Genomic DNA, 72089 nt, shown 5'->3' on the forward strand with positions numbered 1-72089 from the left:
GCGAGTCATATGAAGATTAGCATAAACTCGACGAGTTTGATGGACAACTCGGCGAGTCTGATGAATTTCGCTTTAAACTCGACTAGTTGGTTGAACAACTCGGCGAGCCGGATGAAGTTTTCCATATACTCGATGAGTAGACTATATCCTGGGAAACTCGGCGAGTCACTAGTTGCACTCGGCGAGTTAGGGTCAACATGGGCTGTTGACTTGAACTTATCTGAAGTTGACCAAGGTGGACTTTGAGGGTAATGTCTGGTTAATAAATGTCTCTTATAGGTTGTTGAGTTGGAGCAGCTCGTGGGGTATTTTGGTCACAAAGTGTCAGTTCATCATTCATGTCAAGTGAGTCTCCTCACCATACCTATGGGTCTAAGGCACCAAGTCGGCCCATTATGTGATTATGATAAATATGTTAGACATTTTGTGTTTTGCTATGGTATGTGATTGCATGTTGTATGAAGATCCCGGGGGGAGCTCGTAGCATTGGATGTAAGACCATGTGGGGTAGCCCATGACAGTCCTAGGCTAAGACCATGTGGGGTAGCCCATAACATTGGATGTAAAACCATGTGGGGGACCCATGGCAGTCCTAGGTAAAGACCATGTGAGGTAGTCCATGGTACTGTTACAGGTTTATGTACGCATGGCTTATGTTATATGTATGTAGCTTTATAGCTTACAGGGTATCTGATATGTGTGTAGCTTTTATAGCTAGCGGGATATGTGATATGTGGATTGTATGTGTGGTATGCTCTGGGAAACTCACTAAGCATTTCGCTTACAGGTTGTTGATTGTTTCAGGTACTTCGGAGCCTAAGGGCAAGGGCAAGACCTAATGACGTGGCATGTACTCTACCTCTCTTTGGATGTCTGGGACTCTCTGATGTTTTCAAAATGGACAACAATGATGTAATAACTGTGAATTGGAAACAAATGTTTTGGAAATCTATGGAATATGTAATTGGTCCCGTTAATTAAAACAAAAAAAATTCCTTGTAAAAGTTGGGTCGTTACAAATTGGTATCAAAGCCTTGGTTTGAGAGATTCGGACACATCCTCGAGTGTGTCAGGACTCAAACTGAGGTGGTGGTAAAATGTTTTCAAAAGTAACTTAAAAAGGATTTTTAGCCTAAAAGAGGAGAGTGCAACGCGTGTGATCAGCTGAGCCAAGTAAGTCGTTCCCAATTTAATTAGCCATGTTGTACTGATAATGAGCTCTGTCGATTATATGAAATTGCTAAGTGTATGTTCAAAAATTATATATGGTTAGGAGTTGATAGCCTCAGAATGGGTGATTTAGCCTTATTTCCTTTCCTTGTTTGGATGTGGTCTTAGGGTAGAATCTCTTATTCCAAAGTCAATTTGATCTTTTCTGTGTATAATTTGCATGCCTTATAGCAACCTGCAGTGATTGGTATGATTGTTTTGAGTAGGAAAATCATAGGGTGTCCAAGGATTGATTCATGCGAGGGTTGTGAGTCATGGTTTTGCGGATGTGATAGATTTGGAAGTACTAGGTAAAGCAACGAGGAAAGGTACGGGTAGGAGTGGAAGGTAGTATTGGGCCCATACTATTGGAAGCACAGGACCCGTACCCAAGCCCCTGTTTTAGTTGGGAATTCCAAAGGAGCACTATATGGAAGTAATCTCATTATGGGTATTCTGATCTTTATGTTTTGTGTTATGGCAGTTCAGCATGGTGGTTATGCGATTTGGAGCAAAGGATCAGGATCAGGATCAGGGGTTGGGTCAGGCGGCCCTACTGATGGTATTCATGAGAGGCTGCGTGAGTTGATTGCGGTCGAGGTTACGAGGGGCATCCTTGACGCTACCCCAGTCATCTTCGGGACGGTCAAAGAGGGCATGATGGAGATCATAGAGGAGAGACTTAGAGCATTCAGGGCCGATATTTCTGCAGGCTAGGGTGGAGCTCAAACCCCCTCGTTTAGGGAGTTCAAGGCATGTGGAGCTCCGGAATTTTCTGGGGTCAGGGATCCCATTGTGAGTAGATGTTGGGTAGCAGACATTGAGAATGCTCAGCGCACGAGTTCATGCTCGTAGGAGGTGAAGGTTGGATTTGCTTCCTGTATGCTGAGGGACAGGGCCCGAGATTGGTGGGGCGAGGTTACTAGTCATGTAGGAGCAGCCGGTGTGGCTGGTATGTCATGGGATGAGTTTGTTCAATGTTTCGATCGGGAGTTTACACCGCCTATTGAGGTGCAACGGATGGTGAGGGAGTTTCAAGATTTATAGCAGACCACTGAGACTGTGGCGGAGATCACCGCCAAGTTTCGAGAGCGAGCCTGACTGATTCTTTAGTATGCGACATATGAGGACATGAGGAGGACCCGATATCACTCTATGCTGAGGGAGGACATTCGGGAATTTATGAGCTTCACAAGGTGCAAAACCGTGAATGAAATGGTTGAGAAGGCCCGTGAGAGGGAGATGGAGTTGGAGACCCGCACGAAGCAGAAGACTGAGCAGGCATAAGCAGTGGGGGCTCAGGCTAAGAAGCCTAAGACCTCTAATTCTTCAAGTAAGGGCCAGTAGGGCCGGGGCCGGTGTGCCAAGTGTGGGAGATTTCATAGTGGGGATTGTCGGACAGCCGGGACATCAGGATGTTATTCCTGTGGCAAGCAGGGCCACTTAAGTAAGGATTGCCCCAAGAAGGGCTTGATATGTTTTCACTGCAACCAGAAATGCTATAAAAAGGCCGATTTTCCAAGGTTTCAGGGAGGGGGAGGAGGATCCGTGGTGGCTCTCGCGCCTGCCACTATGAGGATTACTAATGGCCGCCCTAAGGCGGAAGCTCCAGCGGTAAAGAGCCGCGCGTTCCAGCTGACTACTGAAGAGGCTCAGGCAGCACCAGACGTCGTGGCTGGTATGTGTTCATTATTCTCTATCTCTTTTATGCTAAATGTTTATATGTAAGTTTTTATGCTTGTATAGGAACCTTTCTGGTCAATGGTATGTCGGCCCATGTCTTGTTCAATTCGGGAGCTAACCGATATTTTATGTCTCTTGCGCTTAACAAGAAGTTCTGAGACGAACCGGGGACTCTGGATACCCCACTCGAGGTGGAGATTGCAGATGATTGCACTGTGAGTGCTGCAAGGGTGTGTCAGTACTGTGTCCTGAATGTGCATGGCGAAAGGTTTCGCATTGATTTGGTCCCCATACCGTTGCGAGGGTTGAAGGTGATTATTGGGATGGACTGGCTAGGGGCCAATGGGGCCATGATCGATTGTGAGCAGCAGTTGGTCCGAGTTCGAACCCCAAGGGTGGGGAGGAGAACTGGTTGTCGATGGCGAGAAGGCCTCGTAGGGCCCGACCCTCTGTTTGGTTGCGAGGGCGAGGAGGTTTTTACAGCAAGGATGCATGAGATTTTTGGCCTATGTTTCAGATATGCGAGTGGAGGCAGTGACGGATATCGATTACGTACCAGTGGTGTGGGACTTTCGGGACATTTTCCCTGAAGAGTTACCCGGAGTGCCTCCAGAAAGACAGGTGGAGTTTCGAATTGATTTGGTACCGGGTGTAGCCCCGATATCAAGGGCACCATATCGGCTAGCGTTACCTGAGATGCAGGAATTGTCTGCGCAGCTCCAAGAGCTACTAGACCGAGGGTTCATCCGCCCGAGTAGCTCTCTGCGGGGAGCTCCGATCCTTTTCGTGAAAAAGAAGGACGGGTCGCACATGATGTGCATCAATTATAGAGAGCTAAATAAGTTGACGGTGAAGAACCGCTATCCCTTGCCTAGGATTGACGATTTGTTTGATCAGCTTTAGGGGGCATCGTGGTTCTCTAAGATTGACCTTCGGTCAGGGTATCATCAAATGAGTATTCAGGATGAGGATGTACCGAAGACAGCTTTCAGGACTCGTTATAGGCATTACGAGTTCGTCGTGATGCCATTTGGACTAACCAATGCTCCGGCCGCGTTCATGGATCTCATGAACCAAGTGTGCAGGTCGATGCTGGATCAGTCGGTGATTGTTTTTATTGATGATATCCTGGTCTACTCTAAGACCAGGGAACAACACAAGCGGCATTTGAGAGAGGTGCTGGAGACCTTGAGGACAGAGAAGCTGTATGCGAAGTTCTCCAAGTGCAAATTTTAGTTGCAAGAAGTACAATTTTTGGGTAATTTCATCAATCAAGAGGGTATTTCGGTTAACCCTGCGAAGGTGGAAGCTGTGATGCGATGGGAAGTACTGAGGAATGTCTCCGAGATTCGTAGCTTCTTGGGCTTAGCAGGTTATTACTGGAGATTTATCCAGGATTTTTCCAAGACTGATGTGCCATTGACCCATTTGACCAAGAAGAATGTGGCGTTTCGATGGGGTGAGGACCAACGGAGGGCTTTTGAGACCTTGAGACGGAAATTATGCGAGGCTCCAATCCTAGTACTGCCCGAGGGATTGGATGATTTCGTGGTATATTGTGATGCATCAATTTCAGGGTTGGGTGCAGTACTGATGTAGAGGGGGCATGTGATCGCATATGCCTCGAGGCAGTTGAAGCCTCACGAGGCAAATTACCCCACACATGATTTGGAATTGGGGGCAGTGGTGTTTGCCCTCAAAATTTGGAGGCATTATTTGTATGGGGTGAAATTCGTTGTGTATACCGATCACAAGAGTTTAAAGTATTTGATGGATCAGCTGAACCTGAATATGCGACAGAGGAGATGGTTGGACGTGCTGAAGGACTATGACTGCAAGATCCTATACCATCCGGGGAAAGCCAATGTAGTGGCCGATGCATTGAGTCGTAAGGCGACATGGTCTCCAACCAGGGGTATTTGTATGAGGGTGACGGTAAGTCCACCCTTGATAGACATGATTCAAGAGGCTCAGGTCGAGGGGGTGAAGAAAGAGAATTGGAAACTGGGAAGAATTTTGGGGCAGTATCCTTTGTTTGTTAAGGATAGTCGCGGAATATTGATGCAATGTGGCCAAGTATGGATGCCGATGTCGGGGGAAGTGAGGCAGAGACTGTTAAAGGAGGCACATAAGTCCAAATTTTCTATATATCCAGGTGCAACAAAAATGTATAGGGATTTGAGACCGAGCTATTGGTGGCCCTGCATGAAGCAAGAGATCGTCGGGTACGTGGAGCGGTGTCTAACCTGCAGGAAGGTCAAGGCTGAGCACCAGCGACCTCATAGCAAGGTTCAGCCATTACCCATTCCCATGTGGAAGTGGGAAGAGATCACTATAGATTTCATCACCAAGCTACCACAGACAGCGAGGGGAGTAGATGCCATATGGGTAATCGTGGATAGACTGACGAAGAGTGCTCATTTCATTCTGATCTCTGAGAGTATATCTGCGGAGAAGTTGGCGGAAATTTATGTTCGAGAGGTGGTGGCTAGGCACGGAGTGCCGGTATCAGTGGTTTCAGATAGAGATGTTCGCTTTACATCCAGGTTTTGGGGGAAGTTCCACGAGGAACTGGGTACCCTGCTGCACTTTAGTACGACATATCACCCCCCAGACTGATGGCCAGAGTGAAAGGATGATCCAGACACTCGAGGATATGTTGAGGGCATGTGTGCTAGATTTTGGAGGAAGTTAGGATACGTATCTTCCACTAGCAGAGTTTTCGTACAATAACAACTATCATGCTAGTATTGATCGAGCACCATTTGAGATGTTATATGGGTGGAGGTGCAGGACCCCAGTGTGCTGGGACGAAGTTGGACATCGGGTTTTGGGAAGCACGGAGGTGGTACTTGAGACCACCGGATTGATTCAGTAGGTACGCGACCAGTTGCGAGTCGCGCAGAGCTTTCAGAAGAACTATGCGGACCGACGATGATCCGATCTCGAATTTCAGGAGGGAGACTTTGTTTTACTGAAGGTGTCACCCTGGAAAGGGATTATCCGGTTCCGTAAGATGAGAAAATTGGGGCCTCGGTTCATAGGTTCATTCAGGATCATAGCCCGGGTGGGCAAGGTGGCATATCGATTAGAGCTTCTAGAGGAGCTTAGTCGGATTCATAACACTTTCCATGTGTCCTAGCTTCGGAAGTGTGTTGTCGACGAGTCCTCAGTCATATCCTTGCACGACATTCAGTTGGATGGGAGCCTGAATTATGTCGAGAGACCAGTGGCGATTTTAGACAAGATGACAAAGAAGCTCCGGAATAAGGAAGTGAAGTTGGTAAAGGTGCAATGGTAGCACCGAAAGGGTTCCGAATGGACCTAGGAATCAGAAGATGAAATGCGAGGTTTCTATCTGGAGTTGTTTGGACCAACAGGCTTCGAGGACGAAGCCTAATTCAAGTGGGGGAGATTTGTAACACCCTGATTCTCAGGTACTAATAATAATATTACCTGTTTTGAATTTTTAAGGACCTACTCGATGAGTTGGCTTCCCTACTCGTCGAGTAGTAACGGGTTAGTCTGATTAGTTTAATGACCTACTCACCGAGTCCAGGGTAGAACTTGACGAGTAGATGGTGGCGGATGAAACCCTAAATTCATGGCCATGCACCCTATTTAATGGGGTCATTGGCCTCCCCCAGCTTTCCCTTTACAGCTCCTCATATTCCAAAACTCTGATTTGTGTGCGTGTGTGTGATCTTTGGTGAGTTTAAGCTTGAAGGAAAGACTTCGTGAAGGGAGAACTTGAGGAAGCAAGCTAGATGAAGCAAAGAACTCGTAGGGGATTCAAGATCCACTCTTGTGAAGCACTCCCTGAAGGTATTAGGCTATTCCTTGGCTCATTTCCACTAAATCCCTCTTTTGCATGGATTCTAAGAAAGGGATTTTGTGCTTAAGCCAAGATTTGAAGTTGTAACTTCAGATCTGGACTCCCTTTGGTTGTTAGATGCATTAAGTTATCAGTTGTGCCTAGCATGAGCCTCCCCTCAAGTGTGTGACTCCATCCCAAGCTTAGAATTGCTATTTTAGAGCTTAAAAGCCTTGCATGCACGTAAAGTTTGCAACTTTACGTGAAAGGCATGCCTTAGAAGCCTAGATATGTAATATGGAGGCTTTGCATGGCTCAAATGAGTCTTTATGACCTCAGAACTGTAAGGACTCGGCGAGTCGCAAGAGGTGACTCGGCGAGTCATATGAAGATTAACATGAACTCGACGAGTTTGATGAACAAATCGGCGAGTTCGATGAATTTCGCTTTAAACTCGACTAGTTGGTTGAACAACTCGAAGAGCCGGATGAAGTTTTCCGTAAACTCGACGAGTTGAAGGAACAACTCGACGAGTAGACTATATCCCGGGAAACTTGGCGAGTCACTAGTTGCACTCAGCGAGTTAGGTTTAACATGGCCTGTTGACTTGAGCTTATCTGAAGTTGACCAAGGCGGACTTTGAGGGTAATGTCTAGTTGTTGAATGTCGCTTATAGGCAGTTGAGTTGGAGTAGCTCGTGGGGTGTTTTGGTCGCAAAATGTCAGTTCAACATGCGTGTCAGGTGAGTCTCCTCACCATACATATGGGTGTAAGGCGCCACGGCCGGCCCATTATGTGATTATGATAAATGTGTTAGACGTTTTGTGTTTTGCTATGGTATGTGATTGCATGTTGTATGAATACCCCGAGGGGAGCCCGTGACATTGGATGTAAGACCATGTGGGGTAGCCCATAGCAGTCCTAGGTTAAGACCATGTGAGGTAGCCCATGGCAGTCCTAGGTTAAGACCATGTGAGGTAGCCCATGGCATTGGATGTAAGACCATATGGGGGAGCCCATGGTAGTCCTAGGTAATGTGAGGTAGTCCATGGCACTGTTATAGGTTTATATATGCATGGGTTAGATGATATGTGTGTAGCTTTATAGCTTACAGGGTATCTGATATGTGAGTAGCTTTTATAGCTAGCGAGATATGTGAGATGTGGATTGTGTGTGTGGTATGCTCTGGGAAACTCACTAAGCATTTAGCTTACAGGTTGTTGATTGTTTCAGGTACTTCGGAGTCTAAGGGAAAGGGTAAGGCGTGATGACGTGGCGTGTACTCTACCTCTCTTTGGATGTCTGGGACTCTCTGATGTTTTCAAAAAGGACAACAATGATGTAATAATTGTGAATTGGAAACAAATGTTTTGGAAATCTATGGAATATGTAATTGGTCCGGTTAATTAAAGCAAAAAAAAATTCCTTGTAAAAGTTGGGTCGTTACATGAAAAGTGTAGCACCCTGAAAATCCTGAGATCGTAAAGGTGAGTTATGACAATTTAATAATACATATACAAGTGTTTGTAATTGAAAAATATGTATAAAGGTAAGGAAAGAAGGAAAAATGAAGATTTCATAAATGGCTAACAAATTTATTTTGAACTCGTGTAAGATGGCAAATGTGAAATACGGGTAAGACTGGAACGTGGTAATGTAAAATGGGATTACCAAGTAAGTAACACAAAAAGATTTGGCCAAAACTGATGTCGTAGTAACGAGATATTAGTACTCAAAATTGCGAGAAAAATATGATAAAAATGAACAGTTAGAATATATCTAAGTAGAAAATGTAAATTGTAACATTCTAATGTTTCGAGCTTAATAACTATAATGAAATATGATCCTTTGAAATGATACTTGAACTTAACATGAATTAAAGATGAAGAAGAAGATAGAGAAACAAGAATCATTTAAATTGAAGTTCGTACGAAGAAGATACAAACAGGAGAATCTGGTAAAAAGTTAAATTTGTTAAGAAAATATCGATAACTAAAACTGAGTTTAAACCAAACCAGGTACGGGATGACAGATTTTAAAAGTTTACATTCATCTATAATAGCTAAAGAATATTTCTGAATGGCCGGAAATATTATTGGAATAACCGGGAGTAAAATCGTTATTTTTAGAAAATAATAATGTTAGTTAGTACACAAACTTGGAAGGCTTGGAAGATTGACTTCCCAGCATTCAAATTGAGAAAAGCATATATCATTTTATAGAGCTCATGGAATACTAAATAACTCAAGTTGAATCGGGTTAAACGGAAGTCGGATGAAGAAACTACGAGTATTTGAAGTTGACCACAAAAAAGGGAAAACACAAGTTGACCAGAAAAAAGGGAAAACACCAACATGGACCAAGTCGAAACACCCGACACTGTAGTAGAACGTGAGAGCAAGTAACCAGCACTCGAAATAAGGATGTTCAAATTTTGTGTTTATTATGGCTAAATAGTCCCAACAGTGGAAGAAATCATTGAGCTCTTTTTTTTTTTTTTTGAATACGTGATTTATGGATTCTCATTCAAGCAAAAACCATATATGGCGGTTTAGCATACTCATACCATTTCTTGGTAATTTTTACATAACTTAATCGAGAAAATTATATATTGATGTTTGAATTCTTAATGCTAACTTTTTTACATGGTTATCATACTTTTGCACGAAACTATTATCATAAGGTAAGTTGGACCGGAAAGAATGGTTTCCATCATACGAAGAAGACATTTGATTTTGTATTTTTCATACGTATGAACGGGCATAATATATTAACCTTGACGACTAGTTTCTGAATAGAAATGTTGATCGTAGTTTTTGTTGATGAAAGTTACCAATATATGGAATGTGTAATATAACATTCAACATTTTTTTGGTGCATTTGCATTTCAGCATTTTGATTTTCATTTTCAACCCAAGAAATCGTGTACACTTCCAGTTGGATTTCATTTACTTAGTTGACAAATATCAAGTCCCTACTTGTTCTAATTTTATCAAAAAAGTTGTTTTGAGAATTTTAAGAAATTTTAAAATATTGTAAATTGTTTTTAAATAAATCTATTAATTTATTAAGTAATCATTCTAGATGTTGATGATAAAACTCAAATGATATATATACAAAACACACATTGTATTTATTAAGAGTACAACAGATTGACTTTCATATACAAAGTAGACTTTATAACATTTAAATTTTAAGATAGATGAAGGAAGAAAAAAGAGACATAGTCTGTACCATACTCTTGACTGTCATAGACAACTTATTTATCAACACACAATTATAAAAGCATAAACTAAGATGTGATTATACAAACATAAAATTTACCAGTATTCATTGACTAGGATTGTGATAAAATGTTATTGATGTTGATGTTGACTCACCATATATAAGTGCTACTTCCTCATAATGCTTCATATGTCCAAAATTAGGTTCATCTATAGAGGGAACATGTGATAATCTGATTCCTTCTAACTCAGAAGCAACTTCTTTCATTGTTGGCCTATTTCTCCCATTAAAATTCAAGCATTGCATTGCCAAGTTAGCTATGGCCAACAACTCAGACCTAGAACCCTCTTTAACAACACTTGCATCAAAAATAGACATCGCCCGGCCTTCTTCCATGGCTAACATGAAGTGTAAAGCTAAACTTCTGTTTTCACCAAATCTAGTTAAAGAAATTGGTTTTTCCCTTGTCAAAAGTTCTAACAAAACAACTCCAAAACTATATACATCACTTTTCTCGGTGAACTGGCTCGACTGGAAATACTCTGGATCCAAGTAACCAAATGTCCCTTTGACTAAGGTAGTCAAGTGTGTTTGATCTATTGACACTAACCTCGAAGTTCCAAAATCCGAAACTTTAGCTCTATACTTTTCATCCAAAAGTATGTTAGTAGTTTTGATGTCCCTATGGTATATTGGAATAGAGGTTGCTGAATGTAAGTACGAAAGTGCCCCTGCAACCTCTGTAGCGATTTGTAATCTCATGTTCAAAGAGAACAAAAACTCACCGGTTTCATCATGAATAAGGTCATATAATGTACCATTTGATATGAACTCCGAGACTAGTAATGGCACCTCGGTCTCTAGGCAACATCCCAGTAGTTTGACGACATTTCTATGACTTACTTGAGAAAGAATGACCACCTCATTGATGAACTGTTCTAATTGGCTTTCATCAACCACCTTTGATTTTTTGATTGCAACGATTCGCCCATCAGCTAGCATGCCTTTGTATACTGTACCTTGACCTCCTCGACCAAGAATTCTGTTCTCATTAAAATTGTCGGTGGCCTTATCTAATTCGTTGGAGGTGAAAATAATGGTTTTATCAACTAAACTAATATCGGTTGTTTGTTGTTGTCTAAGAAGAATACCACCATTGCGTTTAAAAAACCTTTGTTTCCTTCTCTTCGTTTTAGTTTTCTTGATTATTTTGTACAATGCATAGCCCATCACTATTAGCAACATCAGCCCTATGCTTATACTAACACCTAGAAAAAAAGGAAAATATAATATAAAAACAAAACATAAGAAAATTAAAATGCAATATTGTACAGTGCATAATTCATCATTATTAGCAATATATTACAATCACTTGAACATATATTTTATTGTAGTATTACTTACCCTCGTTTAATAACATTTCCATTTTATCATCTAAATGATATCCTCTATTTATAACATTATTGTTTTTACTAATTAATTTGAAATTGAACTACTTGATAGTCTACGTGGTTTGGAGTAATTTGCATGTTTAGTATCTAATTTTTTTTTTTTTTCTTTTTTTAACTCTGACGGTTTTTACATTTTAATTTTGTTACGTGTTTGGTCCTTCTAAAAGTTAGAAGGCTATTATATCCTTAATAAGTTTTTTTAAATTAATTAATTTATTTGTTTATTATATAAAAATTATTTAAATTAGAATGGGTTGATTTAAAACCCCACTCACTTAGGCATCCAATTACCTCACTTTTCCCTCGTTGTTTTTACATGCATTTCTATTCATCCTCTGTATTATGTAATGAAGAAACTCAAAAAACCATAAATCACCTCCATAAAGCCCAGGCTGGCATCTATTCCGGCGAACCATTGTAATTTACTTTTAATTTAATTTATTTAATATGCAAATTAAAATAATAATAATTCTATTTTTTTTTATTTATGTAAGTATATAATTCAACCCAATATATATATATATATATATATATATATATACACACACAGTGTTAGGTTAATGTGGAACAGTCTAATTTTGTGAAACCGTGAGATGCAATTTTAGCTACTAATTTTATAGATAAAAAAATATTTTTAAAATGTAAACTAATTGAAAGTTTTATATTTTTTTAAATATCATTTTCGTCATTTATATTTTCCAAAAAAAATAATAAAAAATAATAGAATTACTGGTTTACATATTCTACTAGAATATTATAATATTTTACAAATCTGATAAATCTAGTGGAATACTAAAATTTTCTAACATTTTGAAAATTCACATTAGAATATTTACGGTGTGATATTTTATTAGAATATTTCACGTATTTAAAAAAAAATGGTATTTTTTTAGGTAAAGAAAATGACGAATATAATGATTAAAAAAAGAATCTTAGAATTTTTTTTTATTTTGCATTTTAAAAGTATTTTTAGATTCTGTTTACGGTCTAATAAAATTAACATAGTTTCAAATGAAACTATATATATATATATATATATATATATATATATATATATATATATATATATATATATATATATGTATATATATTGCAAAATAAAAGAAAAAAAATCCAAAAACTCTCTTTTTAAGTAATATTCTCGTTATTTAATTTATCCAAAAAATCACAAATTTTAAGTAATACTCTCTTTTTTATAATATATTAGTGAAATATTTTAATAAAATATTACATTGTAAATAATCAAATCGAATTTTTAAAAATATTTCACTAAAATTTGTAGATATATTAAAATATTTTAATATTTTACTTGAATTGTTAGATTTGTTATAATATTATAATATTTTGTTAGAATTTTTTGAATATTTATGGTTTAATATTTTACTATAAAAATTCAATTTGAGTATTTACAGTATAAAATTATATTAGATTTTTTCCGTACATTGTGAAAAAAAGGTATTTTTTTTCTTTTTTTATTTTTTAGGTAAAATAAATGACGGAAATAATATTTAAAAAATTCAAAATTTTTATTTATTTTGTGTTTTAAAAATATTTTTTTTATCTCCAAAATAAATGGTTAGGATTGCGCCCCCGTTACTCAGAAAATATGACCGTCCGACATTAACCTAACCCACCTATATATATATATATATATATATATATATATATATATATATATATATATATATATATATATATATATATATATATATATATATATATATATATATATATATATATATATATATATATATATATAGGTGGGTTAAACTAATAAAGGGGTGTTCCGCTAAGCTTAGTTATTCTAATTTTTTGGTTATTATCGATTCCAAATCTGTGTAAGTTAAAAATAATGTTTGGTTAAGAATAGCTTATGTCATACATACATGTAATAAGTTACAGTCAATAAGTTTAGAAATCCTTAATTTATTAGCTTATAGGTTATAAGTTATAAATTGAAAATTATTGATGCTACACACCTTCATAAGAGGATGGTCAAGAGAATCTTTCAAATAAATGGGGTAAATGGTTAGTTATAAAAAATGTTATCTACTGAAATAAGTTTTTAATGATAATATTTTTTATTGATTTGATATATTAGGTAATCTATAATATTAGTTAGTTACGGATGTTGTCAAGATATTGAATGATCTTTATATCGTTTAGAATTTTATGTTCATGTCATTACGAGGGTTTTGACTATTTTTAATAGAGAAATTGAATATCCTTTTACATTTTATTTCTAAATATCATTCTACCCAATTAAATATTGATATGTATAACATTTAATTTTCATTTAATAAAATTTAATGATATTTTAAAATAGTAATATTACATATGTCATTATTTGAATATATAGGAGGATTTATAGGAACAAAAGATAGAAGAATATTTAATTTCTCTTTTTAATAATATTTTTATCTGTGTAAAGTATTTTCTTTGTTATTGTTTTATATATCCATTTGAATAAATGTAATTAGTAAAAATCATAATATTTAATATTTTAATATAATTATGAGTAAATTATTAAAATCATAATAGAGGTTTGGACAAAACTATGCGTGTAGTCTAGTCTCAAACTTTTATTTTACATTCAGCAATGGTGGATTTAGGGGCTCACAGGTGGCACCGATAACCCCTGACTTTTCCAACTGCAGTGAAAAAGTTCTCGAAACATTTTTAAAATTTTTATTTTTTTATTATCATGCAAACCTTAATTTTTTCGTTTAACTGCCACACATGAAACACATGAAACATCACCTTTGCTGCTGCTACACACCGACTAGCCGCCGCCATTTATCCATCCCTTACTTCACCCCCACTGACACAAGAACCACCCCCATTGAATTTTTTCAAAAATACAAAACTGATAAAAACGTATATGATTTCTAATTATAAAAAAATGATTATAAGATTATATAATATTTGTGTAATTAGTATTTTATATTAGACGTTAAAAGGAGCTACATAATTAATTACTCAAAAATTATAAAATTAAAAAATTAAAAATTAGTTAAACAATAGATGAAATGTTGTAAACTAAACGAGGTTAATTATAAAACATTAAAACAAATGGTTAATGTTTTAAGGAAAAAAAACTAAAAATAGAACAAGATCAAGAATACCTTACCTAGAATAACACCCAGTGATATTTTGTTGTCATAAAGACACGTCACATCCGAGTCCAAGCCCTCGTTAATGTAACAATACCCCCCTCTAGCTTCGCAATCTATGCATTTTTTGTCTTCTTTTGTGTTTCCACCTTCGTCCATGTAGCCCCATTCCAGTGATACTGGAACAAAACTCTGGTCCTCCACAGTAGATTGACTGGAAAATCTTCCTTTCATATATGAATTCTTATCCACCAAGAAGGCAGACCTACTGCAGCTTACATTTCCAGCATGTCCTACCAATTCAGTTAGATTCAAGGTAAACGATTTGAGATCATAAGTCATTGTAGTTTCACAACAACCGATGCCAAAACAGTTGTTTCTTTCACTAACACTCTCATTGCCACAACTAGTTGAACAACCACCGCTAATATCCCCATTCTCATTAATGATGACGCCACTGCCACACCCTTCAACAACGAATAAGTTACCATATTTAGAAAAATAGAACGGACTTTTGTTTAAGTCAAGACTACTATTCTGGATTGAGTTCTCGCAATCCGAAATCATAGGGACATTAACAATGAACCTTTCAGATTTTATATCCAACAACTCCATATTGTTGAGGGCGGGTAAATATGGTGTCGAGGAGTTACAATCAATAGTGAACCATTCATTCCCTGAACAGCTTCTTCCAATCCCGAAAGGATATCGAATCGAGACATTCCCACACATATTGTTGCATCCTACTGAAGTATCATTTCCTTTCAAAGAAAGCGATACAGGAACAAAAAGGTGATCTTGGACAATAGATAAGCGACCAAAATTATTGTCTTGATATTGATCATACGCCAAGAAGACAGATCCGCACGAGGTTCCATCTCTATCCAGCCTTTCCAAGCCTGTTCGATTCAAGGTAAACGACCGGAGATCTTGAGGAATTGTAATTTTGCAACAACCCACACCGAAGCAATTCTTTATGTTACTTACAGTGTCCTTGCGACAAGTTGTTGAACAACCAGTAACAATACTACCGTTCTCCATGATGATGTCAGCATGGCCACATCCCTGAACCATCAACATGTTATTGTTTCCCGAATAACGGAAAGGACTTGTGCTTAGGTCAAGACTAAGACTGCTATTCTGGAGTGGGTTCTTGCAATCAGAAATCATGGGGACATTAACAATGAAATTTAAGGATCCAAACCCCTGCAACACCTCCACGTTGTTGAGTGCAGGAAGATAAGCCCTCTGTGAGTTACATTCAATGTTGAACCATTCGTTCAGAGAACAGTTTATTCCGATCCCGAATGGGAAACGAATACTGGCCTGGCCACAGCTACGCTCGCATCTTGGTTGGATGTAATTATGTGCTTTTGTGAATGTTGTTAACGAAATCAGGATAAGTAAATGCAAAACTTGAAACTGCTTCATTTTATTACCAAACATTCAAGTCGGAAAATGGTAGGAGGGATATTAATAATCAAAACTCAGTGAATTTCTGATTGTGTGTTCAGTTGTGCTGCCAGGTTCGCTATTTAAGACAAATTTAATTCATGGTTTACCTAAACTCAACAGGTTCCAAGTTCCAACTTTCCCCTTTTTTCCACAAATAAAACAAATCGGTTAGAATAAGAACAACATATTGAATATTTTTCTATTGGTTTAATATTAATAGAAAAATTGCAACTGTAACGAATTTCCAATCTCCAAATCGTAGTTAAACCATTATTTTACAAACGACTTGTTATAAAGTCTACGCTTGTAATTTCGCAACACCTACTTCGATGGTAAGTTTGGTTATTATATTATTTAACTGTGGAGGGAAAGAACCCAGTCCTTTCAGAACAACTTTTGTCAAAAAAATAATCAGTAAAGTAAGATTTTTGTTAGAATGGATTTCTTGTTCGATGCTAAATAATATAATGAAAATTAACAACATAAAATTCTTTATACTATGGACAACAATGAGTGGAAAACCAGTCGGTCCATATCACAGCCCTTCAAACTCTTGGAACTTTTAATCTCAGCCATTTAAACTCAATATTTACGGTTGTTGTACATTTCTAGCAATTGGTTTCCGACGACAAATATGGAAGCAACGTGGGGACAAGAAGGAGGAGGGTCGACAAATACGGAGCCTTCTTTGTCAAATAGAAGAATCCAGCAAGATCGACTCCACTTCTCTAATCGGTTTCCTAATCGGTTTTATGCAAGAAACCGTTGAATCCACCCCCACGATCTTCCTTCTTCATCGCACTCAACTGTCCCGTCTATAAAAGAGTTCGATTTCATTCTAATTGCTTCAATCATTTCAACATTTGCTTCAAGCCTATGATAATCATGTACCACAAATCAACTGAAAACGTTTTTCCCTTTAAAGAAAAGCCATCCAAGGTATGTTTTAATTCATGTTTTTAATCTGATGTTGTTACTGTTAGTTCATCTCTTCTCTTCCGGTTCTATGATTTTCGTTGTAAGAGACTTGGTGGTAGGTGGTGGGATTAAGCATTTGCTCAGATGGTTGGGGCCACATTCTCGCCGACGTCTATGCTCATAAGGTATTCCTTGAATTCTATTACCATCATGACATTTCTTCAGAATTCCTTGATTTCGTTTAGAGAATAAGAGTGCCATGTTACCTGTAAGTTTTATCTTAATTCATAAATCAGTGGCATCACTATGCATCCACTACTTCGCTAATACTCTTTACCGACGGATTTGTAACAGACCAAATTTTGTCGTATATTCTTGTCGCTAAGTGTTTTTAACGGATTTCCAACGGCTACGGCTAATTTTTAGCGACGGATTATTCCGTCGGTAATTAGTAACGGATTACCGACGGATTTGTATTTGGAACAGAATACCGACGGAATGTGTAATCAACAGATTACCGACGAAATAACTCAATAACAGATTACCGACAGATTATACAAAAGTTTTTACTTACGGATTTCCGTTACTAATCCGTTAATAATAGTGATTTTATTTAAATATATATATATATATATATATATATATATATATATATATATATATATAATTTTACATGAAAATTCACACTTTTTTCTACATTAAATAAACAAAAATATAATAAAACAAACACAAATTTAGAAAAACCTAATAGAAATTTTTATACATATTTGGTGATTCATATACAATGATAACATATTTAACCTTGGAAAATCTCTTAGAATGTGCGATTCCGTCTGCAAGCCTCAGACAACTCTTCAATCAGAATCGTCAATCCCTTGATGTGAACAGCCGATGCAGCATCCGACAATGCCTGCACAAATCTTGACTTTTTCATATATGTTGTAGCAGAAACCGGAATCAATCACATGCTCTCTTTAGCCCACTCCAATGCTTTTGACCCATATGGCCTTGATACTCTAGCAAAGCATATGGCACCTGTTCCAAAACGAAAGGAAAGCAAGGGAACTAATGGTAATATCCCTTGAAGATAAATAAATTATGGAATTTAGGGTTAGATTTTTTATAATAAAAAAACACATACTCACTTTTGGTTGTTGTCTTCATCTCACCTTGTGAATTGCTAGTGGTTGTGGTGGTGAAAAATTTATGACTCTAAAAGAAGAGATGCATAATTTCATTATATCAGGAATACATCAAAATAGAATAGATTATAGGAGTGAAATTAGGCATTCTTGTATTAGAAATAAATGCAACTAACAGAGGAAAACAAATAGTCATTCTGAACTTTAGGGAAAAATGACTTTCATGATGGAATTCTTAGTGGCACTGCAATTTGAGGGGTAAAAGGAATCACAATTCAGAACAGCTAACAATCATCTATGAACTATGTTATGACAACTCATACAGCATTGTCAGATGTTGCATCTTCAAGTTTCAGACCTTCAACAAGAATGATTTCCTAAAACCATAAAGTAGTGGTGTTCAATAATATGAACTTATAGCCAATTCTTAATGTATTGATGGTTTCCATTGTTGAAGGGTATTTTAGTCATTTAACAAAAAAAATTAAACACCTTATGATTCTGTCAATGTTACAAAAGGGAGAATACGTCTTACCCTGCTCTTTAAGAAGACAAGATGTGCAGGAGTGAGATCATCATATGCAGCATCCAACAAGTAATAAATATCTACAAAATGAGAAAAGCATGATACCACTACTTTTATTAGCAAGCAATAATGACGCACACTTGTTTTCACAAATTAGGGGTATATTTGTAAATATTCACATCGGAGGACAGAGTTTTTTACAAACAAGTTAGATGTTAGTGTTGTCTTTCAACCACTGGGTTGCATCCTTCATGAATCCGACAAAATATAGCAAAAATATAATTATTTTACCTCTCCAACTCCAAGGAATATCAATTTTTTTCACAAATTATATTTAATGAAACTAATTTGACACAACATTTTAAAACAAGCTTTGAAGCTTCTCATCAAGAATTAAAAATTTATAAAAGCTAAACAAAACATATTTGAAGACATTATTGTTTTCCTGTGATAGAGTTTTGTCATAAGCAGACATCCAAGTAAAATGAAAAATGATACCTACCACAAAGACAAAGTGATCTCTCTGCAGTTTAGTCGCACCTCACCTTACACTTGAGTACTCGAAAGCTTCATTATCACCTATGCAATATTTCTTTGAACAAAGAAACATCATATGTTAGTTTTGGATTTTATATAACATGTTAATTCTTTTGTTCATTTGGAATAAGAGAGTGAATGATAACATAAGCTGGATGATGAGGTGCAAAAATATGAGTAAAGGGCCAAATGGTCTTTTTTGGTAAATGTCAAAATTGGATGGTTTGTTCATACATGCGGACAACTTTTTTAGATTAAAAAGGCCAAAAGTAAACGCAATTGAATTCTCCTCTCTTTCATTCCATAGCAGAAATCATGCATATACAGGGAGATAGCTATAAAATAGGAAATTACAATCTTTTAATTTTGGAGCAATATTTTGACTAGGTAATATATTAAATACCCTACAAATATACAGCTAATAATATACAGCTAATACACCCCCACAGTCTGAGTTGGAGAAGAGTGGAGGCACAGACCGGATCGAAAACAAGTAAATATTTGATGTGGTAGCCCTTTTGTGAAGATGTATGCATATTGAAAATCTGCTGGGATGTGAAGATCTAGAATGTCACCAATGCAAACTTTTTCTCTTACAAAATGGATATCGAGTTCCACATGCTTTGTACGTTGGTGTTGCACGGGATTTTCAGACAAATAAACTGCAGATATGTTGTCACAATAAACAATGGTTGCTTTGCGAGTTGGGATAAATAATTCCAGAATCAAGGTGCGTAGCCAACTCGTTTCAGTAACAACATTTGCGACCCCACGATATTCAGCTTCGGCGCTTGATCGTGATATAGTATGCTGTCTTTTCGACGACCAAGATATAAAATTTTCCCGAAGAAAGACACAATAACCCAAAGTACATCGCCGGAAATCCAGGCACACCCCCCCCCCCCCCCAATCGGCATCAGAGTAGGCGATAAGTTCACTCGATTTGGAGGGAGAGATATGAAGACTAAGCTGAATAGTGCCTTAAGATATCGAAGAACTCGTTTTAGGAATTTGAATTGGGGTTCCTGTGGGGCATGCGTAAATAGACATATTTTTTGTACCGCGTACATGAGATCAGGTTTGGTAATAGTGGGATATTGTAATGCACCCGCAAGTTTGTGATATAATGTTCCATTAGCTAATAGTTCACCATTGGAGGCGCTCAATTTTGGCGATGTATCAACTAGTGTGGCACTTGGTTTACAATCAACCATCTGAGCACGAGATAAAATGTCAGCGGCATATGTTTCCTGAGACAGGAACAACCCGCCATTTTGGCGTTAGACATGGATCCTAAGAAAGTGGTTAAGAGCCCCCAAATCAAACATAGCAAACTTACGAGAAAGTGTGGCAATGATGTTGGTGAGTAGCTTCTCAGAAGAAGAAGTGAGGATGATGTCGTCAATGTACAATAGTAAATAGGCCATTTCATTTCCATGTTTATAGACAAAGAGAGAAGTGTCACTAACGGTGCTCTGGAAGCCGCACTTAGTGATATGGGTGGCAAATCTATCATACCACGCACGAAGAGCGTGTTTAAGGCCATACAATGATTTTCGTAACCTTCAAACATGATTATGATATGTGGCATCTGTGAACCTCTAGTAACACGTTGTCGTGCGCGTATTAATCATGTAAATTATCACTGTTGGTTGCACTGAAAATATAGCACAGGGAAGCAGGGTCGAATCCTCCGGGACACAGCCTAAAAGTCAATGACTTTTTGCATCAGGCACATCTAGTCAAGAAATAGAATATAGAAGCAGGTTTTGATTAAACTAAAAACTAAAAACACAGTGGTATTAAACTAAATGAAAATAAATAATAAAAACGGTTTCAGTTCTGTTACGACTTTCCTAATCATGTAACTAATCCAGATCTGATTATTTAAGATTCATTCTATGTAAGCTGGTACTGAGAAAAACTAACAAGCTTTAGAATAATCTTTTTTACCTTATTTAGTTAATCAAAACAAGCTCTTCAATTAACCCTAACTTTTTACTGTCTAATCAAACAAGCTCTTAATTAAGATCAGAAAAGTTGCATTAAGTTCTTTGTAAAATTCCCAACAATACCCAATACTTCTCACAAACTCGGAAGCGTAAAAATATGATTTTTACAGTTTATACCAGAGTTAAATCCCAAAACGGAACCAATCTGATACTTGTTACTTTTACCAGTTGAAGAGAACAATTACGGATTCTATTAACAGATTAACTGGAATGATAAAACCCTAGCTAGGTGTTCAAACTAACAAGAATCAAAATCAAACATTCATTAAGAACAAAACTGAAGAATCTAGATAGAAACATAAAACAAAAACCAGATCTAATGATCGACCACATGAAAAGTACTTGTCTTTGCAGAACTGAAAACTAGGGTTTTAGCCAGACATGGCTAAAATGTGATTAAAACAACTGAAAGGAGACATCAAACAACTAATCTTACTAATCTACTTGAAGGAGATGATCCACAGTCTTCAGATCTTCAGAAATCGTTGAAATCGGAGAAGAAACACCTCCAAAACCGTAGTTTCTTCGTCTGGTACCTACGGAATCGCCAACTTAGGTTACAGGAATGCTATTGGGGTCTATTTATACGTCCCGCAGCAAAAACGACATGCATGTGATCGTGTGTAGACAACCTGCGATCACAGATATTGAAGAAAACGCGTCTTGTGCCTTTTTAATGAAGTAGGATTCTATTTTGGCACCTTTTGGCCAACCTGCGATCGCATGTACACAACCTGTGATCGCGGGTTTTCATTTTTCACTTCCAAATGAATTTTTGGCACTAAAAAACCTCGAATCCATGTTGCGACCTAACCTGTGATCGCATAAACGCTGCTTGCGATTGCATAAAGGAAACATGTGATTGCATGTTATGCCTAAGACGTTCTAAATTTTGTCTACTTTCCAGATCATTTTGAATCGCGTCAATCAGAGTTATGGTTCTCGAGAGATGGTCAAAATACTGACAGGTGGTCAAAGCTACCATCAACCTCCTTGAACTTTAGATTGCAGATTCTATCTTCGTGTGATCAAATTCAATCGAATGTTTCTTGACCAAAGCATCTTGCAAGCATTCCTCGACATACTCCATAAGTCCCTAGCTCCACTTTAAGCTCCAAACACGCATCCAACTGCTCGCAAAGCACTGCTCCACTCGAACTATCTGAAATTGACATAAAAACATGAGTAGTACGAGAATTCTAACGAAAGACATGAGTTGAACATTATTTAAATCAATAACATGCAAATGTACAAAATATGATGCTAAATGATAATAAAAACTGTAACGTCCCAAAATTCAAGACTAAAAATTTCTTTTAATAAAACATCACTTTAAGCAAAATCATCGATTCAAAACATAATCAGAGTAATAGTTTCCAAAACACATGTTCGTTATCAGAGTAAAACATTCCCAGGCTGACTAATCTATGGTGTGTGTCATGCGATCACCCCGAGCTCTATCATCCGCTACCGGCAGTACCTGAAACCAAAACTGAAAACCGTAAGCACGAAGCTTAGTGAGTTCCCCACCCTACCACATATCATCAATAACCACATACTGCACATACTGGGCCATGCCCGCTATTCTGGGCCTTGCCCCCTACCTCGGGCCTCGCCCGCTACAACGGCCCCGCCGCTCCAGGCCCCGCCTGGCTTCGATCCCCGCTCGGATACAAATTTGTTTCACTTAGGCCCCGCCTGTCAAGGGCCTCGCCCGCTAACATATAATAGCACATAAACATATCACAACACATAAGCTAAACACCTACTAACGGATCCTATCCAAAGGCCTCGCCTATCCTGGGCCTTGCCCTTATCCTGCTACTGATGAGTCATGGAACCCCGTCCATACTCCTACTAATAGTGAGATACGGGCCCAGCCCACACTCACCCTTCCCTAACTTAGGCCTCGCCCCTGATCTGTTGCTAATGAGATGTGGAACACCATCCACACTCTGCTATTGGTGAGATACGGGACCTCGCCCACACTCACCCCCTACCAGGCACATATAAGTATCACACAGACAACAAGTATAAACTATCACATAAACCATTCCTTGGGCACCCACCCGCTATCATTGGATCTTGTCCTGAAAATCATACAAGCCTACTGTGCCTAGGGCTAACCCCCGGGTCTTCTACTCATAACTACATGGGCCGGCATTGTGGCCGTAGACCCATTTACACAAAGGGAAACTCACCTGCACTGGCTGAACTCGCTGATGATCCCACTAGTTGCTGCCCGACAACTCACTGAACTCCTGCTCCACTAGCTCCCCGAGCTATCAATATCAATGCAACACTTAGCCTAAATGACCCCCGAAAGACAACCAAATCAACTCTGGCCAAAGTCAAAGTCCTAGTCAAAGTCAACCTTCCAGGTCAACCCTACTCGCCGAGTCCACCTACTGACTCGCCGAGTTCATATGCTCAGGGTCCTTCTATTCGCAACTCAACTCGCCGAGTGTAACAGCCCGGATCTCCAGGTATTTTATTGTTTTAATATTTTGAGTTTTGAGAAGGGACTCGGCGAGTTGGAGCTCAGACTCGCCGAGTAGGGTCGCGATTCTGGACACGGGATTCGTTCGGACTCGGCGAGTCCAGGATATGGACTCGGCGAGTCCACGCTGTTTAATGAAACCCTAATTTCTCGGGTTTGGGACCTATTTAAATGGCCTTATGGCCGTCATTTGCATCCATCAGTCCATAGAGAGAAACCCCAAAAGTGCTTTAGCGATTTGAGAGTGAAAGGAGGCATTTCTTGACATTTGTGAGTTGTTTAGCAAAGAAGAAGGAGGCTCTAGCCAAGAGGAGGCAAAGGAGACGACTATTTGGTGGATTTGAAGCTTGACCCTTCAATCTAAAGGTATGATTTCGACTCATCTCCTGTTTTGTGAAGTATAATCGATTTTAGGGTTTCTTGTGGCCTTGTTGAGTTGATTTGATGACCAAATAGTCCCATGCTAGTGATGAGACTTCGGATCTGGATCCATAGAGGTCCAGAGAGCCTCATTCTTCAAGCTTTATAGAGAACAATGGAGGCCATGACCTTGTGAAGTGAGATTTGTTGAAGATTCTTCATAATTGGTCATATAGAGGTTGTTAATGCATCAAGACTAGGACTTTACGTGATGAATCAGTCTAGGAGGGCCAGATCTATGAATTGTTGGAATGGATCTGACCTTAGAAGCGAGTTTGGGTGATTGCATGGAATGGACTCGCCGAGTCCGATGAGCAGACTCAGCGAGTAGCTTGAAGATTGCCTCGGACCGGCCAGTGTGTGGTCCAGACGAGTCAGGAGTTGACCCAGTGAGTCAGGGCGAGTTAGAGAGGATTGTCATGTGGTCTGAGTCGAGCTGGGACTCGCCGAGTCGTTCTTGAGACTCGGCGAGTTGAGTCGGGGTGGTCCCGCGATTCTTCCAGGTGGAACTCGTCGAGTCAGGGGGAGTACTCGACGTGTAGAAAGGGAATCCTAGAGAGTTGGTGAGAACGTCTAGACTCGCCGAGTTGCCGTGTGCACTCGCCGAGTCCGGTCAAAGTTGACCGTTGACCGTTGACCTGTGTTGACTTCTTAGGGGTAGTCAACCTTAGAGATAAAAAGTGTTAATTAGAGTCTTGTGATGTTATAGGAGGATTAGAGCTCGGAGGATCGAGCACGAGGGATTTCCAGGGATCGTGAGATACCGAGACACGCGAGGTGAGTCTTCTCACTATACCTTATCTTGAGTCGGTAATCAGAGTTATGTGTTAGTGCATGTATGTTACGTGTATGTTATGTGTTGTACTGCATTATTTCTATGTGATTTATGCTGTGCATGTTTATAGAGTTGGAACCGGAAGGTTCACAGAGTTAGAACCTGAGGGTTCACAGAGTTGGGTGCACGGACCCATAGAGTTATGGCCTCGAGTGGCTAATATGTGTTTTATGTGTGGTATTTTGGGGAACTCACTAAGCTTTGTGCTTACAGTGTTAGTGTTGTTGTTTCAGGTACGAGCGATGACCGTGGGAAGGCGCCGGCTTGATCTGTACACACGTAGAGGAATTCGATATAATTATGTGATCTTGGGATTTGTATGAGACATGTTGGAATTTGAAACTTTATGTTTTATGGAATTAAAAGAGAAATGTTTTTTTTATAAATTGAGAAAAAAAAAAATTCTAAAATTTTCGGTGTTACAAGTTGGTATCAGAGCCTTGGTTTGAGGGATTCGAGTACACCTTCGGGCGTATTTGAACTCAAACTGAGGATTTGAGATGTATTTTCAAAAAGAGTAAAGGATTTTCGAAAAACGCAGAGCAAGAGATGTGTGTACGATCAGTCAGCGCCCGAACGGTGATTTCCCAAAATATTTTTTTTATATTATGTGATATTGATATTGATATGATGTATCCGCATGCTAGAGTAGGCTAGGTATTGCTATTAGGACTAGAGTGGCCTGATGTGTGATGCCTTAGCCTAGGGAGAGGTGAGCTGCTATGAGATGCTTGAGAGTGAGTAGGTAGCAGCAAGGGACTTATGAGAGATCTATTAGAGAGTAGTCTATGCATGATAAAGTACTTGAGACCTGGGATCCAAAGAGAAGGACTTGGAGTGTATTCTGGTGCGGTGCGGACAGTAGTATTGGGCCCGTACTACCGGAAGCACCGGAGCGGTGTGCAGCCCAAGTCAGAATCTTTGGAATGCCAAGAATCAAGGAGAAAAGAGTTGTCGAGTGTGAGCATACTCGTGTGGATTCTAATTTATCGTATGTTGTATTTCAGAGGTAGATCATGGTGAGGACACGTTTGATGCCCGAGAGCAGTGGTACTAGTGAGGAGGAGATCCGCCGGATCATTCAGGAGGAGGTGGCTGCGGCCATCAGGGCAGAGATACCAGAGATGTTTGGGTCTATAAAGACCACATTGATTGAGACGTTTGATGAGCGTTATGCCGCTCTTTCTGAGGCTGCTGCTGCAGCAGCTACCGCAGCGATAGCTGCTGCGAGGCCGCAGGGTGGGGATGCGTTGCTGTTCCGTGAGTTCAGCAACACGAAACCACCAGAGTTTGATGGTACTCAGGATCCGGTGGCAGCTATGAGGTGGATATCTGATATTGAGGAGTGTTTCTTCACTTGCTCGTCTCCTGAGCATTTGAAGGTACGGTTCGCGCTGAACCAGCTTCGCTTGGGAGCGAAGGACTGGTGGAAGTTTGTGACGGCGCATTATTCGCCTGCTGAGCTTTCTGCGGTGACCTGGGAGAGGTTCACCACTATGTTTCGGGATGAGTACGTTCCCCAGGTGGAGAGGGAGCGTTTAGCACAGGAGTTTCTGACCCTCAAGCAGGGTACTGAGTCTGTTACAGCGATCACGAGGATGTTCCACGAGAGGGCGATGTTCTGCCCTGAGCACGTGTCCACTGAGCAGGCACGTATGAGCCGCTACTTGAGCATCTTGAGGAGGGATATTCGGGAGTTCGCTGCGAACTCCTCGTACCGGACATTTGCCGAGCTTCAGGCAAATGCCCGGAAGAGGGAGATTGAGCTTGAGACCCAGGCCAGGGAGGAGGCAGAGTCTCAGGGGAGGGATCGGCGACCGGCACTGTCGCAGCCGGCCGCCAAGCGGGCCAAGCCTGCTGATCCCAGACCAGGGAGCCAGAAGGGCCGCATTTGCGGAAAGTGCGGCAAGGGTCATGACGGAGTCTGCCGAGCAGGGTCTTGCTACAAATGTGGCAAGGAGGGGCACATGGCCAAGGACTGCCCCAAGGGGTTTGCAGTGTGCTTTCACTGCAACCAGACCGGACACCGGAAGGCCGAGTGTCCGCAGTTGCGCGGAGCATCTCAGGGGTCTGCTCCTGCCGCCACCAGAGTTACAGAGAGTCGGCCTGTGAAGGCCGAGACGCCGAGAGCTCGGGGGAGAGCCTTCCAGCTGACTGCGGAGGAGGTCCGCGCCGTGCCCGATGTTGTGGCTGGTATGTTTCCTTTCGTGTATTTATTTTGATATATGGTGTTATGCTTATATTATGTTATGTGTAGGTACCTTTCTTGTGAATTCCGTACCTGCTTTAGTGTTATTTGACTCGGGTGTGAGTCGGTCTTTTGTATCTTTGGCTTTTAGCCAGCATATCAGTGCTAGTCGTGAGGCACTGAGTCGGCCTCTGAGAGTCTCCATAGCTGATGATAGAGTGATTTGTGCCACAGAGGTTTTCCGGGGATGTGTGTTAGAGATCTTCGGGATTGAGTTTCCGATTGATCTGATTCCTATTGCGATGGGTGATGTTTGTGTCATTGTGGGCATGGACTGGTTGAGTCGATTCGGCGCGATTATCGACTGTGAGCGTCAGCTGGTGACTATACGAGACCCTAGTGGGGGAGTTCTTTCGGTGTACGGTGAGGGTACACGTTCGGGATCAGCCTTTTGTTCAGCCGCCAGGGCGAGGCAGTGTCTACAGCAGGGCTGTAAGGGTTTTGTGGCGTATGTGATGGATACGCGAGCGACTTCCGGGAGACCGAGTTCAGTTGGGGAGGTACCCGTGGTATGCGAGTTTCCAGATGTCTTTCCCGAGGAGCTGCCGGGAATACCTCCTGTGAGGCAAGTAGAGTTTGGTATTGATTTGGTTCCGGGGGCTGCGCCTATAGCTAAGGTGCCTTATCGTCTTGCACCTCCAGAGATGCAAGAGTTATCCTCGCAGCTTCAGGAGTTGCTGGGAAAGGGATTTATTCGGCCGAGCAGCTCGCCGTGGGGAGCACCTATTCTGTTCGTCAAGAAGAAGGATGGTTCACACCGGATGTGTATTGATTACCAGGAGTTGAACAAGCTGACGATCAAGAACCGTTACCCGTTGCCGAGGATCGACGATTTATTTGATCAGTTGCAGGGAGCATCTTGGTTTTCCAAGATCGATTTGAGGTCGGGATATCATCAGGTGAGAGTGCGAGATGAGGACGTCCAGAAGACAGCTTTCAGGACGCGTTATGGGCATTATGAGTTTGTGGTGATGCCTTTTGGGCTCACTAATGCCCCGGCGGTGTTCATGGATCTCATGAACAGGGTATGTAGGCCGATGTTGGATCGGTCGGTGATTGTATTTATCGATGACATTCTGGTGTATTCGAGATCTAGAGAGCAGCATGAGGAGCATTTGAGGGAGGTCCTTGGGGTACTGAGATCGGAGAAGCTTTATGCAAAGTTCTCCAAGTGTGATTTCTGGTTACGGGAGGTCCAGTTCCTAGGACATCTCGTTAACCAGGAAGGGATTCTGGTCGATCCGGCCAAGGTCGAGGCGGTGATGGGTTGGGAGGTGCCAAAGTCACCCTCTGAGATCAGGAGCTTCCTTGGATTAGCAGGGTATTATCGGAGATTTATCAAGGATTTCTCCAAGATCGCAGTGCCGCTCACCAGGTTGACCCGGAAGGGTGTTGCATTCTCATGGGGTCCCGAGCAGCAGACCTCCTTTGAGACACTTCGCCAGAGGTTGTGCGAAGCCCCGGTATTAGCCCTTCCGGAAGGGATGGAGGATTTTGTAGTATATTGTGATGCATCGATTTTGGGGTTGGGTGCGGTGTTGATGCAGAGGGGTCATGTGATAGCATATGCATCGAGGCAGCTGAAGCCTCATGAGACGAGGTATCCCACGCATGATCTAGAGTTGGGGGCAGTAGTGTTCGCCCTCAAGATTTGGCGCCACTACTTATATGGGGTTCGATGTACGATATACACGGACCATAAGAGCCTGAAGTACTTGATGGATCAGCCCAATCTAAACATGCGTCAGAGGAGGTGGTTAGATGTGGTTAAGGATTATGATTGTGAGATCCTGTACCACCCGGGCAAGGCCAACGTGGTGGCCGATGCGTTGAGCCGCAGGGCGGAGAGCACTCCATTACGAGATGTATGTTTGAGATTGACCCTGATAGCTCCGGTATTGGATGCCATCCGTGGGGCACAGGCCGAGGCTGTGCAGCCGGAGATGCAGAAGAGGGAACGGGTCGTTGGTTTGGTTTCAGAATTCGTTACGGATGGGCGAGGGCTTATGACTTTTCAGGGTCGGATTTGGGTACCGTTTGTGGGTGGTTCGCGCACTTCCTTGATGGAGGAGGCACATCGTTCGAAATTTTCGATCCATCCGGGGGCTACGAAGATGTATTTGGATTTGAGGAGAGAGTATTGGTGGCCCTGTATGAAGAGGGATGTCGCATGGTTTGTTGAGAGGTGCTTGACCTGCCGTAGGGTTAAGGCCGAGCACCAGAGACCGCATGGCAAGTTGCAACCATTGGAGGTTCCCGAATGGAAATGGGAACAGATCACTATGGATTTCATCACCAAATTGCCGAGAACTGCTAGGGGAGTTGATGCAATTTGGGTGATTGTGGATAGGCTGACGAAGAGCGCTCACTTCCTTGCCATCAGTGAGAGTTCTTCAGCAGAGAAGTTGGCAGAGTTATATGTGAGAGAAGTGGTATCTCGGCATGGGGTGCCGATCTCGATTGTTTCAGACCGTGATGTGCGCTTTACTTCCAGATTCTGGAAGAAATTTCATGAGGAGTTGGGTACTAGATTGCATTTTAGTACCGCATATCATCCCCAGACAGACGGTCAGAGTGAGCGGACGATTCAGACGCTTGAGGACATGCTTCGAGCATGTGTGTTGGATTTTGGGGGTAGCTGGGATGCGTATCTACCCTTGGCAGAGTTTTCCTACAACAACAGCCATCATTCGAGCATTGGTATGCCACCCTTTGAGCTGTTGTATGGTAGGAGGTGTCGGACCCCCATTTGCTGGGGAGAGGTCGGACAGAGAGTGATGGGCAGTACCGAGATCGTGCTTCAGACGACAGAGCAGATTCAGCAGGTCAGACAGAGGTTGTTGACCGCCCAGAGTCGACAGAAGAGTTATGCAGACAGACGCCGGTCCCAGCTTGAGTTTCAGGTCGGTGACTTCGTTCTCCTGAAGGTCTCTCCTTGGAAAGGGGTGATTCGATTCAGGAAGAGGGGCAAGTTGGGGCCCCGGTATATTGGGCCATTTCGCGTGATTGCGAGGGTAGGCCGGGTAGCCTATCGTTTGGAACTGCCAGCAGAGTTGGGGCAAATCCACGACACTTTTCATGTGTCGCAATTGAGGAAATGTATTGCCGATGAGTCGGCAGTAGTTCCATTAGAGGATATTCAGGTAGATGCGAGCCTGAATTACGCCGAGAGACCAGTAGCCATCAGAGATCGAAAGATCAAGGTTCTGAGGAACAAGGAGGTACCTTTGGTGTTGGTTCAGTGGCAACACAGGAAGGGATCAGAGATGACCTGGGAGCCGGAGCGCGAGATGCGGGCTCAGCATCCGGAGCTATTTTAGAGCGAGACTTCGAGGGCGAAGTCTAATCCTAGTGGGGGAGAATTGTAACAGCCCGGATCTCCAGGTATTTTATTGTTTTAATATTTTGAGTTTTGAGAAGGGACTCGGCGAGTTGGAGCTCAGACTCGCCGAGTAGGGTCGCGATTCTGGACACGGGATTCGTTCGGACTCGGCGAGTCCAGGATATGGACTCGGCGAGTCCACGCTGTTTAATGAAACCCTAATTTCTCGGGTTTGGGACCTATTTAAATGGCCTTATGGCCGTCATTTGCATCCATCAGTCCATAGAGAGAAACCCCAAAAGTGCTTTAGCGATTTGAGAGTGAAAGGAGGCATTTCTTGACATTTGTGAGTTGTTTAGCAAAGAAGAAGGAGGCTCTAGCCAAGAGGAGGCAAAGGAGACGACTATTTGGTGGATTTGAAGCTTGACCCTTCAATCTAAAGGTATGATTTCGACTCATCTCCTGTTTTGTGAAGTATAATCGATTTTAGGGTTTCTTGTGGCCTTGTTGAGTTGATTTGATGACCAAATAGTCCCATGCTAGTGATGAGACTTCGGATCTGGATCCATAGAGGTCCAGAGAGCCTCATTCTTCAAGCTTTATAGAGAACAATGGAGGCCATGACCTTGTGAAGTGAGATTTGTTGAAGATTCTTCATAATTGGTCATATAGAGGTTGTTAATGCATCAAGACTAGGACTTTACGTGATGAATCAGTCTAGGAGGGCCAGATCTATGAATTGTTGGAATGGATCTGACCTTAGAAGCGAGTTTGGGTGATTGCATGGAATGGACTCGCCGAGTCCGATGAGCAGACTCAGCGAGTAGCTTGAAGATTGCCTCGGACCGGCCAGTGTGTGGTCCAGACGAGTCAGGAGTTGACCCAGTGAGTCAGGGCGAGTTAGAGAGGATTGTCATGTGGTCTGAGTCGAGCTGGGACTCGCCGAGTCGTTCTTGAGACTCGGCGAGTTGAGTCGGGGTGGTCCCGCGATTCTTCCAGGTGGAACTCGTCGAGTCAGGGGGAGTACTCGACGTGTAGAAAGGGAATCCTAGAGAGTTGGTGAGAACGTCTAGACTCGCCGAGTTGCCGTGTGCACTCGCCGAGTCCGGTCAAAGTTGACCGTTGACCGTTGACCTGTGTTGACTTCTTAGGGGTAGTCAACCTTAGAGATAAAAAGTGTTAATTAGAGTCTTGTGATGTTATAGTAGGATTAGAGCTCGGAGGATCGAGCACGAGGGATTTCCAGGGATCGTGAGATACCGAGACACGCGAGGTGAGTCTTCTCACTATACCTTATCTTGAGTCGGTAATCAGAGTTATGTGTTAGTGCATGTATGTTACGTGTATGTTATGTGTTGTACTGCATTATTTCTATGTGATTTATGCTGTGCATGTTTATAGAGTTGGAACCGGAAGGTTCACAGAGTTAGAACCTGAGGGTTCACAGAGTTGGGTGCACGGACCCATAGAGTTATGGCCTCGAGTGGCTAATATGTGTTTTATGTGTGGTATTTTGGGGAACTCACTAAGCTTTGTGCTTACAGTGTTAGTGTTGTTGTTTCAGGTACGAGCGATGACCGTGGGAAGGCGCCGGCTTGATCTGTACACACGTAGAGGAATTCGATATAATTATGTGATCTTGGGATTTGTATGAGACATGTTGGAATTTGAAACTTTATGTTTTATGGAATTAAAAGAGAAATGTTTTTTTTTATAAATTGAGAAAAAAAAAATAAATTCTAAAATTTTCGGTGTTACACCGAGTCAGTCCATGACTCGCTGAGTCCAACGATTTCTGAGTCCTGTCCTGTCCAACTCACTAAGTCTCCACCCGACTCTTTGATTCGAGTCTCAACTCGAAGGTTTTGGGGTTTCGCGACCTGACTCGCCGAGTCCAAGAACAGACTCGCCGAGTACAAGGCAATCTTCATCTGACTCGACGAGCTGTTCATCCACTCGTCGAGTTCCTCCAAATCTTCATGCTACTCGCCGAGTCCACTCAAAGGATTCGCCGAGTCCATTCAGATCTCCATACATGCAGAGGACTTTTGAGTCATGCATGGACTCCAAACTGTAGATCTACCTTTCCCAAGCCTATTCCTCACGTAAAGTTGCAAACTTTATGTGTAGAGAAGGAGATCTAGGAAAAATACACCATAAACTAGGGTTTAAGGAAAAGAGGCTCCATAATCAACTCAAGGGAAGATACTTTATGCTTCTCAAGACCATAATATGCTTAGATCTGGAGTAGCAACACCAGATCCGGCTTCTAACTCAAATGGGTGACTAACCATGGCTTAAAAGCCCCAAATCTCACAACCATAGAAGATCTAAAGGAAAGAAATGACTTAATACCTTCAATACCTCAGAAAGGCTCCACAAACTCCAGATCTAAAGCCAATCCTTGAAGCTTCACTGATTCCCCTCTTTCTTCTTCCTTCAAATCACCCAAAAATGGCTTGGAAGCTTGAATGCACAACAATGGGGACTTAGGGTTCGTTTTCTGAATGAGGAAGGCTCTAAGGAACCCTAATGGAGAGAATAAGGAGCTTAAATAGCGCCCAAAGTCTCGGATTTAGGGTTTTCTTCGCACATGCCAGACTCGCCGAGTCTCCTTGGCCGACTCGCCGAGTCGGTCACTTACTCCTCGGCTCGGATCCCGCTCGGACTCACCGAGTTCCTCCTTGGACTCGCCGAGTCCCCCCTTAAAGTTAGGGTTTCCTTTCCTTTCTTGGCCTTCAAAACTTTGGGTGTTATAACTCTCCCCCACTTAAATTAAACTTCGTCCTCGAAGTTTGTTATGGCCCACCACCTGTGATCTGCCTCCAATATCCCACCAATTATTCCAACACCCGCTGCCTACTTTCGCTGGCCTTCCGCTCGGTCATTCCGACTAACACTAAACCCTGCGGATAATAATCCTGGGTCAAACCTGACCCTGAACATCCTGAAAGCACAACTTACTCAACCGACAATCCTTCTGGTACCCTCTGAATACTGCACCGAACCTATAGGGATTCACCCCTTCTTTCCTCGCGCGATTTCCTTGCCTCCCCAAGGCAACGCTCCAAAATTAACTATTTCCTCTGCCGCTGTGAAGGTCCTATCCTTCGCCAACTCCATCACCCCTGCTACTACCAGCACGGGTCATCATTGTCAGTAACCACTGACACTCCTCTCTGTCGGAACTTGGTGTCGAGCACCTCTCGATCAACTAACTGAATTCCACCATACACTGCATACCCGCACTGCTACTGACTGAAAAATGCTGCTATTCCTTATCTGCCTTCTGAATGAACTGAGACCACCTTGGTCCTTATCAATCTATCAATTCCTGGATTAATGACTCCCACCGGTCACTAGGCCCAATCACCACTACTAGTCGCTCCCAGCAACTTCCGAAGAAACTTCGACCACTTATAACTGCTCAATCTAATCTGCCATTCAGGCACTACAAATGTGGGATCCCCGATCCCCTAACTCGACACTAAGGTCCTTACTAGGTCCCACTTGTGCTGCTAAAACTCACAGGCCTCACCCACGGGTCCCACCCGCCTTTAACCTTCTAGTCCCACTAGTCTAACCACTCTCGCTCGGGCCTCGCGCAAGGGTCTCACCCAACCATACTACTGAGCAACCCTGCTCTCAGGTCTCACCTACTCTGCTAATCTCGTACGGGCCTCGCCCACGGGTCTCACCCAACTATACCCTGGAGCGGCCTCTCCCAAGGTCTCACCTCTCTAGGGCTATACAGGTAAACTCCCTATCATTTTCATCCACTACCCATTCCTGATCCCTATCTGATTACTAGGAGATAAGGGCCTCGCCCCAACTCTGCTAACGAAGCTACTAAGGAATGCTACGGCTTACCCGTAGTCTTACATCACCATGCATTTCTAATTGCTAGTGAATGCTACGGCTGCCCCGTAGTCTTACAACACTTCCACCACTGACTGCTAGTGAATGCTACGGCTGCCCCGTAGTCTTACATCACTTTCTACCACTGACTGCTAGTGAATGCTACGACTGCCCTGTAGTCTTATTATTGGATTAATGTCTAAGTCCATAACTATTTTGGTATGTACTTGACCCGATGGTGCATGGTCCTTTTGGGTTGCCTTCATCAAAACAACTTGATAGGATGAATTATGGAGAGAAATGATTAATTGAGTTTTCCTACAACAATAGTCATCACACCAGCATCAAGGTTGGACCGTTTGAGGCTCTTTATGGACGAAAATGTTGTTCCCCAATATGTTGGGCAGAAGTTGCAGATACGCAAATGGCCAGAGAATGTACAGGCGATACCTTACGTACTAGACCAAAATGAATCCACGAGATAACTAAAATAATCGTGCAAATTAAGGATCGATTAAAGGTTGCACGTGATCGTCAAAAGAGCTATGCTAACGTAAGACGTAAGCCTTTAGAAGTCCAAGTTGGAGATAAAGTAATGTCGAAGGTCTCCTTGGAAAGGCGTAATTCGATTCTGGAAACGAGGCAAACTAAACCCACGATATATAGGACCTTTTGAAATTCTAGCAAGAATTGGTTTTGTCGCATACTAACTCAAGTTACCTCAAGAGCTAAGCAATGTACACGATGTTTTTCATGTGTCAAATCTCAAAGGATGTCTATCCGATGACACTCTTGTTGTACCTCTCGACGAGATATAAGTCAATAACAAACTCAACTTTGTAAAAGAACCTGTCGAAATCATGGATCCATAAGCCAAACGATTAAAACAAAGTCGTATTCCCATAGCGAAAGTTTCATGGAACTCTTTACGAGGAACTGAATTTACTTGGGAATGTAAAGATTAGATGAAACAAAAATACCCCCAAACAACTTACAAAACCTCATCCACAAGATAAATTTCGGGACGAAGTTATTCTAACGGGGGGGGGGGGGGGGGAATGTAACACTAGTCAAAATAGGTCTATAACAATCACATGTGATTACGCCAATCATGTAATGTGATTTTGTTAAACTAGTAATGTGATAAACTTACTATATATTTCATGCTAAATTATGAAGTTTCATACATAATTTATGACACAACTCAAAGTATACGTCCATATGATTCCAAAAATATAGAGAATGTCTAAATCTGACTTCGCGTGAAGAAGCTATGATAAACCGAACAATATAAATCTCTATAACAAGATGAATTTAAAATAGACTTCAAATTAGCTATTAGAGTCTAAAATAGAGTTGTAGTACTCGTAAATACCTACGTGTGGATATAAAGAACATCAAAAATGGAGTTCATATGCAAAAGTTACGACCTTCCGAAGATACAGCTGTGAGAAACCCTACTCTGACTAAAGTCACGACGTGAGGAGTCAAAACGCCACATTTCGAAGCTAGAAATCTACGGAACGATAACTCAAAAGCTCACGATGTAAGCAAGGATTTCTCACGACGTGAGGACGTTGCAGGACACTGATCGAGGCTAGAAAACACGCGTTAAGGCTACATGATGACTCTTGCCATATCTCACGACATGAACCTATCATGTTCACGACGTGAATGGGCCAAAATCAGCCGATAAATAGCCATTTCGACCCCAAGGCTTAGTACACCTGAATCTACTCTTTCTCTCTCGTTTTAGGAGGTCATTTCGCATCCCGAGCCCAACGATCTTGAACCTCTGACCGTTTCTAGTTAGATTACATATAAACACGCTACTAGGGTGAATTTTACGGCCCCACTTTCTAATATTTTTGGGGGAAAACACATGTTAAATATTGTATGTACGTTACTATTATGTCTATATGATGGTATATTAGTATCAACATAGATAGTTATATTAACCGGGATACAATTATTCTAAATATAATATTTTGAATATATAGAACTATTATCATCTTGTTAGCCTGTTATTATACTAATGTAGATCTTGAGTTATACTTAGGATTCTATATATATGTTGTGTGCGATATAGTTCCGATGTTATATTCGGAAGTTCTATATGTTAATTTATAAAGTATGTTGCTACTATTGATTTTATATCAAGATAAAACTCGGTATGCTATATGTTGTTATTGTTACTTTTATGACAAGATAAAACTTGGTATGTTATATGTGTTGTTGTTATTGGTTTTATGTCAAGATAAAACCTGGTTTTACTTCAAGTAATAGATGTTATACTAATGTTATGAAGTTAGGAGTAATGTTTAAAAGCATAGTCTAGTAACTTAGGGTTTTAGACACGAATATGCTTTTGTTGTTAGAGCTATAGGAAGCCGTCGAAGTCTACATGAGTAATTGTATTCATCAACTAACATTGGGGATCTTAGCGGAAATCCTCTGAACTATAACCGTTAATCCAGTATGAGCGAGGAAGTTGTGTATAATTAGTGTACGGGTTGACAACCCCACTCGTGATTGCTAGCTACAGTCAACCATAAGCGAGTGACGAACTATCCTTTTATATGTTTATTATTCCGACGTCGATGAAGCGTGCAGTATTCCTCATGGTAATCATGAGTGGGGTGTCCTCATGGAGATCATGTATGTGTTGTTTCTCATGGAAATCATGAGTGTGTTTTATTAGAGGTTTGTTGTCATAGCAGCGGTTACAAGCTCATGGTAGCAAATTGTTAGAAACAATATACTTTGTCGTTATACAAGTATTAATGTTAAGTATAAGTTTCCCCATACTTATACCCTAGGTTTAAGGAACGTTTAGGTATACCACTTATTTGATAAGTAGACTATTGTACCTAATATATATATACTAAATGTTGGAGCGTCAAAATGAGATTTTCAAAAACTAAACTTTTGAACTTAGAAAAAGTATTATTTTCATATGGAATCAAAACCTGTGAACTCACCAACTTTACGTTGACGTGTTTTAAAATGCATGTGTTTTTAGGAACTTGAAAAGCTAGTATGTATTCGAACAGGAGAAGTTTTCCTATTATCTTCCTGTTCATTAAGGAGTATGCCATAGTCCGATATTATGTAATAAATACTTGAAAACAATAATGTAACTCTTAATTATCAATCAAGGTATCTATTTTCTTTAGTACTGTTCAATGTATGTTATATAACTGTGATACGAAGAATGACGTTACACCACCCGGTGTTTCTGCCAATGGCCGGGGTGTGACACGATGTTACACCACATCTAGATAAATCTGCAGCTTTTCCAATTAAAACCTTAAAACTATGACAACAATTTATCAGATATCAATGAAAGAACAAAATTTAGCTAATTTATATTTACTAACCTATTTTTATTAAATTAAACATAATCGACAAGATAGATATAAAACAAGAGATTAAAAAAGCCTAGTTTTATTTCATTTGGGGCCTTCTGCCACCGAATAGTATTTCGTTACAACGAGCTCACCAACACATATAATATATTTATCTATATTACATTTATAACAAAAGGAGAGATGGAATTTTAAGTATAACAAAAGGAATGGAAGTTTATATTATATGCATTTCAACCAAACTCAAATAGATTCAAGCACTCGTATTTAATTTTGGTGGATTGGATTTTATAGGGCATTTACTCGAACACATGATATGCATTTCAATAAACGGTACATTTAAGATGATTAAACATAAAAGAAATCGAGGTGCATCAAATATAAACATAAAACTGAATTGATGTAATAGAAAAAATAAGTTAGGGTTTCTTTTACCACAACTTGGAGAAAAAGATGCAATCTGATCCAATGATAAGGTTCACCGATTGCAGCAGCGACTTTGACGGTGATGGTGGCGGCAAGAGGACAAGGCGATGTTGGTCGTCGATCCCAGAGAGAAAGGGGAGCAATTTTACTTGGTTAAGAGGTGGTGGATTGCAGGTCAGACTGACGGTGGGTGGGAGGGAGAAGGTATGTTGTGTCGACAACTTTGAAGAAGCTTGAGGGCTTTACTGATGGCGGTGATGGTGAATGTAATGTCGTTGGCGAAGGAAGTGGCCGGCTGGAGACGGAGGGGTGGCACGCTGGTTGTAGATCGGGGATGCATTGGGATGAACAAGAGATAGCGTGTGAAGTAGAATGAGAAGAGGGAAAGTGGGAGTTGAGCACAATCCAACCCACAACGATTCAGTGAACCTCACCCTTTAACATTCTTATATTTACCAAAATTTCCTTACTATTTAAAAAAAAATAAAAAAAAATGAAATTTTACTAACCAATTTTCGACGGAATAAAAAACTTTTAGATTTCTGTTGGTAAAGCGTCGGTAGTTGTAACGATATTACCAACGAAATGTATTGTGTTACGAAACCTTCGGAAAATCATCACTAAAATCCATATAATTAAGTTTTCTTAATCCGTCGGTATTCCGTCTCTGTTTCCGACGGATTTTTTGTTGAAAAGAATAAATAAAGTTACAAACTTAAACATTAATTTGTTAAATATGTTAATAGGTTAATTAATAAACAATATATGTGTATGTATTGTGTGTATGTATATTGCAGGTGAAAGGACACGCGGGTCAAGTGGGTCAAGTGATATATGGGTTATACCCAATGTTTAATGGGTTATGATATAAGGAGTGTTAGGTGATCTTGATAAACTCTAACGAAGATATTTTTACTGATCTTATCTCTCAGTTTTCTCTATCATCTAAAGTTAGGGTTTGTTCATCATTGTCTTACAAGATCTGTAATATGAGAGTATGAGTGATTTGTAGTGAGGTTTGAGTTGTAATCTGTTGATGAAAACCATTTGTTTCATAATGAATGAAATGATGATGTTGGGAAGATCTTGTGTTGATTACATTTCTTTACATGGTATCAGAGCTATGGCTCCTTCGGTGTTCTTGTGATGTTCGTTGGTTTGCGATTGTTCGACTCACGATCATCCTGGTAATTTCTTAAACCTGTTCATTATTTCTTTACAATCACTTTCTTGACTGACACAGTTGTTGTGTATCATGAGTTTGTGTGAACTCTGATCTTCGATTTTATCAACTGTGTCACTTTTCTGATGTTCATTTGATTTAGGGTTTTCATTAGAAAATCCAATCGAATATCTGTTCTTTTTTGTTTGTATCTGGTACTGCGAGATTGTTGTGATCTTGTAGGTTTCTTCTGTGACGATCAAATCAAGTTTGTCTACAAGACTCATTGTGAACAAAGATTAAGCCAAATCGATTAATCTCTGAGTCTGAAATAACTCACTAGGGGTCAGAGTTCATCGCTGATAAACCCTAGTTGAGAACGGACAAAGAGAGTCGATCTCTGCACTTGACTCATCATAAAAAGCTTTGTGAGCAATCTCTTATTCTTGTTCTTTGTCTTACATGTTTGTTTGTAAAGATCCTGGCAATCTGTTTTGTGTTGATTGTATTTTATTTCTTGTATATCTGCTTGTTTCTTCTTCTGTTCTGACTGTATTGGGCCCCGATATACGTGGTGACCATCTGGACATAAGATCAGTTCAGGGGAAGTTTTCTTGAGTCTCCTTTCTTGAGTTTTCAATATTTCTTGAGTTTTATTCTCATTTACTTCTATGGCGGGTGAGACAACTGATCCACCCAGTGGAAGTGGGAAGGATGATCTGATTAATTTTGATGATCCTCTCTATATTCACCCTTCTGATAATGCTGTTACCTCTATAATTACAATCAAGTTGACTGGTAATGAAAACTTTAGGTTATGGAGAAGTTCAATTTCTAGAGCTCTTAAAGCTAGGAATAAGTTAGGCTTTGTTGATGGTACTTGTAAAAAAAGCAGTGTCGATGAGTCAAAGAAAACTAAATAGGATAGAGCTAATGCTGTTGTTTGTTCTTGGTTGTTGTCTTCTATATCTGACTCAATCTATCAGAGTCAAGCCTATTCTGAAGTAGCAGAAGATATTTGGGAAAACCTTTTTGAAACATACAATAAATCTGATGGATCTGTTGTTTTTAATATACATCAACAAATTAATTCTCTTAAACAAAATGGTACTTCTCTGTCTGATTACTTCAATAAGCTTGATTCTTTATGGAAAGAATTTGATGGTCTTACTAGTTTAACAGAGTGTACCTGTGATGCTTCTATTAAACTAAAGGATCATTCAAATCTCATGAAGCTAATGCAATTTTTATCTGGACTTGATGATTCATATAGTCAAGTCAAAAGTCACATTTTGTTAATGGATCCCTTACCTAATGTGAAAACTGCTTTCTCTATTGTGTCTAGAGAAGAATCACTTCAAAGAAATGGTTCTTTGACTTCTCTTCAAGCTTCTCAGTCTATAAATAAGTCTCAGACATCTGCTTTTAACAGCAAGTTTAATAACAAGACTAATGTGAATAAAAATAAGGGTCAAAATGTTCAATGTAAGAATTGTGGTATTAAGGGTCATACCATTGAGAAGTGCTATAAAATAATTGGGTACCCAAAGGATTTTAGGTCAAGAAGTGAAACTAATAATCAGAATAACTTTGTTAAAAACTTTTCTGCTAATTCTACTACTACTTCTTCTGGAAGTGCTAGTACTAATAACTTTTCTGGTGATTCCGAGTTTCATTATCTTACTAAGGATCAGTATTTCAAACTTTTACAACTTATTGGTGATAAGCAAGTGAATGAAGAAGCCTCTGTTAGTGCTAATATGGCAGGTACTTGTTATTTTCAAGCTTTTAATTCTTCTGTCTGTAATCAAAGATGGATAGTTGACTCAGGGGCTAATCAACATATGACTGCCTCTGAGTCACTGCTCCATGACACTGTGGATGTGTCAAATTTGGATCTGCTGGTGTGTCATCCCAATGGTACATCAGCTAAAATTAAAAAAATTGGTAACATGAATTTATCTAATTCTTTAACACTGTTTGATGTTTTTGCTGTTCTTGATTTCAATGTTAATTTGCTGTCTGTTCATAAGGTTTGTAAAGATAGTAACTGTGAGGTTGTTTTTAATGAGCATAATTGCAAAATTCAGGATTTACAATCAAAGGTGATGGTGGGGAGTGGTAGAGAGTCTGGGGGTCTCTATTACATTAATAGTGCACCTTCAGGTAGTATATCTAATTCTACTATCTCTTCTTCTGTTTGTTGTGTGTCTAAGTTAACTTGGCACAATAGACTTGGTCATCCTTCTGATCAAGTTTTAAGTTCTTTGAGACATAAACTTAATATTGGAAGTGAAGTACTTCCACCTTGTGACATTTGTCATAAGGCTAAACAAACTAGAGAGTCCTTTCCTGTTAGTCAGCATACTACTTCTAAACTTGGTGAGTTAGTTCATTTGGATATTTGGGGTCCTTATAAAGTGACAACTTCAGAAGGATTTAGGTATTTTTTGACTATTGTGGATGATTTTACTAGGGCAACTTGGATTTATCTTCTAAAGTCTAAGGATGAAGTTTATGATTCTGTTCTTGTTTTCTTTAATATTTTGATTAATCAATTTAGTGTTAAAATTAAAACTGTTAGATCTGACAATGGTACTGAGTTTTTGAACAACAAAATGAGACAATTAACTGAATCAAAAGGAATTTTGCATCAAACATCGTGTGTTCATACTCCACAACAAAATGGTGTTGTGGAGAGAAAACACAGGCACATTTTAAATGTTGCTAGGTCTTTAATGTTTCAGTCTGGTTTGCCAATTAAACATTGGGGAGATGCTATATTAACTTCAGTTTTTTTGATTAATAGAACACCTACTTCAGTTTTAAATGGTTCTTCTCCCTATGAAATGGTTTATAATTCTGCACCTGTTTTTGATAAACTTAGAGTATTTGGATGTTTGTGTTTTGCATCTAAGCTGAATAATAATGATAAATTTTCTGAAAGGGCTGATAAGTGTGTTTTTCTTGGTTATTCTTCTGATAAAAAGGGTTACAAAGTTCTCAGTCTTGATTCTAATCTTATCTTTGTTTCCAGGGATGTAAAATTTTATGAGTCAGTGTTTCCTTTCAAGCTTAGAACTTCATCCTTAACTGATAGTTCAGTTGTCAATGTAAATTCAAATGACCTATTTTCCTATGATGAGTCTACAAATTCTAGTTTTATTCTAGATGATACTAGAACAGATAACTTGAGAAGTAGCCATCAGATGGATGGTGCTAATGCAGACCAGGACCAGGATGAGACTTTTCCCTCTAATGTCAGCAACCGGACTGGTGAGGTAGATGTGCCTCTATCTGATGAGTTGTTTCCAAGTTCTTCTGTATTGACTGAGGAAACTGATACAATTAATTCTAATCCTTCTGAAAGCTTGTCTACTAGGATCACTAGGTCTGGAAGGAATGTTAACATGCCAGTTAGATTTAGTGATTATGTTATAGATGGTAAACATAAATATGGTATTGAAAGAACAGTAAACTATTCAGCTCTTAATACTGAGTCATTCTGTTTTATTTCTAATCTTAATAAAACAGTTGAACCTAAAACTTATAGTGAAGCAGCTTTAGATCCAAACTGGATCAAAGCTATGAATGATGAAATGGAAGCCCTTTATAGGAATAATACTTGGGAAATTACTAATCTTCCTAAAGGAAGAAAAGCAATTGGATGTCGTTGGATATATAAAATTAAATATAAATCTAATGGTGATATAGAAAGATATAAAGCTAGGCTTGTGGCCAAAGGGTATAATCAGAGGGAAGGAATAGACTATGAGGAGACTTTTTCTCCTGTTGCAAAAATTGTAACTGTTCGTGTGGTAATAACAATTGCAGTTAACAGTTCTTGGCCACTCTATCAGTTAGATATTAATAATGCTTTTTTATATGGAAATTTATCTGAAAATGTATATATGTGTCAACCTGAGGGTTATCATTCTAAGGATGATATAAGGGTTTGCAGGTTGTTAAAGTCTCTTTATGGACTTAAACAAGCGCCAAGGAAGTGGAATGAAAGGTTGTCCTCTTCTCTCTCAAGTTTTGGTTTTAAGCAAAGTGTTAATGATTATTCATTATTTGTTAGACAATTTAAAAATACTTTTATAATTCTACTGGTTTATGTAGATGATATCATTCTAACAGGTAATGATGAGTCTGAGTTAAATAAAGTTAAAATGTTTCTTAAATCACAGTTCTTAATTAAAGATTTAGGTGAATTGAAATATTTTTTAGGTATTGAAGTATTGAGAACTGAAAAAGGTATATGTTTAAATCAAAGGAAATATTGTATGGAATTGCTTCATGAGTTTGGTATGTTAGCATGTAAACCAGTTAAAACTCCACTTGAACCAAATTTGGTTGTCAAAAGAGAATATGATTTGGAAGCATCTGATTATTTAGTTAATATAACTGAATATCAAAAGCTTATTGGTAAATTGATTTATTTGACTGTGACTAGACCTGATATATCTTATGCTGTGCAAATATTAAGTCAGTACATGCATAAGCCATATAAGTCTCATGTTAATATTGCTTTCAGGTTGTTAAGATACTTGAAAAACAGTCCTGGTATGGGAATTCATATAATTAACTCTGGTAGTTTAGATTTGATTGGGTTTGTGGATACAGATTGGGCTAAATGCTTGTTTAGTCGAAAATCTGTAACAGGATATCTTGTATATCTAGGAGAATCTCTGGTTTCTTGGAAGAGCAAGAAACAGAATACTGTTTCTCGTTCATCCACAGAATCAGAATATAGGGCTTTAGGAAGTATAACTTGTGAGGTAATATGGATTTTAAAATTACTTAATGATTTAGGTATAAAAACTAATTTACCTGTTGATATTTTTTGTGATAATGAATCTGCAATTAAGTTGGCTTTAAATCCTGTATTTCATGAGAAGACAAAACATTTTGAGATTGATCTTCATTTTGTTAGGGAGAAAATTGAAAATGGAATTTTAAAAGTTAATAAAATAATGTCTTCAAATCAAAATGCAGATATTTTGACAAAATCACTTGGTAGTGTTCAACATGAATATATTGTAAATCGACTTAATATGATTGATATTTTTAAGAAGAATTAAATTTTTTGTTAAAATTAATGTTTAGTTTGAGGGGGCATGTTGAAAAGAATAAATAAAGTTACAAACTTAAACATTAATTTGTTAAATATGTTAATAGGTTAATTAATAAACAATATATGTGTATGTATTGTGTGTACGTATATTGCAGGTGAAAGGACACGCGGGTCAAGTGGGTCAAGTGATATATGGGTTATACCCAATGTTTAATGGGTTATGATATAAGGAGTGTTAGGTGATCTTGATAAACTCTAACGAAGATATTTTTACTGATCTTATCTCTCAGTTTTCTCTATCATCTAAAGTTAGGGTTTGTTCATCATTGTCTTACAAGATCTGTAATATGAGAGTATGAGTGATTTGTAGTGAGGTTTGAGTTGTAATCTGTTGATGAAAACCATATGTTTCATAATGAATGAAATGATGATGTTGGGAAGATCTTGTGTTGATTACATTTCTTTACATTTTTCCGTTGCTAAAAATTCTGTCGGTAATACCCTATTTTCTAGTAGTGATCGTTCAGCATTTGCTCAAAGTATCGATGATCGCCAACTACTTTTAATAAAGAATGAACATATGTTTTACTTAAAATGTTTGTGGATATCTCTGTGTAGGTACTAAATAAACCGTTTATTAATCATACTCAATTCAGGCTTGAAAATTTACCTCTTTACTATACTGCCCACAAAAACTCAAGATGAAGATCAACATAGTTAAACTAAAACACAAATGAGCTTACCATCACATGTCGACTCACAATCTTGGTGACATGGGATTAGAATTCGCATGATATTTTCCTTTGGTGAAACAAATGGTGTTATCAAGTTTGGAGCTAATTGCAACCATTAGTGATGGTATTGCTGAAGATACAAATTCGTCCACAACCCGGTAATCTGGTATATATAGATGAATTATAATTAGTTAGATTAAGTTTTGCATCATTTAGTGGGATTAATATAACATTGGCATTACCATTAATTACTAATAATATAAGTGTTGGATACTCACCTTTTTGGTAATTTTAATTTGTTTTGTCCACATCATAACCTTCTTTCCTTCCTTTTCTGCTCCTAGAGCTTAGTTTCTATGATGTTTGACCTTTTATTTTGTGTAGTGATTCATATATCAAGAATCCAAGCCTGTATTTTTTTGTAAAATAGAGTCTCAAAATGTTTTATCTGTTTCCAATTTGAAGATTTGTTTTTGGCAAGGTGACTTTGTTGGGGAAGAAACATGGCTGTAGAAGCCTTGTAAGTCCAAAGTCAACTGGAGAAAGCACAACCCTCCAATCATGGGTTAGAGGTATTATTGCATTTTCAACATACCAATAACAATTTTGCTACCACCTACTGTTACAGGACCTAGGAAAAAAGGTATTATGGTATTGTCAACATACCAGTAGCATATGATAAAGGTTTTGTATGTGTTACACATTGTGTGTAACCATATTTGATCTTTCTACTCAAGTTATTTTCAGGAAATTTATCATTTTAGTGATCTTCTCAAGTGCTTCATGACTAGACAGGTAGGTTTGCATATTATGTTACTCATTTATGCTACGCGAAAGACACGCTTCTCCTATGAACCTTAAGCCTAAGGGCAAATTTTTGAGTAGGCTAACATAGCATATTGAATTCTTGAAAAAACTATTAGGTGCCCTTTTAGTAGTTACTGTAAACAAAATTTTTATACAAATTATAAAAATGAAAATATTGTATACTATGAATATGGAAAACTGAGGGAAAATAGCAAAGAGCTCTACATAGCTAGAATGGTATGTGTTATATGATTTATGTGTGCGTGTGTGTGTGTCAAAGTATGTTCCTATTTAAAGCATTTAAAATATAAAAAATTAAAACTCCTTGCGTGGTTTTATTATTTTTTTAAAGATTTTTTAGTTTTGCCTATTTGCATATTTGATTTTGAAAGTATGTTGCTATTTTGAGCATTTAATGAAAGTATGTTGTGCAGGTACCCTACATGGATATAATATTGTACTTATGGAATTCATTATACACATGTATAATTAGGTAGCAAAACATTGACCAAACCTGAGAAAGCCTTGAAACCACAGGCTGAAACAAATGCATCAGGATACTCGATATTCATGGTTAAAAAATGATCGTTTTGCCCTCCGGTTCAATTCTCCAAAATGGAAACTATCTTTACACTGGGGGATGAAAGGTATGATATGATATTAATCATCTTTGGTCATTTGAATGCAATTAAATTTCTTGGTATATATATATATATATATATATATATATATATATATATATATATATATATATATATATATATATATATATATATATTTCAATAAAGAACCATTATTAATTAAGGAACCAACGAACCAATCCAAAGCGTCGGATTTTTAAAACGATTAACAGCAAAATGAATGGTTGTAAACTTTTATAATGAACGCACATTTACCGGATTATAACAAAACCAACTTCATTTTTTTCATTAATTTTTTTTTAGGTCAAGTTTTTTATCAAAAAAAAAAAACGAATATACCGTTGTTCACGATTTTTCGTCATCTTTCCATAGAGATCCATGATAATATATAAAAAACAAACTTTTTTTTTCGAAAAAAACCCACTTAATTTTCTTAGTTTTTTTTTAATATTTAAGTTTTTTATAAAAAAAAAAAACTAATTATACCAAAAATATTAATTTTTTGTACTCTTATAATAAACATCAACACCGATTAAAAAAAAGAAAGAAAAAAACCTCGAACAGTGTAGATTCACACTGTGAATCTAAACTGTAAATATTTCAATTTTTAACATTCACAATATGAAAAATCTCGAACAGTTCAGATTCATATTGTGAATCTGAATTACTATTATGCACATTGTAAATCTGAAAATGTTCACAAAAAAAAATCTCGATCAGTGTAGATTGGCACTGTGAATCTAAACTGTAATATTTCAAATTTTAACATTTACAATGTGAAAAAGCTCCGATCAATTCAGATTCACATTGTGAATCTGACTTATTATTATCTACACTGTGAATCTGAGCAGGTTCACAATCTGAATATGAACAAGTTTACAATATGAATCTGAACAGGTTCACAATGTGAATCTGAACTGAAATATATTTTTTTTTAAAACATGAATATAAATCTATGTGTAAAAAGTACAAAAAATATGAATTTTGATATATTTATTAATTTTTTTCTATAAAAAAATAGACCTTAACTTTTTTCATCAAAGAAAATAAAGTGGGTTTTTTCGAAAAAAAAAATTTCGTTTTTTATATATAATGATGGATCTCTATGGAAAGATGGCGAAAAATCGTGAACAACGGTATATTCGGTTTTTTTTTTCGATAAAAAACATGGCCTAAAAAAAATTTTAAACGAAAAAAAGTGGTGAGTTTTTTTTTTTTTTTTGTAAATGGTGGATTTTTTGGTATAACCCGGTGTGTGCGTTCAATGTAAAAGGGTACATATATTTCATTGGCCGTTGATCGTTATGATTTCCGACGCTCACGATTGGTTCCTTGGTTCCTTGGTTAATTATGGTTCTCTATTGAATCTCACCTTTTATATATATATATATATATATATATATATATATATATATATATATATATATATATATATATATATATATATATATATATATATATATATATATATGGGATAATATTATAGGATTATTAAAAAGAGAAATAAAAAGTGGACGTACATGATTCCATCAGAGTACCATTTTTATCCCTGTATAATAGCAATGTACTCTAAGGAATTCACCATAAATACCAACCAATTTTCTTTTATTTGTCAATAAATGTCACCCATGTCAATGAGTTTTAACCAACATCATTTACCTAGCCAAAAACGACTAGGGGTAGAATGGTCATCAGAGATGATAAATCAACATATACAGTTTCAGTCGATTTCTTGGTACCCCGGGGCTACACCCGTTTCTGCTTTAGTAGATGCCTCTATTTCTCTGGTACGGTTCGGTACGGTTGTTTCTGTAGTTGCAACAATCTCCTCTTTTTTATAGGATCCATTACCCGAGATATTGACTTTCTAGATAAGGGGAACTAGCTCCCTGGTGGATAGGTAATTTCACTAAATTTTATTTTTATTATAAAATTTCATTATCATTTTTATATCACTTTTCATAATATAATTTTATTATGAAAAAAATGTAATACATATGTATGATCTTTAAACGGGTGAATGGGTATCCAGCTTTCAATCTACGACAGATACTACTTTTCTCAAATATTTTTTGAACACATTATTTATCCAGACAACACTTGATACAGACAAAGCTTAATGATATGCATTTTATGCAGATACAATTAGTGGTTTTTCGTTCCATCCACTTTCGCCAATGACTGCCACATAATCAAGGCACTCGAGATTTGTAGGTTTTGATGAGTATGATGAAGAATTGGGTTTGACTTTACCAGGTATTTATTTTCATATTCGTAATATATAAACTTAGTGCAACAAATAGTCACATATTTTTCTATTTTGTTAGTCCAAATTCCATAACATCCACCTTTTTTCTATATTATTTGCATGCTATGGTTCAGATTGAGTTGACAAATCTTTAAAATTAAAGTTACATCCTTGATATAAAATTATACCCGTCTGGTAGACGAGTTAACCGATGTAAAAATGACCTTTGTTTTGTGAAAAATACCATTTTTTCAATGCATAATGCATATGATCTCAATTTGTTTTGCAAGGGTAAATTGCACATAGAAGGAATATAGTTATGGTTTCAACCTTATAACAACCAAGAATTTGTCAGTTCCCACAATCCCCTATCATTCTACTTTGCTGTTTTGTCTTTTGTTATATCTCCAATATTTTTGATTTTCTATTTATTGAAGCTTATCATGGGGTGGCTACTTTTTTGAATCAAGAAAACAAGTTGGTGGCTAGATCTGAATACTCCATGTCCAAAAGGAAAGACCAATCTAATTTACTCCAAGTACACTGCTATTTTAGTTGTTCTCAAGCCCTCTCACTATCAAGCGCTTTCATCAAATGGCATAGAAAATCTGACTTGGTATGAAGGTTGTTGTCAAAAGAAGCCCCCTCACAGTTTACACCTTTAAGCCTATTAGATATTGTTCACCCCACAATATGATGTTTCTTTATTTTCACATGTATTTTACCTATTTACTTTAATTATTTCAACTCTCAGTTGTTCTTGTCTAATATCTATATATGAACTATTAAAAAAACACTTGTAAACATTTTAAGTTCCAAATTAGTTATTGTTTCTTTGGGTAAAATGAATGTTACTTATTGTTTCTTTCGGTAAATAAATGAAATTGGGTGCTATTATGATAAATAAATGTAAGAATGAAGCTATTATGGATAAAACAAGTAAAGTACGTTGTTTATATATTGAGAGCGAGAATAAAGTACGATGCGTTTTTCTTGGAATTTCACCTTATTTCTATCATATGCTAAATGATTGTTTATATCTTTTAAATTTTTGGAATTTGTGTTGATTATGGGCATTTTGGTAAATTGTTGGAGTTTCTCTTTGTTTACTTGTTTTTTTACAAACATGGTCCTTATTTTATTGTTTCATAACGATATTGGTTAATATTCCAAGTAAAATGACTTTTTAAGGAGTTCTTTTACTGTGGGTTTGGATTTTTTTTTTGTATATATTATGATTTGGTATTTTCAATTTAGTTTAGGATTTGGGTTTTTTTCTATGTATTTCAAAGGTAGAATGAATGAATGGGCGGGGCGGTGGTGGGAAATAGGATGGGGGGGGGGGGGGGGGGGGTTGGGTTGGGATGGTGGTTCCAAAGCCTATGATAATATTCTAAAATTAACTCAAATAATATATTTTTATAAAATAAATATAAAAGTGGATTGTTGTTATTTTACCTAGAATAGGGACTAAAGATGTTATAAATATTTTTAAAGGACCAAAATTGCAAAAGAAAATTTTTGGGGACCAAAAAAAGTAGGACCTTTCTTTCTTGGATTGAAATTTGGTTCCCACAAAAAAATTATCAAGAGTACAATTGCATTTGATACATTTGGTTTTCTCGCACCGAGACGGTGGAGCTCCTCAACAGAGTCCAACGGGTCATGCATTCTAATGTCATATCTCTTAGATCCACATATGTTGTTTTCAAAAGAATTAGTTTTGTCATCTACAAAGGGTTAGCAGCGCAGCTTGTTTTCCGTTTGCTTTCCATCGATATGTATTGAACTATATTACTTAATTTAAAATATTAAAAGAATCGTTATCCTTAGTATATTGTAATTATTAGGATATAATGAAAAAGGTTAGTTTGTGTTTCATTTGATTGTGTTTAAATTGATTGTTATTCTTTTATTTGATTGTCTTTTAATCTATTGCTATTCGTTAATTCATTCATATGTAATATAATTCGGTAGATTTCTCATTTTACAATGCTAACAACAGACCAAATGAAAAAAGGATGTTATAGAAGAAAGCAAAATCAATCTATTGTTTTTACATCGATCAACCCGTCCACCAGATGGGTATAACACTAGTTATAACTATCTATCCTCCATCTCGTGTAATTGTTTTGAGCGCTAAAGAGAAAGTATTAGCTTCTTGTAAAAAAATATATTATATTAAATAACAAAGATTATTTTTGTTGAAGTAGACTACTCAATAAGTATTTTAAGTTGATAAAAAAATGTAGTTATATATTTTAAAAAGGCTAAATACTATGATGAAGGTGAAATTTTGTTACTCAAATTTTCTGTTTGATAATATTTGGATCACGTGTAAGATGGCTCAAGAAGCTCGAGTATGGGTGTTTAAATGGTGTGGAATACCAACTAGACAATGTTCATCAATTTTCGAATTTTTAAATTTTGCGGCTGCTTGGGATCACCGCACTCGGAAGAGATTGATTCTCAAGGTGATTTTCTTTTGTCTACTTTGGTACACTTGGTTAGCAAGAAATGATAAGGTATTCAAGAAACTATGCACATCTCTCTCCAAGATTGTTGATAATGTTATCTCATAACATATGTTTGGTACAAATATAGGAGTTCACAATGTTGTGGTAGTTGGGTTGATCGGAGTGTTTCCCCTTTTAATCTTCTTATTTTGTAAATTGTTATTGTACCTTTGCCCTTCGATCATGTTGCTTGTTTATCGTTGTGGCCCTTTATATCCATATATTTGCTGTTTTCAAAAAAGAAAATTGTTTATCGTTGTGGCCCTTTATATCCATATATTTGCTGTTTTCAAAAAAGAAAATTGGTACCGTTATAATCAATAATCAATTTTACAATCAAGAACCATCTAGTGATGAATGATTAATAAGGATTCGTAGGTGCCTTTTATAATTAATGGACTAAATGAATGTGAAACTTAATATTATATATATATATATATATATATATATATATATATATATATATATATATGTATATATATATATATATATATATATATATATATATATATATATATATATATATATAAAAGTGTGTTCAAATGAGAACAATTTTTATTTTGAGAACAATGAGAACAAATCTCAGCCAATCATTATCATTAAACAAAGGCATGTCCTACCAGGGGCATTTTCGTAACTTTGTCTGTTATAAACGATTTTCCATCTGACTCCTTTCCATTTTTGATGTAACTTTGTTGAGAATATCTGGTGAGTTCTTGTTGATTCGCTTCGATTTTTACGGAATTGCTTTTAAATACTGTCGATTTCTACGATTTTGTTTACAAAATTTACTGTGTTTTGTGCGTCAATTCTTATACAAGAATCGATTGCATCATCCTCGAAGAAGTTAGGTTTAACAGCTTATTCAATCAAAAGGTAAAAATTGTCACTTTGCATAACTTTTTTTGATCATTAAACACTTGCATTTGTAAGTACTTCATCTATTTTAGTAATCAAATAAGTTATTCAACTTTTTTGTTCGAAAGTAGTTAGGTTTAGCATATTGTTCATCAAAAAAGAAAAAATCATCACTTTTTACACTCACATTTGTAATTACTTCATCTATTTTAGTAATCGAATCAGTTATTCAAAATTTTGAGTTCGAAAGGAATTAGGTTATATTGTCCATCCAAAAAGTAAAAATGGTAACTTTTCATAATTTTTTTGAACATTAGAAGTCGATTTTATTTCTATTGTTTATTTTTCTTATTTTTGTTTTGAACGTGCATTGTAACAACATATGTGATGTATAAATCAAGATTATTGAGTATGACGCTATTAATCGTGATTTATGCTTGTAAAAAGGCTAAAACATCATGTTACAGATTGTAATACTTCGATCAGTTTTGATTAAAAGATTTTATGAACAGGTTTTGAGCCACTATTATAGAAACTAATCATTGTTAAAATCATAGGTAATTGATATTTGTTATAAACTCAAAGGATTTTAATGATACATCTTATATATACAACGCTTTATGTCATATATGATTAATATATGTTATAATCATAAATGTTTTAGTCATATATGATTGTAATCATATGTGATTTTTATGTTTTATATACACCAAGATATTAATCGTACATGATTAGCATATGTTATGAATATTAACTTTTATATTATAGTGCTTTAAATCATATATGTCTTTTTGTTGCTAATCACAAGTTTTATTCTTTGACAATGTATTTTCAATTGATAATGTGAATCTATTTAGAAATAAAGATCAAATTAGTATTTTTGTTGACAGTTTTGAAGATGTTGAACAATTCAAGTCATCAAAATAAACTTTAGTGTTTCGGGTAAATTTTCTTTTAAATACTCATTTAATCACATATGATTATATAAGCAATTCATTTTTTTTTATTCTTGTTGTAGTAGAAGTAAATGTGTTTGTTAATCATATGTAATTAATTAGCAGTTTTGTTATTTAATATATTAAAGTCTAGTCTCAATCATATGTGATTATCCAGTTTTTGGTATTAAATAAATATTGACACATGTTTAGTTTATATATGTTCAATTGTATGTTATAATCACATATGATTATACAAAGGACTTCATTGTTAATCATATATGATTATACATTGGATGCATTGACTTATATTAAGTTGTTTCTTTTATAATCATATATGATTAAAACGTTTTCGATATTTGATTATACATGTGAATGTTCTACTTCTTCTAATGACGCAAATTTGAGTAGTAGGATGAGTACAAGTTTTATACCATATAGTTACGAGTCAGAGGTTCTACATGACATCAAACTGGATATTCCTAAAGAGTTTAAACCTATTGAGTCAATGAGGTTCAAAGATATCAATGATGGAATTAAGTTTTATAGAAGATATGCAGAGGAGGTTGGTTTTGATGTTCTTATGAACATACTAAGAAAAAAGGGTGATATAATAAAGCACATGTATGTGGTTTGCAACTGGATGGGTAAACCAAAAATGAAGTCAGTGGATATTAAAGACCAACATACTACAACCTACAATGTGTCAGATTGTAAAGATATATGTAACATCCTAAAAGTCAAGGCAAAATTTTCATTTTTAAAATCCAACCAAAAACCATAATTGTTTACAAAACAGTGTACCTAAATGTAATAATCGCAAATCAGAGCATCCCAAAATCAAATATAATAAAATCAAAAGGATGTACACGATCACGCATTTGCTTTCCCCCGATCATCTAAAGTACCTGAAACATCAAAATTAAACTATAAGTAAAAACTTAGTGAGTTTCCCCAAAGTACCACACACAACCAATACATATAACTAGACGCATAATATGAGCCTTCAGCTTGACTGGACCACCTCTCATGGCCTACAACTTATCTAGACCACTATCTAGTTCAGCCTAACGGGACCGCCTCTAGGACCTTCAATCTATCCGGACCGTCCCGTGTATCTTTGTAACATCCCAAAAATTGTGCAAATATTTGGGATTATAAAATTAGTATATGAATTGAAATGATGAATGTATACATGTGAAAAGTGTAACATCTAGAAAATCATGAAATCATAAAGGTGAGTTATGACAATTTAATAATACATATACAAATGTTTTTAATTTGAAAATATTTATAAAGGTAGAAAAAAAGGAAAAATGAAGGTTTCATAAATGGCTAACAGTCTTATTTTGAACTCGTGTCAAATAGCGTATGTGAAAAATAGGTAAGACTGAAAAGTAGTGATGTAAAATGGGATTACCAAGTAAGTAATACAAAAAGATTTAGCCAAAACCAAGGTCGTAGTAATGAGATATTAGTACTCAAAGTTGCGAGAAAAATATGGTAAAAATGAATAATTAGAATATTTCTAAGTATAAAATGTAAATTGTGAAATGCTAATGTTTCAGGCTCAATAACTATAACGATATATGATCAATTGAAATGATACTTGAACTTAACATGAAGTTAAGATTAAGAAGAAAATAGAGAAAAAATAATCATTTAAATTGATGTTCGTACGAAGAAGATACAAACACGAGAAGTTGATAAAAAGTTAAATTTGTTACGAAAATGTCGATAACTAAAACTGAGTTTAAAACTGAACCGGGTAGGGAACAATAGATTTTAAAAGTTTACATTCGTCTATAATAGCTAAAGAATATTTCTGAATGGCCAGAAACATTGTTGGAATAACCTGGAGTAAATCGTTATTTTTAGAAAATAATAATGTTAGTTAGTACACAAACTTTGAAGGCTTGGAAGACTGACTTCCCAGCATCCAAATTAAGCAAAGCATATATCATTTGATAGAGCTCATGACATACTAAATTACGCAAGTTGAATTGGGATAAACAGAGTTCGGATGAAGAAATTACGAGTATTCGAAGTTGACCAGAAAAAGAGGAAAACACCAACATAGACCAACTCGGAACACCCGACACTAGTAGCACGTAAGAGCATGTGAACAGTAATCAACACTCGAAATTAGGCTCATTAGATATGTAAGACAATTTCCTTTCTAGTAACGCGGGACCCATGTTCAAAATTTATGTTTATTATGGCTAAATGTGGTCTGAATACGTGCAAGAAATCATTGAGCTCATTTTTTTTTTTTGAATATGTGATTTACGGATTCTCATTCAAGCAAGAACCAAAATCAAAAGCAAACTCTCTTCCTTTCCCTTCTTAGAGCATCTCTAACCCACTCCCATTTTCTATTTTTTTCTTTTATTTCTCCCTCCATTCCTCTCCAACCCTACCCCATTTATTCCCTCATTTTGGGGGAAATGAATAGTATAACAACATATGTGGTGTTATACTATTCATTTCCCCCAAAAGGGAGATGAACTTTGAGCTTTCGGTTTTAGTCTCACTTTTTATATATTTATACATTACTAGGTTATTTTTATCTACTAATTATAATTTAAATGTATATTTAATACTTATAATATAGTACTATATACTAAATTATATTAATTAATTATAAATATAAAGTTTATATTTTTTTTATCAAATTCATACAGAAATTCAAATACATATTGAAATTTTAAATCACGATAACGTATTTTATAAAAGCTTATAATTAAGTGTTATAAATATAATCTTATTTACTTAATAGTATTGTAATGAAAAAATATAAATTATATATTTGCTGAAACCAAGTTAGTAGAAGGGGAATGGTTGAAAATCTATATAAGTTGGAAGAATTAAATATATTAGGAATACACTTTTTGGAGTTAAAAATGGAGGAGGGTTGGAGATGAAACATTATTTATCCCATTTTTTACTTTTTTTTTTTTTTTTTTTTTTTTGGGGGGGGGGGGGGGGGAGGGTATGGGGGGATGGAAGTGGGTTGTAGATGATCTTAACACACTCTTCCATTTACAAATACTTACTTATTTGGTATAATACATTCATCTACATGCAATATACAGAGTTCAAACAAGGTGAAAACAACAGGTATTATACCAACACACAAATATTAAGGTAATACTTAATTATTTTATAATTAAAGTGACTTATTAGTATTATTTATATCATCATATACAATCCAAGATATTGGTGGATTGTATATTGGAATGACTTGGTATTAAAACTATAAGTCCCTATATTGTTGTCACGTGATTTGGCAAAAGCACCGAATTCAACACCATTAGTAGCAAAATATTTTTATATTTGAAGGAATCTTGGAAAAATATTATGAATGTACAATGACACTAAAATGTATATAAATAGTGTCATTGGTATAAATTTAGAAGCTAAAGGCTTAAACTGAAACTAAATTATTAATTTCGTGAATTTGTTTATTTATAAAGGAAATACAACCAACGAGGTCAGGAGTTTAAAAGGAATACTAGTTAGTAATACTAACTACCCATGTGAGTACTTGTCGACTTTTTCCCCGTTTGGGATATATGACAACTATATTTAAATAAATATAATTTTTCAAGGTTATCTGAGTATTTGGTATATAATACACGATTTGATAGATTTTTGATTATCATTGTTATATAAACGAGATATGAAGTATTTGGTATATAATACATGATCTCACATATTTTTTATTATAATTGGTATATAAGTGAGATATGGTAAACCAATTAAAACATTTATATAAAAATTTATATATATAAGTGTATCATGGCATTTGTGTGCATGAAGAGTCAAAATAAAAAGTGGTGTCCATGCATACATTGAATGTGATTGCATAAAGTGGAGTACAAGTCTCGATATAAATCCTAGAAATGGGATTAAGAGACTACTGGGGTGGTACCTCCCTTCACGAAGTAGATGTATATAAATACCATGCTAGAGTGGTATGTCATGCTAGGGTGACAAAACGGATAAATGGAGTAAACTGACAGTACATTGTCTTGTTGCATGCATTTCCTGTATAGCGTTGCATGTATATAAATTAAAGAAAAAAAATTGCAAATGAGAATATGAGCATTATTATGTCAAAAACCCCAAGTAATTCGCTTGGCATATTTGTCTTACGTATTTTTTTTATATGTCGTAGATCTCAGGTGCAGAAGCTTCAAGTGAAAAATAAATACTAATATTTAAAGAATAAAAGTCTGAGGCCCCAAGTAAGATATTCTGATCAACTATAGTTTTGTATTCAGTTTGTAAAGCCCCAAAATATTGTAAAATTAAAACACTTATTTTCAATAAAAATAAGTTTGTAAAAGTTTTATAAAATTGGGGTGTTAAAATTTGATAGTAGAGCTATAGTTTAATCGAATTAGGTTGGGGATTTTCCAAACCTAGCCTTAAACTATTAAATAAATACTCCCTTTGTCCCAAAATTATTGTCCACAGACAAAAAAAAACACACAGATTAAGAAAATTTTAATTACCACTAACTTCATTAAATGAAATGACAATTATACCGTTTTTTTGCATTTAATTTTATCCCTTTGTTGCATTTAATTCTATAGTAGGTTAACTAATAATGAAGGGTATTTTGGTAAAAGAGAAATTTATTTTTAGAAGTAGGCTATTATTTTGGGACAAAGCAAAAAGGAAACATCGACTATTAATATGAGAGCGGAGGGAGTATATAAATAAATAAATAAGTAAATATTTTTATTTATACAAATATGAATAGTGAAGTATGAATAGTAAAATACCAATAGTTGAATACACAAATAGTAAAATACATGAATCGTAAATTAAATACAAGGCTTGTAAAATACATGATTAATATCGTAGGTATAAACAATATGGTAGATACAAGAATACTATCGTATACATAAATAGTATGGTATATACACGAATAGTGTCGTGTACATGCTTAGTGCCATATGTATGAATAGTACCATATATAGGAAAAGTAAAATGTGAATAGTTATCTTTTTAAAAAAAAATACTTAAGTTACATGCAACAAGTGGCGGTGTCCATGATATATGCCACTAATTTTGACGTCACTATAACGATAATACATTCATTATTTGTTATAGATAATGGAAAGGAAAGCTTCTAGCCATCCACCGGTGCAAGAAAATGAGGTACCTTGTATCAATAACGAGGGCAATATTGATAAACGAAAAAAAAATAGGAAGCAAAATAGAAATCCTAGAAAAAAAAACAATTAAAACCCAAATGAAAACCTTAACCAGTCCGTGTAAAAACAAATGAAAGTCTTTTGGTAAGTAGGATGCTATAATAAAAAAAAAAAAAGAAATGAATGCACATTGTTATTTATCTCATTTGACAACAAGATTTGAATACTTGACAACAAGAAACATAGTATAATGCTATTTGTTGCATTTGACAACATGGTTTATTTATGACTACAAGTCACAACTTTTCCTTTATGACATCATTCATGTTTCCTTTTAGTTGACTATGTGAAAGAAGTCGATGATGCCATGGATTTTCATTTCTTGGAGATAGACATAAAGCATGTTTGTCTCAATCTCTTTGTATTGTGTTCTACTTGTAAATCTGGAATCTCTTCCAGCTTTTTCCTCTCTCTTTCCAGTATCAGTATTGCTTCCCTCGACTTCCCTTCTACTTTCCCGCCAAACTCCTTACTAAACTCCTGCTGCATGATGTTAATTAAACACTTCAACTTGTAATGTGGAAAACAATTTGTGAAAGAAAAAGAAATTTTGTGTAACCTGGACATTATTAATAAGAGTTTCCAGGCTCATAAGTTTTCGATGAGGCCACCGATGAATGCCCAAGTCTCTACAAAATTTTTTCAACAGTGTAATTCCAACATTCACCTCCTTGGCTTCCTGTTTAATTGTAATGTAGAAATATTTAGCGATGGTTTCCCTACATAACATCATCTTAGAAGTATATCTTGAAGTGCCAACATTGCCATTTTCGGCTCTCTCTTTCTCCATTTTTCTTGGATTCGTCATTTGCTTAAGCTTTGTGTTAAACTCCCTCTTCTCTTTGTTATCGTTTATCATTGTTGTGTTGGTAATCTGTCCACGGTTTTATCCTTTCTGTTTGTTATCAAAAGTGGTTGATTCTGATTCTGAGAATTGCATGAGTTCACTATGGGTATGATCTCTTGACTCTGGGAATAGAATCCATTATTTAATTCATAGACATCGATGAAATCATCCGTAGTACCTATATTTAAAGAGTCTTAAAAATATCATAAATAAGAAGATAAAATCAAAAAGAAATGAATTTTCTATGTAATATCATCAATAATACAACATGGGAGAAGACATTGGTTGTGGTTTGGTACAGTATCTAGAGATAAATATAGTAGATCCCTTGAGATGATGTCAATCCATGGCCACACATCATATCCATTCTGATGTTGCTATAGCGGCATTGGGATCAAATCATAAGTGACATTGCATCTTGTTTCCGAAAACCTACTTCATATATTTTACCGGTTAACTAAAATTAAAGAACAAAAGAAAAACAAAAGTTAAGATTAATGCTCTTTTGTAAGAATTTATGTCATTATTACCCGAAGTCAAGTGGAGAAAAATGGTTAGGAAAAGAAAAGTAATCTTCTTCTTTAGATATATTTTACCGGTTAACTAAAAGTAAAGAACAAAAGAAAAACAAAAGTTAAGCTTAATGCTCTTTAGTAAGAATTTATGTCATTATTACCCGAAGTCAAGTGGAGAAAAATTGTTAGGAAAAGAAAAGTAATCTTCTTCTTTAGTAAAATTAACTTCATTGATTGACAAATTTGTCATAGAATATTGACTTTCCATCCTTGATTTGTATGACATTTTTCTTTGAATTTGCATGTACATAGTGTGATACAAGAAGCTCTACTTATAGTAAACCCAACCACCATTTCATCTTCTCCATTTAATGTACTCATCATATGGTAGAAGGAAATCTTGCTATCCTATGAAGAAAATGGTTCCATAAAAAATGATGGGCTTCTAAATGGAGGATTGAAGTCAAGAAACCAACATGTGCAGTCAGTCATCAAAGAGCATCATGGCCGGTGTAGGGAATGGGGCAACCTGGGCAGTGGAATAGGGCCCAAAATTTTAGGGGCCCATTTTTTTTTTTCTACTTAAGCGCTTGAATCCTTTTTCCTCCTTCAGCCTCCTTCTGCAAGATCCCATGTTTCCAAGAGACCACGATCACTAGTCCCCGATTACCACCATTATACCCTTAACCACGTATAAATCCAAACCAACAGTCACAATTCCCAAAAGAAAACCAGTTTCAAACCCACCAATGCGATTACTCCGCTGACCCAATTACACATCAATGTTCAACACGATTTGATTCATCAACAAAAGCTTATCAAACTCATGGCTTCTTCAAATTAAACCACACTTGAACATCAGTTCTAAGAAATTTGTAAGCCCTACTTCCTTCTTATCTTCTGCTTCTTAGAAATTGTTTTGTTTTGTTTTGTTTCCTGATAAGGATTATGCAATTGATTCTGAGTTTTTTTATTAACTTTGATTCGGTAGTGTTGGGTAGTGTTAAATAACACTTCATAAATAGAATGCTTTTGTTAAGAACATAACTTGTAGCAGATGGTGTCCAATGTATAGTAGTATTAAAATAACAAGAAAAGTTTCCAGACACAAATTCTATTACAAGCTTAATTTTTTATACTTAGCGTATCACTGACATGATACATTGATAACAATCAATTGATGTTATGAAAAGAGAAACAAATATGTCATTTATTTGAAATTTGGTTAGTTTGTTGGACAAATTGATATGATACAATTTTTATTCTTCAAGTAAAAATAAATATCCAATTTGGGATTTAGTGACTACAATAATGCTAGATTTTTGGGTACTAAAATTATATGAGCACCATTGATTCTCGCTTTTTTACAAACAGTTGCATATAAGGCCCTGATCTAATATATTTAAGTGATCACCTGCTACTACTATATACAGCTACTACTATATACATATCATTATGAAATGCAAGAGTTTATTATAATGTGTATAATATATGAGATTATGCACACAAAAAACATAAACATGCTAAGGAAAAACTGAATCAGTGGCGGAGCCAGGGTCAAAGTAAAGGGGTATCTCGAAAAAAAATTGTGTAACGTATAATAAGATCTGGAAATGAGACGGTTTTGTGTTGATTAAACCAAAACTCACCAATTACAGTGATTTGTACTTTGTTACTTAATGACTTTTTATAAATTTGTCCTCATTCATTCTATCTTATAAAGAAACAAGGCCTAAATGTTTCTTTAGATAGTGCAAGATCAAACCTGAGACCTCATGTCTTTGCAGCAATGATGTGAGAGATTAGGCACTTTCTGTCTTTCTTAGCCTGCTATTAAGAATTTGAACTTGCTTCTTCTTCATTGCAACTTCTCTCTACAAGTAACAGGATAAACATAACTTCCAAACACTTGAAATTGATTAACTTAAACAACACATCCAAACACTCTTATATGGCTATATACATTATGGAATGAAATAATGGTGAAAAAAAATAAATAGAGTACCACTGAACGAACTTATTACGCTCCTCATCGTTAAGAATGAACTCCAACTTCATATGTATAAGTCCGCCTCCTTCATGGGGAAACAAATCATCCTAAGTACCCTTTTTAATTATAGACATGGATCGAATACCTAAGCCCAATATCAAATTGATCCTTAATTAGAACCAAATTAACCCGATTCTACACAATGTGAGATGAATTCAAGAGTTTTATTATAAACCTGAATGTGATATTTGATTTCCCTCGGAATCCTGAATTAAGATGATCAAATTGTCTCACAGATTCGTCAATGGACTGTGCTAAAATCAATATGCCGAATCAGTATTAATAAATAAGAAGAAAAATTAAGTTTAGAGTTCGGAATCATACAAAGATAAATTAAGTCTCTTTCTCCCCAGCTTCATGTTCGACTTTCCCGAATCCAACTACATGATAAATTGGATCATTAACTACATCCGATAGACTAAGATTTTGAAGTGAAATCAGAGCAACAGAGACAAACCATTCGCGATAAACATATAAACAGATGCTGATTTGAGTTACATTAACTAAAATAAATAAAAAGAAAACGCTACTGCTAGATCCAAAGAATATTTAGGGCTTCCAGAGTACATACCCTTTGAAAATCACGACACGCAATGTCGAGAAGATAGAATGATTGATTCAGAAGATGAGATGAAGAAGACGATTCAGAATCCATTAGAGCTCCATTGCATTTTTGAGATCTCGATCGAGTGAGGTGGTATGTTCGTAGAACGGATCTGCGTTTCAAAATCTCCGAAAATATTACACTAACAATTTTTTGAGGGGTATCCCGGGATCCAATGTGCCTCCGCCTATGAACTGAATGCAGGTTAGTTCCTTGATTTCCTTTTGATATCCTTTTTGCATGAAAAATTATCGTGCTATATGCCTATATTTGAGTTTCTTTTAAATGACTTTGATTTCAGTAGTGCTGGGTTTATCCTTTTGAGTTTGTTCGGTAGCCATACTTGATGAATGCTGGTAACTTGGTTTTACTCGTAAAATCAATTGATTAAACTTTACAAATTGATGATTGAATCAGTTATTAATGAAATGCTTTTATCTTCATTTTAAAAAACTTCTGTTTATATAATTTAATTCGTCACACGTTAGAGTCTAAGGGTCTTCTTTTTGCGGCTCGTCCTGAGCATTTGAATCCTCAGGGCTGGCCCTAAAGAACATTGCAGTCAACATAAGCATTTCTTGAAAGTTGTTATTGACAATTTTCTTGGTTTAATAATTGCAGCCAATTTGAACACAGCTCAATTGAGAATCCAATGAATTTTTTTATAGTTGCAGCCAAACACAAACATTCGAACATCAATTTCTTCTTCCTTATTTCTTTTCTTCTTATTTCTCTGGTTCGGGGGAAATCACAGACACAAAATTTGAAATTTATCCCACAAATTGATTAGCCCATTTCAATATTAGGTTTCTGGAAAAGGTTTGATTTTATGCTCAATTATAACACTTACTATGGTGAAGACAAAGTTTTTTTTTTTTTAAATGGGGCTGTGTGGTTTTTGTTTGCAAAAATGGGGTTGTGGTCCCACATCCTTCCATATGTTTTATAGACTTACATATGTCCTTGCAGTTTTATGATACATTGGATATTTATCCTTTATAATTTTTTATATTTTTATTATCTTCATTAAATTGATACATAAAATTATTTTATTATGAAAATATTATTAAACTTTATATATTGTATTTAACAATTTATATGACTAAAAATATCTTATTAACATTTTCAAATCAATACCAATATTTAATATCAATAAAACTATATAATAAAACTATATATATGCTAAAATAAACACACAATTTACATCATATTCATAACATTAAAACATTACAAGACCAATTTAGCATGAAATTACAAAAGCAACAAAACATAAAGTTTACAAGATCAAATCAACTTGAAATTACGAGTTCAATAAAAAAACGTGGTTTTCATCGTATTAAACATTGGTTGAGAATTTACCCAATTTTTTTGATTATGACCAGAGTGACATAGTCCACATCTAAGAAGTTCATTGGGATGATGACTATCCATTTCTGTATGAGTACAATTTGCAGGCCTTTGACCTCGAGCAGTGCAAATTTTTAAGTAATCTGCTTGAATTGCCCAATTCGAATCCAACAAATGGAATGCATTAATGGACGGTCCAAAAGCCTAATATATATATATATATATATATATATATATATATATATATATATAAATGTTGTTACTTGTGATGTGTCATTTGGGTTATGAAACCACTTGACAATTGTATCACGGTTTGAAGACTGCAAAGCTACAATGCGGGGTCACAAATACAAGAGGAGGGGGGATGGAGATGGGGAAACCCTTCGCGCATGGAAGGGACATGGACCAGGTCAAGATGCTAGAAGAGATCCTTGTAATTAATCTGAAAATTAGAAATGGCAGCTGGAGCAAAATGGAACTTTTTCGTGTAGTCCCTCTAAAGGTTGATAGATGGATGCATGCTCGAGAATGAAGACAGAAAAACGCTGTAACACACTAACACCATATCCGAATATTTTCATCTTCGTTTGGAATGTCAGTGGCAAATGAATCTTCCTCAGTTCAGATAAATTCTCACATTTTGCCAACAAGACTGCTTTGAATAGGCGTATGAAAATGCTGTATTTGGACTATAATTACAGAAATAGGCCAATAGGGTGACCTTTGTGGGCTAAAAACAGAGTATCGATGAAGTCTTTGAGTCCATAATTAATGATGGGTTACATACACGACCTTCAAATAAAAATAATTTTATTTATTTTTAATTATTAATCATTGCCAATGCATTGCTCTGGACACACAAATTAGACGCATACCACTTAGTTTCTAAAAATATCTTCCGTTTAATTAAGTTTGAGACTGATCTTACTTCTTAGGTATTATTATATTCCGTTGTTAATCCCTGGTAATCTTGTAAAATCTTTTGAGATCACAAATGCCTACAGATGTCATAGTCAGGTATTAGATTTTGTGGGAATTAAGAAACAAGTTGAGCAATTAAATGAATTAATAAACTTATTGTTGCTCAGTGAATTAAGAAACAAATTGATCAATTCAATGAAAGAAACAAATTGATCAATTAATTTGTCGTTGTTCTTTTACTGCTACTATACGTGCATACTATACAGGTACTTCTTGTTCTTTGTGCTGAATTAATAAACTTCTTGTTCAAAAAGGAAAAACGAATTAGTCATTGCAAAATTAAAAGGTAGCTTTTGTCCGTTTCCGAAAAAGAAAAAAGAAAATAGATTGCTTTCAATTGTTAATGGATAATTTATCGAAGACTTGGAGGCCAGAAATTTCTTGATGAGTAGTTTTTCTACTAATTTGAAACTAAATGAAAATTTTTATATTGTTCTCTTTGTAAGGAAAATGCTATTATAATTTTTCGTTTTTAATTGGCTCACAATTTAAAAACCTATGCATTTAGAAATATCTCAATGAATTAAACTTCTCCATTAAATAGCCAAATGAGGCAGTTAGCACATCTGAGCATAGAAATTCACTTGGTTTTGATAGTTATATTCGTCCCTCTTCAATCATTTTCTTAAGAAAATGCAGGCGTTTCAAGTTTTTCGTTTACTAATCTTAATTTCGCTAACAACAACGTTAATAAAAACTCGACATTATTGCAAGCCACGTTGTAGTAATAGGTGTGGGTTAAAACTCATTTCATACCCTATTTTCGGGAGGACTAGCAAGGGCCAAAGTCTATTCCTATTTTCGGGATCGCCAAACTGTTAGCCTGATAAGTCTATTGGACCTTTTTGGTTTGGTCCCTATGTTTAAGAGTAAATTACACGAATGGTCCCAATGGTTTAAGGTAATTTGCGTGTTTGGTCCACAACTTATTTTTTAACTCGGAAGGTCCCTACTATTTGTTTTTGTTACGCGCTTGGTCCTGTTTTACCTAAAAAGACTATTTTGCCATTGATTTTTTAATTTGTTTAAATAAACACACCCCTAGCACTACCCCCTCACCTTACCTTACATACTCCATCATTTTTCTCTATTTAAATAATAGTCTTTTTAGGTAAGAAATGGACCAAGCGTGTAACCAAATAGTGGGGACCAAGCGCGTAACAAAATCAAACAGTAAGGACCTTCCGACTAAAAAAAATAAGTTAAGGATCAAATATGGGTTTAGCTACTCATACCATTTGTTGGTAATTTTTACATGACCTAATCGAGAAACTATATATTGATGTTTGAATTGACTTAAACTTTTTTACATGGTTATCAAACTTTTGCTCTTATCATAAGCTAAGTTGGACCGGAATGAATGATTTCCGTCATACGAAGAATGCATTTGCTTTTGTATTTGCATACATATGAACCACTACTACAAAAGACTACGTACATAGGACCCGCTATAAAGACCCGTTTATTAAAAAACCCGAGTTGGATTATGTAGAAACTAGGTTTCATGAAAGCGAGAGCTATATGACCCAGTTTAAAGCAAGGAACCGGTCTACATGACCAAGTTAAACAACCCGGTCTCAATGATACAACCGGATTTTTTATCTGTGTAGTCATATGGCCCGCTTTTGTAATACGACTGTGTCCTATTTCCAGAATGCCAGGGGACCTAATTTATGAGAGGATTATCCGTATATATAAACTTGATTTTTAACATATATGTTATGGGTATTTAGGCACAGGTTTTTTGATAGATCATGAAACAAAATTGAACTTTTAGGCTCAACCTATTAAGTCATTTGAGGATAATAACCACTAATTTTTAATTGTTTCTTGCAATATTTATTTATTCATCCATTTACTCGATATAAAGGAAGTTAGCAACATATTTCTCTGTCCCTGGTGCCTGATGTTTTCCTATTTTGCTTCATAATTTGACCATTTTACCCCTGGTTTGAGTCTTTTTTGCCTACACATGTCTCCTCTTTGGTTCCTTGCTGGAGTACACCATCCATACACTCGAAAACTCATCTGGTGAAGTTCAAGTTGTTGATCTTCTCATCTTAGGATTGTATTTTGATGTTTGTCATTTTTGGCCTTAGGGGTAGCGAATCCGCTATACCACAACAAATTATCAATATAATTGCAAGTTGCATCATATACTTAAATATGATGCTAATTAAACACTAAAAAGCGAAAAGAAATGGAATTTTATATATATATATATATATATATATATATATATATATATATATATATATATATATATATATATATATATATATATATATATATATATATATATATATATATATATATATATATATATATATATATATATATATATATATACTTAGATCACCAATATGCTAGCACAACAAAATACACAAAGGCATTCAGAGGTACCAATTACCAAATGAGAATAAAAAAATAAAAATGAAAAAAGGCTCTAAAGATTAGAAATGGGGGAAATAGATTTAACACATTTAAAAAAAGATAGGAGAGACTTACCAGACCATTAAGAATGGAGTAAGGATGTGAATCCGGCGGGTGATTTGGTGAGGGCTTGAGGGCATGAAAGAGGAAAAACAAAGAATCGGAGAAATATAAATCAAGATACAAAAATCTCTTAAATTAAAGAGGGTGTAATGTTTTTCTTTTCTCTCCTCTCGTTTTATGTTCCCTATCACCTCCCTCTTTCTTACCCTTTGCGTTTATCTCTGTCTACAACAGCCCCTCACCTTTTATCTCCATCTCTCTTTCTCTCCATTGTGTGTATTAACAATCGAAATGTTGCTTGTGTATAATAGAAAATAAATTGTATGTAAGTGATTCTAGAGAGAGTGGGTTGAAAAGGTATAGTGCTGTAGTCAATCAATAGAAGAATATGATGGAGTTTTTTGGCGGAAAAAATCGTAATCTCGCCTTCAACAAAAAATAAAAGTTAGAAATTGATAATGATAAAAGAAGTTTCATAATCGTCAAAAAAAAATAATTTATATGAAAACAATAAATTATATGTATTTTAATCACTACTACAAAAAGAGGTAATAGCCACAGAATTTTTGGCGACCGAAAAATCCGTCGGAAATTCCGACGGTTTACTGACGGATTTCTGACAAATTAAGAAAAACCTCATTATAATGATTGAGCGACCACTTTCTGACGGTTTAGCAACAAATAAATATCTGTTGGTGATCCATTGCAATATACAGACAGGTTACCGACTGAAATCAACAAAAATCCATTCCGTGGATATTCCGTTGGTGAAATCACGATTTTTTAGACAATATTAGGGGTACTTTGGTAAATATACATTTGATAAGGGTGCTCGCCAGACTTTCACAAAAGTAAACTTGCGATTTCCTTTCGAACGACGGGCAAAATCTATTGATAAGCATCACTGCCACTCCGGCTATCTTGCCGACGCCACAACACTCGAAGCTTTCGGACTGAAAGGTGCCGGTGCTGCAACTTCTCAACCTCATCCTTGCAGCCGATTTGAGCTTTTTTTTTCTCCATTTTTGGTAAAATCCCCAACTTATTTAACATCTATCGAGTTTTATGTTTATATTTGATACTTCCTATTGATTAACGATTATTAAAACTAGAATTGTGAATATATAAAAACAGATCGTCCATCTTCAAGTAATTTTCAGTTATGATTTCTCCTCCAATTTTGACTTAATTTTGAAATGTTAATTAGTATTTTAGGAGTTTTGACTAATTGCAATCGTTGTTGATGATAATTAGTAATTTATACTTATCTTATTTAAATTGTTCATGGTGGTGGTTGTGATGATACCGACAATTGCCCTAACTTGACTCTCTTCCGTAGTTAAATAACTTAGTTATTCCTTTTGCTAGAAGACAACTAATAACAACGCAAATTAATTGTTGTTTTGTTAGCAAAATTTAGCATGAAGTTAAAATAGTGGCAGGGAGACTTACAATTTAAAGCTAAATATGAGACATACGGTTATGATTTTAGATGTATATTGCTTGCATCAAGTAAAAAATAAACAATCAATATTTGTTTCCTTGATTAAGTCTTTTCCTGATTAAGCCCATTTAGTTCTAATATTTGTATAATGTTGTATTATCATGAGCCTTGCTTTCAATTTTTTGTATTAGATTTAGAATTAGTGAAGCATGTTATTGATATATGCAGGAGTAAAAGGGAAAACTCAAGTTTTTATGTGTATCAAATGACAATATTGATAAATTTATGATTTGGTATGCATTTCTCCCTCTTCACTTGCATACTGTATCTTTTTTCTACATGTATCAAGTTCAAATTTCTGTAATATAGATACGAACCTCAGAAGGGCCATCAACCTTGTTCATAATAACAGTAGAGTATCGATATGATGCGCATAATAATAATTGTTTCTATCTTTGTTTTTTGGTAGGTTAATTGGTCTGAAGAATATATTTTCAAGGCAACTACCTAACATGTCTAAGGAATACATTGTTAGTCTTGTGATGGATAAGTATGCTCTAAGCAATACATTATGCTTTTATTCTCATTTATGCTAATATTTGGACTTTGGAAGTACCCCAAAAGATAATTAAATTTTTACCTAATGCAGAGGCCACAAATCTATAATGGTTATCAGGCAAAATACAATTGGTGCCATTACCTTGCTACTACGTGTTAAAAAAGTACATTGCCTATGTTGGTAAAAAACTAAAGTATTTTGCTACTTCAAGCTAGTGTGAGTATAATGCTCAATAAAACTCCCTTAATTTTAATATTTTATACTCATTAGCAGATTTTTACTAATTTCAAATGTTCAATTTTATAATTTTGTTATTTTTGCAGGAACTCGTTGCTAATCCTAAATGCTTATTGCCTGTAATGATATGATATGTATTGTAACCTTTTAGTTTTCGTTGGAATCATTCAAATGAATATTTGTGGGTTTTTTGTTACCATCATATATAAAATTGATCAAGTTATGTGGACCAGGTACCACCTGATGCACAGTTGAACTGTTGTTTACCCTAGCTCGAGGCTTCTCTATTTGTATCTATAAACTTCTTCCTTCTTATAAGATGATTTTTTTTCTTGTTGAAAGAACAACAAAAGAGATAACTTATTTTTACCCTTTTTTACTTAAATTTTTTGTTCTTCAGTTAATGACAGAGGACTTGCTGCAAGATCTTGTGCTGTATAAGAAATTACAAGAGAAGCCAGTTTCATCTACACCTCGTTCACTTATTTCATTGTTTAGAGAGGTACTGAAAATCACACACACACACACAAACTCTCTCTCTCTCTCTCTCTCCACATTTCTTTCTCTTTTAGTTTAGAAGGGTAAACTTGTCTTTTTCTTCAGTAGGTTTGTCTTTCACTTCTCCACAAAAACAAACATTATCAGAGTTGAAATTCTGATTGTTTCAGTTAAAGAAGGCTCATATTTGACTTCCCACCTTCTTCTCTTTCTAATTTTAATTAACAATTTTTAAAGGTTTTAATTAATTAATTAGTTAACCATATGTTCTTTCTTTTCTCATCAGATTGCATGCCGACTCATGGGAATACATGGACACATGGCTCGATGCAAGTTAAAATTCAAGCAATATTCACACGTGGTAAAACCGGTGTTCTAGCCGAGATAATAACATGATAGAATTCTGTTCCTATTTCACTTGATATTCTTTAATTTTTTCGCCTTTTTCTTTTTATAAAAATTCAATCATTATAACCTGTTGGAGAAAAGGAAAGGGAAAACGAGGAAATTTGCCGACTTTGATGGATAACTTGATGGGGAAAATTAAACTCTTAGGGCTCTTAAGAGACTATCAGGAGCTAAATTGGAGAGTGAGGCAAGTAGGCAACAACATATATTCTCTCATGTGGTGATTTTCAAAGAATCAAAGAGCTAAAAGTAAGTTTAAATTGTACACCCAAAAGTATAAACTATTTTATCATTTAAAATGATGTTATTGATATTTCTAACGTATGCAAAAAATATACATAGAAGGAAGCATGTTTAAAAAGTGTTATGATCCAAAATCAACAACAATCTTTAAGGTCCCAACTTTTGATCAATTCAGTAAGTCCCTATTTATTTTTTATTTAATCATGGAAGGAATATTTATAAGTTATAAAAGGAGTATATGCATTATGAAATGGTCTGATTGATTATTTTGTACATAACATAAAAAAGACTACAAATGAAGAAAGGAAGTGTTGGGTATAATCTTTGATGGGTTAAGTGGGTTTTGGTTCATGGGTCGTTTAAGTTTTATGCATGTTTTGTTTTAAGAATAAAAGGCTTGGTAAATGCTGTTTTCGTATGTTATGGTCCTTCTTGACCTGGTTTTTAGGTAGGTTAGTATTTAGTTTGTTTTCCTTTTGGCTGTCATGTGGGTGTAAGGCCTATAAAAGGCATAGGTTTCTCTTCAATAAAGAGGTGCAGAAATTGAGTATTTACCCTCTCCTTTTCAGTTTTTTAATATTCTTTTGTCTTCATACTTGTGCAGTAACCAAAAGCAGTTGTAACTTCGGCTTTATACTCCAACAGGAAGGCTTTGATCAAAGCAGGGAGAGAAGATTGGAAAAGGCTTTGATTATTCTGACCCTCACTTTCTGGTCAAAATTGTTTCAAATTGTTTTTCTCATGTTAACATAATATAATGTTTTTACTAATTTACCCCTATGTGTCTTTTATATATTTTAATTGATTTTTTTTTATTAGGTCAAGGCCTGTGAATCTACCAGATCAGCAGATCCTAGATAATGCGTATGAAGTATTTCAGGTAATCAATATATCTGAATTACGTAAATACCCTTTAGTAATGACAAGAGAGTGGAAGTTAGTGGTAATTTTAGTTTGAAATCATTGTTTCAGGGAGGTAATGTTCCCATCTGCATAAGCTACTCAGTGTGTAATCAAGTTCACAGGTTTTGTAACTTTATTTATCACTATTTTTTTACAGTCTACACTGATACTTTTATGGAGCAGAATTAATTTATTTTAGTTTAGTACTTTTTGGAGCAAATTTGATGCGATTGTTTCAATTTTTTTCGGTTCTTTATGTTGGAGATCATTGATTTGTTTATTATAGCATCCTACTTTTCAAACCTTAGTTTTCTTAATGAATTAGAAATTGAGCATACACTACAATAATTGGGTGGAGTTTTTAACAATGATGTAATAGAATGAAATGTAAGTAAGATGCAATAATATACAAACAATGAAAGTACGTTGCTATTTCTTGTACTTCTCCCAGTTTTTCTTTCATGGTCTTGTAATATTCAAAGATAATTTTATTAAGTCTAATTTTATAATCATATCAATATCATATTCTGTTTTGTGCACCATCTTATATTGCTGACGAATGAATGAGATCAAATTGAAGATCAAATCCATCATTCAAAATGCTCCATCCAGGTGTGAGTGTATAGAAGTTCATGAAATGAAAAAGATGTCAAAGCTTAGCAGTGGGTGGCGGGAGAAAGAAGATGGCT

General features: G+C 36.3%; 3 protein-coding genes and 1 long non-coding RNA gene across 10 annotated transcripts in view; 1 reads left to right on the forward strand and 3 right to left on the reverse strand.

Moving 5' to 3' along the window:
* Positions 1-9833: 9833 nt before the first annotated feature.
* On the reverse strand, positions 9834-16055 carry LOC111885125 (wall-associated receptor kinase-like 1). The gene is made up of 2 exons (XM_042899204.2): positions 14513-16055; positions 9834-11199 (listed from the first exon to the last, which is right to left on the reverse strand). Exons 1-2 carry the CDS (start codon positions 15939-15941, stop codon positions 10037-10039), a joined length of 2592 nt encoding a protein of 863 aa, XP_042755138.1. The 5' UTR covers positions 15942-16055; the 3' UTR covers positions 9834-10036.
* Positions 16056-21324: 5269 nt separating this feature from the next.
* Positions 21325-38480, reverse strand: LOC128132204 (uncharacterized). Its single transcript, XR_008230280.1, has 2 exons — positions 38072-38480; positions 21325-22565 (listed from the first exon to the last, which is right to left on the reverse strand). It is a non-coding gene; the product is annotated as an uncharacterized LOC128132204 (long non-coding RNA).
* Positions 38481-58583: 20103 nt separating this feature from the next.
* LOC111885124 (protein RKD1) lies at positions 58584-59127 on the reverse strand. Its single transcript, XM_023881407.1, has 2 exons — positions 58828-59127; positions 58584-58751 (listed from the first exon to the last, which is right to left on the reverse strand). Exons 1-2 carry the CDS (start codon positions 59125-59127, stop codon positions 58584-58586), a joined length of 468 nt encoding a protein of 155 aa, XP_023737175.1.
* Positions 59128-67763: 8636 nt separating this feature from the next.
* LOC111885145 (uncharacterized) overlaps positions 67764-72089 on the forward strand; it is a 4487-nt gene continuing 161 nt past the window's right edge. Inside the window, exons 1-9 of one of the 7 annotated variants that reach the window (XM_042899203.2) lie at positions 67764-68136; positions 69022-69102; positions 69202-69850; positions 70133-70503; positions 70597-70671; positions 71102-71210; positions 71317-71377; positions 71470-71522; positions 72013-72089. The exon at positions 72013-72089 is cut by the window's right edge and continues 161 nt beyond it. In XM_042899203.2, the coding sequence (XP_042755137.1) occupies positions 70605-70671; positions 71102-71210; positions 71317-71377; positions 71470-71522; positions 72013-72089 (367 nt within the window). In that variant the 5' untranslated portion in view covers positions 67764-68136; positions 69022-69102; positions 69202-69850; positions 70133-70503; positions 70597-70604. The other 6 variants (XR_006188187.2, XR_006188186.1, XR_006188188.1 and 3 more) reach the window with 6 other exon arrangements.

The sequence above is a fragment of the Lactuca sativa genome, chromosome 2 (genome assembly GCF_002870075.4).
Source record: "Lactuca sativa cultivar Salinas chromosome 2, Lsat_Salinas_v11, whole genome shotgun sequence".
Lineage (NCBI taxonomy): Eukaryota > Viridiplantae > Streptophyta > Magnoliopsida > Asterales > Asteraceae > Lactuca > Lactuca sativa.

Excerpts from the sequence above, each read along its gene's own strand:
- LOC111885124 (XM_023881407.1), bottom strand. The coding sequence starts at position 59,127 with ATGATAAACGATAACAAAGAGAAGAGGGAGTTTAACACAAAGCTTAAG. Across the intron at positions 58,752-58,827 it reads CTCTTATTAATAATGTCCAG|CAGGAGTTTAGTAAGGAGTT; the intron begins GTTACACAAAAT and ends AACATCATGCAG.
- LOC111885125 (XM_042899204.2), bottom strand. The coding sequence starts at position 15,941 with ATGTTTGGTAATAAAATGAAGCAGTTTCAAGTTTTGCATTTACTTATC. Across the intron at positions 11,200-14,512 it reads ATCACTGGGTGTTATTCTAG|GTGTTAGTATAAGCATAGGG; the intron begins GTAAGGTATTCT and ends CTTTTTTTCTAG.